This window comes from Melozone crissalis, unplaced genomic scaffold (assembly GCF_028551555.1).
Source record: "Melozone crissalis strain CALT ecotype California unplaced genomic scaffold, PUWL_Pcris_2 ptg000198l_1, whole genome shotgun sequence".
Lineage (NCBI taxonomy): Eukaryota > Metazoa > Chordata > Aves > Passeriformes > Passerellidae > Melozone > Melozone crissalis.
In genome coordinates, this window is record NW_026535962.1 from 1,171,638 (window position 1) to 1,226,507 (window position 54,870).

A 54,870-nucleotide genomic window follows, 5' to 3' on the forward strand; every position below is an offset into this window, starting at 1 on the left:
GTACTGCAGAGGAGGGTAGTAGTCGTGGGGGAGAGATGACAACTTTGCAAAGACTGCTGTTTTCCCGGTTTGGCTGGGCTTTCTATCCCCCCCCGTGTCCCTGGAGGCTGGCATGTCGGCACGGGGCTGGTGCAGGGGTTAACAGGCGCCCTGCGATTCGGAGCTCGGAGGTTTGTCACTGCGTAGTTCGCAAAGTGGCAAACGGTGACGCAGTGATCATTGCAGGGCACGTCGTCCAGTTTTTAAAAGCACTGGGGACAGGTAGACGGGTGCCTTCCAGACGCTTCCACACCAGCTGAAAGGGGTTAAAGATGAGCCGAGCCGGGAAGCCAGCATTTAGGGATTAAATGTCATCATTTTGGCGTTGGAAAGTTGTTTACCTTGCTCTCTCGGTGTCTCCATGCTGGCAGGCGGCCAGCTCACATGTGATAGTCTTCCCTGGACTGCTGCATCATTAACGAGAGCCAGCGCCGGCTCCCATTGGCCGGGGAGGGCGCAGCGCCGGGGCCGCGCCGCCATTGGGCGCGCCGGGGATGGCAGGTGGAGCGCCCGAGCCCATTGGCCGTGCGCGGGTGTCAGCGGAGCGGGCACGGAGCGGGGCCGCCGTGCCCTCTGACACTGCCCGCTGCTGACACTGCCCGCTGCTGACACTGCCCGCTGCCCGCTCCCTGCTTCTGTTCCCTGCTTCTATTCCCTGCCTGCTCCCTATTCCCCGCCCGCGGGTGTCAGCGGAGCAGGCAGCGAGCGGGGCTGCCTCTGCCCTGTGCTCACTGACACTGCTCACTGCCCACCGCCCACTCACTAATCCCTGCCTGCTCACTGCCCTGCTCTCTATTCCCTGCCCGCGGGTGTCAGCAGAGCAGCATTGGAGTGGGGCTGCCTGTGCCCTCTGACACTGCCTGCTGCCCACTGCCTGCTCCCTGCTTCTATTCCTTGCCTGCTCCCTGCCCTGCTCTCTATTCCCTGCCCACTGGTGTTCAGTGGAGCGGCTGTGAAGCAGGGCTACCTGTGCCCTCTGAGGCTGCCCGCTCTCACTGCCCGCTACGCACTGCCCACTCCCTATTCCCTGCCTGCTCCCTATTCCCTGCTCGCTGCTGTCAGCAGAGCGGGCAAGCAAGCGGGGCTGCCTCTGCCCTCTGCCAGCTTCTATTCCCTGCCCGCGGGTGTCAGCAGAGTGGCATGCAACCAGGGCTGTCGTCTGCCCACTGCCCACTCCCGATTCCCTGCCTGCTCACTGCCTGCTCATGTCAGAGGAGCAGCGCTGAGAGCACTGGGCTCCTGCCCTCTGCCCACTGCCTAATGCCCGGCTCCCTATTCCCTGCCTGCTCCCTGCTCCCTGCCCGTGGGCATCAGCAGAGCGGCCATGTCAGCGCTGGGCTGCCTCTGCAACCTGCACACTGATCCCAGCACTCCGAGTACCAGCAGCTGCCCCTGTCCTATTCCCTGCCTGCTCGTGTTGTTCGCTGTCTGTTCCCCCTGCTCCCTGCCCATTCCTTGGCATGCTCCATGGCTGTTCCCTGCCCAATTGCTGCCCATTCCCTGCCTGCTCCCATCTCCCTTCCCACTCCTGCCCCCTGCCCACTCCCTGCCCGCTCTCGCTCCATGCTCACCTCGGGTCCCGGATGCCAGGCGTCCCTCGGGCAGCAGGCAGGACAGGAGCTGGTCACTGCTGGCTGGGCTGGGTGCAGTCCTTCACCCATGGGTGCTCCCAGGAGATCTCGTTTCGCCGTCCAGTCGTGATGATGACGTGTCAGAGCTGCAGCCCACGGTGCAGGGGAAAGTACTGGGGTTCAGGGCTTTTCTCCTTGGTTTCTTCTCCCTTGTGAGGTGCTGGAGTGTTGGCAGCGCTGTGAACTGCTTGGGGCAGGGACTGCACCTGGAAATTATGTCGTGGGAATAGTGAAAAAAATGAAAATTACTCTTACCGAAACTCAGCTTTTGTTTGCACAAGTGTGAGTGTGCCACAGGCTCGGTAACATCACAGAGAGATGGAGACTGCCCTCAGTGATGGGTCTGTAAAGGTTTGCAAAGGAGTAACAGCATTAGAAAGCGAGGACGGAAGGACTGGGAACTGGTTAAGGATGAATGGGAGACTGAAGGCAGAGAGCAGCTCCAGAGAGAGGATAAGGAAGTGAAGGGGAGAACACTTTTCCCTCTTAACCGTTTACTATACTATTTTTTCACCTCTCTTCTTAAAGCGCCCAGCAATGAAGATGGCAGCTCTGCCTGGAAGTGCTGAGGACACAGCCAGCCTTGAGCTTGGTCCTTCTGGCCGAGGAAGTCTCCCGATTATGCAGTGGAGTGGTAACTTCGCTTTCTCATACAACAGGGGCCATTATTCCATAGCCTTTCATCATTCTAGGCTTACCCAAGTTTCAGGATGTGCTAGCAGGAGTGTTTAATCTCTGTTACTCACTGGCTGACATCTCCAGCGCCAGGGTTGGTTGTTTAGCAACAACCGCTGGGCTCAGCACTGCATGGCAGCCGTCCCCATCGCCTGGGCTGCAGCCTGGCCTCTGCAGGGTGCTCTGGGAGACAGGGAGAGAGGGCAGGGCTGGATTTACACCCTGGATGGAATTTTGGAGGTTTGGGCGTGCAGGCCGCAGGCGCTGCGGATTTTTCGCGACGCCGTCCTTTGCGCAGGGCCGCCATTTCCAACGGCAGTGCGGCGCAGGGACGGGGAGGGAAGAACCGACAGACTGTACGTGCCACTCCCCACTTTCTTTCCCTCTTTCCCATCTCCATCTTTCCTCCTTCCCCTCCTTTCCTGCCAGATTCCATAGGGAATTTCAGCCTCTTACTGCAGTCATCACAACCCCTCCTGACTCACTGAGCCTTCGCTGGCTGTAGCTGGCTCCCTCGGAGCATCCTTGCCTCCCGCAGCGCCAGATCTGCAGAGCAGGGGAACAACAGGAACAGCAGCGACAACGGTGGTCCCTGCAGACAGACAGACAGGCAGAAATACACACACACACAGGAGAACAGTCCCGGGCAGCTGCAGAGGTGTTCTGTACAGCCAGGAGCTGGACTAAGGCATGATACTGGGTTGTGTGGATGATAGGTGGGGTTGAGTGTTTTCTCGAGTGTTGGTTGCATGGACAGCTCTTTGTGGTTTTCCCAATCATGGTTTTGGGGTGGAGAAGCCCTGACTTTGTAAAGCTGGTGCTGTTGTTTCATGGCTTTCAAGGAGGTGCCACTGGCTGCTGAGTGTCTTCAGCACAAGGATGTATTTGGTTTAATTCTTTTCGCCATCATGTTTTGGCCACAGCGATGGTTTAACTGTGCCTAAACGCAGGGAGGGTAAAGAGACGGATATAAGAGGAGTTATTTCAATGTTAAACTCCAGCTGTAAATCTCATTACTCAGGAATTGAGGTTACTGTCAGCAGGTAAATCTGTGGGACTGGCAGGAAACAAGGCTAAGAAGGGGACATGGCATATTTCTGTAGGACAGCAGTGATTATGTGCACAGGGGTGGCACTGTCACCGTGAGCTGTACCTGGGTAACCGTTGCGCGATCATTTTCCGCACAGTGCCGCAAAAGGACTGGGGAAAGCTGTGATTTCTCCCTCCCTCTGACACTTGTGTGTGTGACACTGCATGAGCTGATTCATGTTCCTGTATCTGGGCTTCCCTGCTCTGGGGAGTGGGGTTTGCTCTGCCTCGGCCTTGGTGCAGCATCGTGACGCAGCGTTCGGTACCACGCCGACAAAACACACGCAGTTTTCTCGGGCGTTCTGACCGCTCGGGGACCGCGGGATTCGGGGAAGGAAGGGCAGGATTTCACATGCCCATGGTATAAATTTAAAAGCATTACCTCTTCTTGTGTGCTAGTGAAGGAAGGCTCTGTGAGGGACGAGACAGCCATGATCTCCCCTGCTCTTGTTTTGCCGATGGTCATGTTACATCTGTGACGCAGACGAATTTTGCTGTTGGTTCCTGTCGGTGCTTTAGGGAGTGGAGCTGATGGGGGCACAAGCTTGAATATGATTAGAAATATTCATTTCATACTGATGCTAGAGTTGAAACTACACCTGAAGGGTCAGGGGTATCAGGTCCACCTAGTGACCCCCCAAATGGTGAAGGAATTCAGATGAGCCCCAGCACCCTGGCCATTTTGCTGCTTGCAGAGCAGGCTCGGAGCCTGCAGCTCTGCTGCTGCTGCTGTTCATTTCCATGTTATACAAATACAGCACTGGGCTCTGTGTCAGGAGCTTTCTGATGCTGTGAGAAGCTTAGAGTCTACAAGCAAATGTTTTTCTTTTCTTATTTGGGAACAGTCATTAAAACGTCTAAATGCCAAGTGTTCTACCCTCTCTCCTCTGACAAATCTCTCCCAGACCTATCCAGAAAATTCAGTGCTGCTGCGTAGGATTTTTTAAACTTTGTCATGGTGTTTTCTTACAGTTTAATATGGGTATGGCTGTGGGGGGAGAGTAAGATTTAATTTGGTTAAATATCTGTAATGCTGATGTTAATGGACAAGGATGTAGGCAGGAGATAAGAGTTGTCCATATCCCCTTTATCTCTGTATTTAGACAGTCCCAAGCCCAGGCTGTGAGGAAAAAAGGGAATACTCTATCCCATTCCCACCCACCCAAACAATTTCGGTGCAAAGGCAGCAGGAGACAAGGCCAAGCTGGAATGTCACAAAATGGTTCCACCAGCACTCAGAGATGCCAGTGCCGTTTATCCTGGCACGGCTCCGAGAGCGGCACCGTGAGCTGCCTGCTGCAAGGTCATTCCCCTGACTCATGGTCAGCAACCAGTTGGTTCAGGAACTCCCAATCTACTTCTCTTGCAACTGTGCCCATGCCTGAACCCGGAGGGGAGGCTTGAGAATTAACATTACTGCAGCAGTGGGGGCACTGAGCCCAAAACTGTAGCTCCCAAAAAAAGCCCGTGTCTCTGAAAGATTTTAAAATCCATATCTTTGTTTGTTTGCTAGCTCCAAAAACTTTCCCCTAGTTCCCTCATCCCCTTTTCCCCCAAGACTTCCTCTGGACTGCTGGGAACCAGGAGTGACATGTATTTAAGGGCTGACACTCTGCTCTAGGAAGAAAAACTCTGTGTGCATTTGCATTTCTGTGGCAATCAGGTGGGCTCTGCAGGGCACTGAAACCCTCAGGTGCTTTCAGTTTCAAGTACCTAGCTCAGGAGCTGTCTTGTCCCCTCCCAGGTTTCCCCATTTTTCCCTGGTGTTTCTATTTGCTCATCTCACTCCTATTTTCAGCTGTCTCAGGACAACACCAACCATGGATATGCTCAGGGCTGTCTCAGCCTCCCAGCAGCAGAGCAGTGGTTAATGCCTGTGAGCAAAAGAACTTATTTAGTGCCCAAAGTTCAACCTGGGGACACATTCTGTGCACAGAGAGGGACAGGGGAGCAGAACTCTCCTGCTCCCAGAGCTGCCAGCCCACCTCCTGACCCTGCCCACGATGAGCCTTCGCCTTCCTCATCATCACTGCCTGGTTTCCAAAGGGACAGAACCTGGCTGCCAATCCCGCTGCCAGTGACGGCTCCTCGCCTACAGGGAGGCAGATGTGATGGCTCGTCTGCTAAAAACTGAGCCAACACACTGTGATTCAGCCCTCCAGCTTTCCAAGGAAGAGCTATTTCTGAGTGAGCCTCATCTCTGCAGCTCCCCCCACAAACACTCACGGCGCTCAGGAGCCCAACAGCAGCCACTGGCTTTGCACTTGGATCTCCAGCCCAAATGCTTCTTAAGCACTGACAGTGGCTCCTGGACACACAGAGACATTTCAGGGATGGAATGATGGAAACCCTGATAACAGGATTCTCATGTGCCTGGGGGAGTCAGCCAGGAGTGTTTGGTCAGTGCTTCTCTCCAGCTGTTTTGCCAGGTCCTTGTACTGCAGGCAGTGTTAAACTAAAGGCTTGTTTTCAGCTCTCTGGGTTAAAGGCAGGTTATACTTCAGTGAACAGCTGGCTGGGCTTGTTTCCTTATGCTCCTCCCTGGCACAGGACATTCTTTTGTCTCTAGAATGACACAAAAGAAAAATATGGCTTCTCTTGCCATTACCTGGAGGAGCTGGAGCGGTGGTGTTGGGGGAACACCGTGTTCCTGAACTGACTGTACAAATCACAACAATCATCTCCCTGTGAGAGCTTTCAAGCCCTGCAATCAGTACTTTACATTCCAAACTGATGCTTAGGTACAGGAGTTAGGAATAGAAAATGGCCTTTCTGGTTGCAGCTGCTTAGGTGGATCATTTGTTTGAGTGGAGCCAGTTTTGCAATGTGCCGCTCACTCAGGCTGTGTAGGGCTAAATTTGGTGAGTTTTCTTTCCTACTGCCCTTCCCTGACCTCAGCCATGCAAGTGCAGTGCTCTCCTCGAGTTTGCCCAGTTTCACCTCACTGTTCCCTGTGAATTCTGGAATTCTCCACAGGATCCAGGGGTTCAGCAGTTCCTGTGCCCTCCCAACAGGCTCAGGATTTGCCCAGGAACTCTCCTGAGAGCAAAGCTGGAGGAGAACTGGATGACTCCAGGCAAGTCAAAGCAATTTCAGATGAGCAGGGGGATCACCAGATGGGGAGCTACAGCACTAATATCTAAGCACACCTCTAATGGTCACCATGCTAAAACAGACACTGCAGAGTGCTCTGACAGATTCCCCTTAGCAGGAATTGAAATCAGTGACTCAAACCAAGCAGGCCTGACTGTCCCACTGCTCGGTTAAAAGGGACACAAAGCTGCACAGGCTTTTACCCCCATCCTGTCCCAGGGTTCAGCCTGCCTTGGGGTTTTGGGGGGTTTCAGACACAGAGTATCTGGCTTTTAACTCCATTTGTAAGGCTGCAAGAGTAGGACTGAAGGAATAGGCTACCTTCAATTCAGGATTGTAATGTGGAGCTTTTATTGTGGTCTAATAAAGGAAAGAAATATCTCCCTTATGCTTTAAACTCGTGAAGGAAGTACCTGTTCTTGCTGCCCATACCAGCAGTGGCCTCTCCAGAGCCATCTCCTGGGCACAAATATCACTTTTCCTGAGCAGGGCAGCTCCTGATCTGCCTGCACTCAACCCAGGCCGTGCTCTGCCACACCAAGTGCTCCACACCGAGGACTGGCTCCCAGTGCGAGTCAGAGCACATTTGTCCGCAGCTGACCCACGCAGCACCAGACCTGCACAACAAAGAGATGCAGTTACAGGCTCCCCACGCTGAGGAGGCTTTTTTTGAAACCTTAGAAGTTCACTCATTTCCATTCCCCTTACAGGTCAGCACTCGTCCTGTCACACCCCTTGTCCTGCACCTGGCCCTGGGCTGATTCATTCCTTCACTGGCAGCATGATGCATCAAGCTCAGATTCTCAGCATGTAAAACAGGGATTATTTTCTCCAGGGGAGACCAGAGCCTGATGAGCCACGAGTTTCACCCCATTATGTGAAAATGGAGGAGAAAACGTATGATGCACACTGAGATCTGTTTTGCTTTCTGTAAAAACCCCAGAACTGCCTTTCTATAGAAGGTGCAAGTTGTGAAAAATCAGGTCTGTGACATCCAGGCTTGCCTTGTTCCTGCAGACTGAAGGTCTCAGGATAGAGAGGAAGTTCCCTTTCACAGGGAAGGCAGGGATTCCCTTTTTGTCTTTGTTTCCTATGGAATGTACAAAGCAGTGTGAAGTCCATGAAAGGCTTTGAGTTGTTCCTCTGAAAGAAGCTACAGCACTGCCACTAAAACACCTGAAAAGGAGGGAAACCACAGAATGATATTGTACTTTCCCTGCTATTATTTACTGCAAAGTCCAATCCTATGACAAAGCCAAGCACAGGTGACAGTATTTGCTGCTCTCCACACAGCAGATGTCTGAGACCAGCACTGCTTCATTTCCTTCCCTGTGAGGGCAGGAAGGGCTGGGATGGAATTGCCAGAGAATCTGAGCCTGCCCCACCTCTGGGAGTGTCCAAGGCCAGGCTGGAGCAGCCTGGGACAGTGGGAGGTGTCCCTGCCTGGGCAGGTGAGCTTTAAGGTCCCTTCCAACCAAACCATGCTGTGCTGCTGTTCTCCTGCCCATGTGCACATTGCCAGCAGAGAGCTGTGGATCACAGCATCCTGAACTGCTCCTTTCTCCTGCCCAGACACACTGGGAGCCTTGGAAAGGAGAGCACAGACAGATCCCTTCCCAAATGTGCACCTGCACCTTGCCAAGAAGGGCTGACACCTTCTGGGGAGCTTGTGAAGGCAACAGGACAAACTTCAGGTAGCCTGGAGGAGAGGCAGCAGCATCTTAATTATGCTGAAGTGAAACCTGGTTTTATCAAAACTATAAATAATAAATGAGCCATTGGTCTGCATCTGCTGCATGATATTTCTGGAAAGGCTGGTCTCCTTTGGAGAGGGGAAGATGTGCAGAGGTGTTCAGTCCTTCTAAGTCTCATACTTTGACACAAGTTCCCACTTTCAGCAGCACAAAATTAAGTGACATTTCCTCCAAGTATTTTTCAAAACCCTAATGAAGATTTCCTTGTAATGCTTACTACCGAGGCAAGGAAAAACCAAAGCAAACCTCACTGTGAGCCTGTTTCTCAGAGATGCTGCTGCGATTCTGTGACTCTGCACTCCTGGTGCAGCTTTTCAGGAGTAAATCTCACCTGATAATAGAGGGTGCCTCCTAAATAACTGTGCCACACGGCAGGCACTGGGGAGGGAACCTGCTTTCCACTCGTCTTTCACCCTGTTGCCCCAGATAATGGATTTAGAAACGACAGCAAATACCCAGACAAGGAATCTAGTCCAGTCATTTCCCCTTCCTCCACCCCTCTTTCTTGGAAGGACAAGCTCCTTTCTCTGAGCTTCCCCTCTGCTGCCTGGGAGTGTGCATTAGGATGGAGGCACCAGAGCAGATTTTTGGATGTGGTTACAACAGGAATACACAGAGCTGCCAAAAGCCCAGGGCATCAATAAGTGAAACTGCTGCCTCCAGTTGTGCTTTGTTCCATTTCACATTGGCCTCTACTCCAGCACAGGTCAGACACTTATCCCAGGGTTGATAGCTCCTGAATTATGCATGTGTGGAGCAGTTCAGAGGCTTCTCAACACCCCCTCTATTCCCTCTGCTCTGAGCTGTGGACACTGCAGGTTAAGTGCTCAGTTCCAGGAACCATCAGCCACTCATTTTCACACTCTCCTTCCTCGACAACTTCCACTGAACCATTTACAGTTCAATTTGTGAACGCTCCCTTTTTGCTCTGACCCGCACTCAAAGTACTTTCAATCCAATTTATTTTCATCCTGCCTGCAGAATTTAAAAGTTGTCTCACCAAAATCTGCAAGTCCTGGCTTACTTAAAGCACAGGGACTGCTGATAGAGGAATTTCCATCAGGACACTCACATTTCCTTTCCCTGTCACAAAAAGCACCCGATCTGTCCTGTACTCTCTGATCAGTGAGTGACACAAAGGCAGAACACTCTCTGTCTTGGACAGAATGAGGTTTACAGCCTGGTTTCATCTGCAGTGAAACGGAAAAAGTGTTCCTGAACCACACAAACTTCCCACACTCACCCCATCAGCATCGTGCTCTGCACTAGCAAGAAATAAAACCTTGATCATCACTTGCTGGGAAGAACTTGAGTGCATTCCACCTGGCTAGGGCAGGAAACAGCACTCACTGCCAGGCTGGGGGTTTTCCTCACCACATATTTCATTTCTCCTACACCAGCCTCAACCATCCACAAGATGCCACAAAAAAGTGTATCCATAAAGTAGCTAAGCCCAAGGTAACTGTCTTGCTGTCTAATAAAATTAAATAAATGAATTTTTCTCTAGGTACGGTGGAGATGAAGGATTTTCTCCCTCAGCCTGCAGCCAAGATGTGTCTTCCTCTGGAAGCTGGTTTCACATGGTGGCTTAGATTTTCCCACTTTGTATCTAGCACCATTTGAAATCAGTGTTCTAGGAGCAAGAATTACAGCGTGGGAGGAGACCAAGCACCTGCTCACTTCAGCAACATCCTCTGCTCCTCAAATCAGCCCCTTTTCCAAAGGTGATTTTTTTGCCAGCCGTCCACTTTGTAACATCATCTGATTTCTAGACACTTCTCCAACCACTGTATGCACCCTCCCAAGCCAGGGCCACACCAGCACAGCCTCCTGCTCCTGTACTTCTGCTCAATAAACAATGCATATGAGTTCAAGGTGTCCAGAGTAAAGTGATCCACAAGTTGCATGAAAACCAATGTGCTAGCTCTTGTACTTGACAGGCAGAGTACGTTTGATACCCAAAACTAGGATCAACCTTGAATTTACTGCCTCAGAGCAAAAGGATTTCCACCCTCTGCCTGGGGGCTCCATCACCACAGGATTCTCATTTCATAGCTCTGCAAACACAGAAATTCCCCCCAACTATTTGACCTCAGCAGTCAGACACAGAAGTGCCTTCAGCAATCCCAGACTGGCTTGGGTTGGAAGGCACCTTAAAAATCATCCTGTTCCAACCTCCTGCCATGGGCATCATGAAGATGCCCCACAGCACACACAGAACCCACTCCTTTTTCCAGAATCACTTTTCACACACACAGAACTCACTCCTTTTTCCAGAATCACTTTTCACACACACAGAACCAACTCCTTTTTCCAGAATCACTTCTCAGCACACAGAACCCACTCCTTTTTCCAGAATCATTTTCCAGCACACACAGAACCCACTCCTTTTTCCAGAATCATTTCCTAGTTTGCTGCTGGTCCCTCCCAGCAATATTTCACTTCTCCAGCCCTGCATCCCAACCCAGAATGAAGCTGAACTCTTTGTTTTGCCCTCCCTGCTGCCCAGCGTGTTCCCAGACATGGAAAAGCTGATCCCTGTGTGGATGAAGGTTTGATCAGAGCACTGAGTAGTCATCTCTAAAGAATGCATAGCTGTCATCTCCAAGAGGATCCTTCTCTGAGCCAGGAAAACGTCTCTTACACAGGCTGACCGATTTCTCTTGGTGTTCAGAGTCTCAGTTTTTGTCTAGCACCATTTGAAATCGGTTATGATGTAGGGGGAAAAGCAACAGTAATGGGAAAGTTCCTTCCCTCACCCCCCAGTCACAAACAAACACCATCCAGAGCACCACCTGGCCTCCCCAACACCACTGGCCTGCTGTTCTCTGACCTGGAGTTCCCCCACAGGCTGAACATCCTGCAGGATGAGGACAGTCAGCATCCCCTCAAGTGAGGATGGGATGCTTCCAGACACAGAGAAGCATCTCTTCAAACTTAACTCAGCTTCTTCAACTCAAGCAAGCCAGGGCCTGGGTGTGACAACACAGCCACCCAACCTTCTGCCCACTTGTACTCCATGTGCTGTTTGTTTGCCTTAACCTGTTCTTTACACAGATTTATTTTTTTCCTTCTGAATAAAATTGTGTGCTCTATGCTCCTGGGCTCTGTCTCAGGTAGAGAGATCACCTGGTTCCCTGCTGGACAACACCTAAGTGCTGCAAGTCTCTTCATTTCAGCCCCAGCTCCATTTTCAGCACCCTCAGAAGTATTTGGACTCAGAGAATCAGAATGGTTTGGTTTGGAAGGGACCTTAAAATCATCCAGCTCCAACCCCGCTATGGGCAGGGCTTAATTTATACTGATTTTAATTGTGACACTGAAAACCCACCAACCACAGTCGCTCCACATTATTTAACCCTAAACCACACAACTCTGGACCTGTTTTGTTACTCCCAATGCCCTGTCACCAGTAGATGGCAACAACTCATTTTTATTCCATGCAGCTTTCCCTTAGCAGAGTTCACCTCCCTTTAATTATCAGTTCCAGACTCCAAAGGAAATAATTCATGCAGCACTGAGTTTTAGAAAAACAGCACAGGACTCATGACAATTAGACCCAATTAATTTGTAGTGTTTAAGTCAGATTCACAGAAGCACAGAGCAGAATCCCAGAACAGTTTGGGTTGGAAGGGAGATTAAAGAATATCCCATTCCCAGAACTTTGCTTATCCCCTCAATGCTCACTGCAATCCCAAACTCCACAGTGTGAAGTTGTGCAGCCTGGCATCATTTCCACACAACTCACTCTGAGTATCTCAACCACAAACTGCAATGAAATCCAGCATATGAAGTTATTTTTTCTATTCCACCCTCTGAAAGGCTTCACTCTATCAGCAGCTGACTCCACAGCAGTTCAGTACATTTCAAGTGTGAACCTCACACAATTCCTAAATCCACTCTCCTTCACAGGTCACCTAAACCCACCAGAGCTCTATTCTCTAAGGATTGCATTTGTCACACTCTGGACAAAAGGGCCAGAACACCCTCTGGGCTCTGCCTCAAGTGTTCCACCAGAACAGCCCCAATTTCCTCTTCTCCATCAACTTCTCACCAATTTTTTCAGGAGTCAACACTGTAAAATTCTGGAGGTTCTGGGAAATTCTCTGCAATTCTAAAAGGAAACCCCAAAAGGTGCTCAGCAAATCAAACCCCATCCCCTACACTACCACTGAGTAATTCTGTGTACAAACTGCAAACTTCAATCTCAGCAGTTTCCACCTGATATTTGGGACATGAAAAATCATCTGGATAACAATGGGAGAAGAGCTGCTCAGCACAATGATGAATGAAAGACAAACACTTACTGCTAAATAATTTAACATTTTTATTTGGAATATTACAAATCATGGCCAATCTTTACATCCAGAAAGAAGAGCAAAAACACAGCCACTTTTTACAGTGATTTCACTTCCCAATTAACAACATTCCAGTGTATTTCAGCACATTGCAGATGCCACACAAAGCAAGCTGAGCTCCTGACCAGCACCACACTCAGCCCCAGTCACACATCCCAGTGTTTACAAACAACTCTCAAGCTGAGCTATCAGCCAGGCCACCAACAGCAAATCCTTCTGCAGAGCCAAAGCCCCTTTCTAACAGCCACAGCCTATTATGAGCTCCGACAATGCAACTGCTGGGATTGTCCCAAAAAGCCCTATCAAGCCCCAAACAGTTCTGTGCCACTCCAACAATCTGTTGATGACAGGGAGAGCAGTGCCAAGCAGCCACAGACAAGCCAGAGCACTCCCAATGCTGCCTCAGGCATCTGAAGTGAGGCTATTTGGGTTTTCTGTGAAAATCAGAAGCTGCCTGGATGCTGATAGTGAGATTCATGGAGCTGAAACCTGTTCTAGTTAAGATATGGGGTTTGCTGAGGAATTAGAAGTAGCAGTGACTCTAAACTAATGGCAAACACAGTGGTGGGGGCTCCTGGAGTGAGAATCTGGACTAAAGCATTTGCTGAACAAGCACCAAGCAGCAAACAAGAGACCACCACATCTACCAGCACTCACACAACTGAACTGGCCTGGTTTTCCTTTAACATGAAAAGCGAGTGACAGGGAAAAGCTTCTGCTTCTAAACAGGAATCTGATGCTAAATCCAGCTTTTCAGAGCTTGATTTAACATCCCAGTCTGCAGCCAGAGGTTAGAAATGTGAAATATGTGACTTCAAGTAAAAAAGCAAGGAAGGTGGATCACACAGCACCTGTTCCTACCCCTGAAAGCAACAGAAGATCTCCAGACCTGACATCAAGGCTCACTAAAATTGAGCACCCTAAGGAACTTCCACTGTGCTCATGACAGGACACAGCCACCACTGAGCTCTCAGCAGTTCCTTTGATTAGGGATCTCCTGTCAACAGGCAGGGGATGCCTTTGCTACAGAATCCTTCCGTTTTCAGGCCCAACAAATCCACTGCAGTCTTTGGGAGATTAAAGCAAAGAATCAGAAATATATATATATTTAGCTTTTTTCCTTCTCAAAAGCAAAGGAAAAGCTATAAAACTCTGATTTCAAGGCACATTCAATTCATTATATATACAGCAACCAACTTTGGCAGACAAAGAGGTAGAGTATATAAGATCTTAATTGTGATAGTTTCCAAAAGACATTGCCTTCAATGGCACCAGACTCTCCAGGGAATGAGCAACAAAGGAAACACCAGAACCATTGACACCACCTCTGCTGCAAAGAGGGATGAGAAGGACAGCCAGGTTTGAGTGAGCAGAGCTCTACAGGACACAGGAGAATATTGGACATCTTCTGCAAGCCAAGAGGTGGCACTGAAGGCAGCAGGCAGCAGCAGCTGGCACTGGGACAGGGACATTGCAGCACTCCCACAGACCCTGGCATGCTACAGGTACTGCCTTTCCCCAGCTGACGGGCACAGAAGGACAGGGAGGGCAAAGCAGGATCTGTGCTAGCTAGATGCACACACACTCCTTATCCTATCAAGCATCTCCTCCTGCAGTTCAGCAGCACAAGGGACTCATGGGCAGCCCCTCAGTGCAAGGGAATCAATCCTTGCCCAGCTCTGCCAGGGACATCCCCTGCCCGCTCCCTCCCACCCCAGCAAGGGCAGTCATGCTTTACACATCTTATATTCGGCAGAACTGGGGGTGCTGTCCCGTTTCCTACAAACAAAAAAACAAGGCAGATCAGAGGTTTTTACATTGCAAGAGGTTTCACATTTACACTGAAAGCACATCCTTAGTTTTGGCATTAAAGCTGCAGGTGAAGTCACAAACTGGGTCAGTCTTTAGCCTCTCTTTACCAACTGCTGGACCGAGGAGATTTTAGCTTCATTCAGCTCCTGAACTGTCAGCAGTGACCCAGGGAGCAGCAGAGCCTTTGATCCAAAGGGATCATTCCCAGTGATGACTGATATTACCAAAAACTAACACCAGAACAGTTACAGGAGTCCCATAACTCCACCAGGTGCACCCTGGAGTTCATTTTAATTACAGTGTGTTGTTTAGTGTGTATTTTCTAACCAAAAATGAAATATTAGTTAGTGTGGATTTTGATACTGCAGTCCACTAACAGCAACTTTACAATACTTAAATACACAAGAATTAAAATTCACAATGATATTCTTATATATGTCCCAAGTTCTTGAACAACTCCTGTTTTGCCAAACCTCAGTGCTATTGCTCCAAGGCTCTAAGGAGTTCCTTATTCCATAAGAAAACCTCCAGAATTCCCAGTGTTTTGACACACCAGACCAGTAATTTCTCTTATCATGTGTAAAGGTAAGATTGGAATGAAGAATTCTATTCTATCTCCTGATTCATTTTTTCTCTCCAAAAATCAACCCAGAAAACAGATCCTATCTTAATTAGAAACATCTTTCTTCAGAGTGAAGATGATATTCCTTAATCTATACATTATTTTGGAATAAACTTCAAGCTTTATGTTCATATAAAAACTCACCAAAAGTACTGAAAATTCACCTGTCCTTTACAAGTCAATAAAATCAAGACTATGCACATGAAAAGACTTTTGCATTAAGCTGGAATAAGAGAACCCATCACCTCCTCAGAATCTGTGCAAAGGAGAAAAGCAACAGAAAAAGAAGATGCTGATTTAAAAAAAATATTTGTAGTTCCAGCTCTGTTGAGATAGGAATGCCAAAATACTGGCAAGGAAAAGTCAAACTGAGCTGTCCTGTCTGCAAAGTGCTCAGTTCAAACAAGGCAGGAAGAGCCAGATTTTGGAAGAGCCCATTTGACCCTACACAAGTGCAGGAGGAACCCCAACATTCATCACATGCATCTCACTGGAGTGAGGTTAAAATACAGGAGAGGACATCAGCTTCAAAGCAACTGCATTTTGATTCTTTTCAGAGCTACAGAACTCTGGATTCAAAAAAGAAATCACCTTTTCATAGGAAGGTTTCAAAAGTTCCTTGTTAGACCCTTCATTAATCCTCTTCTAGAAAGCAAAAATGCAGATGAATCAGTAATTGTGAGATGTGATCTGGTTTTCTGTGAAGGGATGCACAACTACCTTTAGAGTTTCAGTGCCCACAGGTGGTTCCAGCTTCTAATTACAGGGAATTAAACTATTAGCTAAGAAAAGTAACTCACCACTGGGATGGGTGCAGACATTCTTCTGAGTATTGTAGGCAATATGCTACTCATTCTTCAAACACAACACCAAGAAATGTGATTTAAATCATTGGAAGCTTTTAGTGACACTGCTAAATGATAATTCTCTCTATATGATATCCTGTTCTCCCAAAATAAATGAAAAGTTAAGAGATTCTTTCCTACAGGAAGCCAAGGTTCCCAGCTAGATGGATTCCATACTCCTGAAATTCCAAGCAAACCACAATAAAAAAAGACACTTAAGCTGCATTGCAAAAAGTCCAAATGAAGTGGAAAGGTATACCTTTTCATTAATTCATTTGTGCAGTTTCTTCCATCTCAGCTGGGACATTAGTTTTTAAAATACAAATTTCCTTGCAACTCTCATCAACTGTGTACGAGCTGAACAGCAGAAAGGGAGAAAGGTCTAACTGAATGTCCCATCCAAGGGCATTTCACACACAAAGAAACAGAGGCCAAGGAAAGATCTGCTGCCATTTGGAGGCTACAAACTGCAAGGATCAGGGCTGCAAGCACGACAACAAAGGCTCAGCTGCATCAGGAACTCAGAACACTAAACAGGGAGATGGAGGCTTTCATACAAGGAGATCAGATCAGGGTTTTCAGACAAGAAAGAGCTTTAGCAGTCAGATGTTCAGAGAGGAAGATGAAGGGAAGCATTAGGCACAATAAGGCTTTTCATGCTGTCAGATACTCAGCAATGTCACAGAGTTTAATTTTTGATGATGCTGCTTTAGATCCCTCCTGCTTTCTATGCCCTGAGAAGTCTCTCCATGGGTGAAGGCAGCAAGTGCTGCCCTGAACTGCCAGAGCTCTCCTCTGGCCCATCCAGGCTGCAGAATATCCAAGTACTGAATAAAAGCAGTGGCTCAAAAGCACCAAATTGCTCAGAGCACACTCTGGCCCTTGGATTGATACTCCACTGCTCATTTTAAGGCTAAAACCTCACTGGATATAAACCACCTCCAGGGCTCTCCAAGTCCTCTGTGTGGACTCCATTACAAATATGAACCACAGGAATATTCCCTCTGGCTTGCTTCATTTAAAGCATCCCTTCCTTTGTGTCATGTACTCCAGATAAATCCCAACAGATTCTGGAAAAAGACAACACTGATGAGATGCTCATCCTGACATTCCATGTGTCCCACCTAATCCACCTAACCTGCTCTGGACTGTCAGTGTTTTGCATTTTACAAAATATTTTCCTGACAAAAAGTTTTTTTCCAGAAGATAAAATCAGACATCACAGCGAAAAGCAATGCACAAAGAGGAATTTAAATCTCCTGCCTCTCCATCAAAAACCACACATAAACCCCAGTTGTTTTGAAGATAAACTTTAAAACACCCTACAGGTCTCATCAAAAACAGAACACTGATTGCTTGTGCACACATCTAGCATTTTACACTTGATTTTGCAAGTCTTTAACATAGGGACACCAACATTGAGGCTAAGGAGAATAAAAACCTGAAAACCTTCTGGCAGCACAAGCCCATAGAAGCAAGACTCCCCCTGGCTTTAGGAGATAAACTGATATGTTTGAAGCAGATGGACAAAATACTTTCCTTGGCAAGTGGACACTGCCAAACACAGGCTTGAGAACAGGGCTTTTCCTTCCTTGAAATTAGTGCAAGTGTTAATTAGCATCTTAGCTGAACAGCAGATCCAAAACCAAAGACAAATTCATGGTTAGGCTTTAGCTCCCATCAGCTGCTGGGAGGAGCTCACACAAAAATCAGACATTTGAAAAAGAAAGGGCACACAAAGCTCAAGAAACTTAAACATCAGCATAGCTTTGGCTCAGTCATTTGGAAACTTGCAGGATTAATAAAAAGGAAGCTTACTCACCCATTCTGTGAGAAGAATTTCTTGTAGATCCAGAAGGCTGCCAGGAGCACCACAACTACCACAATCACTTTAGGAAGAAGTGAAAAAAAAAAAGCACCTTAGAGTGATAAAGATCACGTCCAGCTCACAAAAAAGCAACAAAATTTTTGCAGAAATAGCCTTGTTTTCATCTACAGGTCTATCCCACCTCTACCCCCCTAAAAAAACCCCACAACCCAACTGATTTATGGAATGAGCCATGTTAATTAAATATTTGATTCTTCAAGATAGTTCAGCTCAGAACCAGTGACCACCAAGATGGCAAAACCCCACCAGCTCAGAAACTAAAACAGGAATGACAAGGCCCCAACATTTTTTACAAGTTTATACAAATCTGGGTAACAAAGGCAAGGACAGAGGATGGACTGAACACTTCCATTCACTGGCAGAGTTATTTACTCACACCTCCAGTAAACCCAAGCTCTGAAATTTGTCCAAGTGGCCACGTTGTTGCAAGCTGCCTTTGAAATGTGACCTCACCACACGACAAAATACACATTTCACACTAAATTAAACTGTAAGAGCTAAGCCATCTTTCTTTGAATCATGCAGCTTTAACCAGAACTCTAAAATCACCCTATTGTAGTCCCAGGTGACTGGAATCAAAAATGGACTTTCACATAAAAAATAGAATTTGTATTGTATTTTTTAAGGTTTTAGAAAATACTTACCACAGATGATGGCTATAATATATCCACCTAAAAACAGAAGGAATCAGTATCACAAGAGGAACACAGATGCTTCTTGCTCAAATATTATTATAAAAATATTCACAGAGCTATTTCAAGTCAAGTACTTCTATCAACACAATCTTTGAGGCAGACTAATTTAAATAATAATATTTAACTTAGAACATGAGTATTTTAATTAATTTTAACAAACCCGATTTTTCCCATTAAAATAAAGCAGGAAGCTGCATTAAATCATTTCTCCTGAATACAAAAGGACTGTTTTCTGAGCTGCGTTTTCATCCTAGTGGAGATTTTGCAGCCCATACTTACTGAGCTGGCAGGTTGGCACAGCTGGCACCCACTGGTTGTTCCCAATGTACTGAATCCGAGCCTCCCCATTCAAGGTGTACCCCGGGTAACATTCAAAGGTAATGAAATCCCCCACAGAGTAGGAAGGTTTTTCTCCATCTATCACCCTCCCATAACTTATGACTGGTGTGGAACCAGAACCTTCAGACTCACCTGGAAAGAAAAGGGGGGAAAAAATAGTAATAAATGTATTTCTACATCAGAGATAAAAATCTTGTCAGTCTGCTCCCGATTTTAGCAATTTTACTCGCAGGCACAGTGCTCCTTTTGCACAGGCAGGTTTGTCTGGGATCAGGACCCCCATACTTACTGAGCTGGCAGGTTGGCACAGCTGGCACCCACTGGTTGTTCCCAATGTACTGAATCCGAGCCTCCCCATGCAAGGTGTACCCCGGGTAACATTCAATGGTGATGAAATCCCCCACAGAGTAGGAAGGTTTTTGTCCTTCTATCACTCTCCCATGACTTATGACTGGTGTGGAACCAGAGCCTTCAGACTCACCTGGAAAGAAAAGGGGAGGAAAAAAAAAAAGTATTACTGGATCAGATATTTAAAACCTGTCACTCTGCTCCTGATTTTAGCAATTTTACTCACAGGAACAGTGCTGTAAAGCACCCCAGGAACTCTGTTCTTGACAGGTCACTGTCACCTCTGCAGAGCCATCAGGGAAGGAGCAGCCAGCATTGCACCTGATCTGCACAGCCTCTCCTTTTGCATAGGCACCTTTGGCTGGAACCAGGGCCCCATTGGGGATCTTCGGGGCAAGACACATCTCTGGAGTAACTAATACAGGAATTTAAAACAAGTTCAGTGAGAATAAAGTTTATTTCACAACTCAGTAACTCATTCCACAAACACAAGTTGCCTTCATGTAAGAAAAACAGCTCAGCACATGTCCGAAGTTTAGCTTTACCCCAATTTTAAGTACAAATATTCCCCTTAGAAAACTTAAACATCACTGTAGACATTCATTAGGGTAATACAATTCTATGACATGGCAGCTCAGAAATCCTTACTGGTTCATTATTTCTCTGAGCTCTAAAATAATTTCTAGAAAGTAGGAGCTGAAGAACTGCATAAAAAACCACACACACAAAGATTTCCACTACTCCAGAAGGATACTACAGCTTTGCTCACTGTGCATACTCCTAATTCCCTGTATCAAACATTTTCCCCTGTATTCCACATCTTTTCTCCTGCCTTCACCCATGAAATCACTACCACACCAGGATGCTCTATTTTAGCTAACAAAAGAAAAGGGAATATTACAGAAAGTCTTACTTTTCTCACAGGTTGGTTGTGGAGGAACCCAGATGTTATTTGCTTCACAGGTAATTACCTGTGCTCCAACCATGAAATAGCCTTGATTACACTCAAACACAACTGAGTCCTTGTATCTGTAGGGAAGTCCAAATCCAGACATTTTTCTCCCATTTTCAACTCTGGGGTCTTCACATTTGACCACTGAAAGAGGCAAAACATTTGTTAACACAAACATGTGTTAATAAATGAAAACAAAGCTTGGACACATTTGTTAACACAAACATTTGTTACCAATGAAAACAAAGTGTGGAAACATCTGTTAACACAAGTATGGCAAACACAACATCCTTTTCCCTACGTGCCAATTTCCACAAGTTGTTTTGGAGAAGCTTTGTAGAAACATTGATTCCTGCACTTCCACAGTGGCTGTTTTTAGGAACAGGATTCTTCCTTAGCTTTTTACAAGTCCTATCCAGCCCCCACATCCTTGCCCTTGACGCAATTTTTCTGCAGGATTTGTGGTCTCCCAGTTCCCTCACTTTGGCCTTGTCACTTCTACCAACAAGACACTCAAATTACAGCTGTTTTTCAAGCTTTAACTTAAATTTTAGCAATATTCTATTCATAATCCATCCATATCCACCATGCTGATGTTATCTCACTGGAACTGTACCAAACTTTGTACCACAGCATTTGTTCCTTCTTTCCTAGAGGCAAAGTCCATTCTCCCCACCCCACTTCCAAGGAAAGGGCCAGACACTGTAAAAAAATAAAAAATAAAAAGAAAAAATTCAAAAACCTCGACATTCTGGAGGTGGCCCACTCCAAACTCCATTTGAGTTTGCATCAGATGCGCAGTAAATGGTGTCTGAGCCAATGAGGGAGAAGGGATCACTGCCCTTGGGGACATCCAGGCACCTGTAGGTCACTGAGCTCTGGTACACGTAGCTGCCTCTCTCCTCGTACTCCCCGTTGGCTATTTTGGGAGGTGGCTCACAAGGAATTACTGGAAATAAAGCACAAAAATTGCTCAGATTGGTTTTGCTGGGTTAGCTGGGTTACCTGGTTCACCTCAAAGAGCAAACCTTGGTTTTTCAGTCATTCCACTGAAAATCTGACACAGTCACTCGAAGCTACAGAACCTCAGCTTCAACATGAGGTTGATTTTAATATGAGATAATAATATGAGATAATATGATTTTAATAGGAGATAATTACCACCAAAACTGACATTTTTCAGTGGTCAATCATCAGGCATAACCCAAGTAGTTAAGAAAAAAATCATCTCTGCTTTCCCATCATTTTTTATACTGGAAAGTTGGTGGCACAGCTGTTTGTAAGTGAACTACCCCATCAGAACAGAAAATCAAACACAGCAGTAATTTACTTACTTTCACAGTAAGGCAGAGCTCCACTCCAGTCAACACCTCCATTCTTGATATCACAGGAAATCTCTTCCTTACCTATTAATCTGTATCTAGACAGGTAAAAATTTTGAAGAAGTGAAATTTAAATTTCTCATTTCCCCAACAAGCACCAAAAAATTGTGCTTATCAATAATTCTGTTCTGTGATTACAGGGACATAACACAACAAGGTTTTGTTGTAATGAGAACAGAATCTTGCTTATTTTGCTGACAGTCTCACTTTGAAAACAAAACTAAAATAAAAGAGAAATCACTAAGGAACTGTGGAAGTCTTACAATTTTTGGAAATATCCTCTAATATTAAAGTCCTAAAATTACTGATACTCAAGGAAAAGATAAAAAAAAACCTCCTTAGTGTTGTTGACTTAATTATTCAATAATGAAGGATGATGAATATATATCTACCCCCTCTGCCACAGGAGCATTAGAAGAAGTCACCAGAGGTAACACTGCAGTTCTGCAGAATCTCACTAAAAAACTTAGGGTTGATGCAAAGAGTAATTAAACCATGGAATCAAAATAAATTTTACTGTAATTTCATTTGCTACAGGTAGAAATCAGACTTCGGGTCAGAACTGGAACAGAAAATTTGGGTTTATTTCAAATGTGGTGTAAACATTAAAAAAAAAAAAAGAATCATTAACTTCACCAAAACACTTACCCTTCATTACAACGAAATGTCAATTTTGAACCAAATGTAAGATCTCTTGCATCAAAATAACCATTTTCCAAGGGTCCTGGGTATTTACATTTTCTTGCTGGGGGAAGGGGTGGGGGGGGGGGAAGAAAAAGAAAAGAAAAAATTCTACATTTTTGTAGTTACATACAAAGACAAAATCTTTAGCACTTATTGTTCTTACCCACACCAGCGTTTTCCAAGCTTCATGTAAAATATAGCAAAACCCTAATTCCCACTTGCAAAGCCACTGAAACTGGTAAATATCAGTAGGGAAAAAGGGGTACAAAAACTTACCTGTACAGGAAACGCTTCTTTGTGACCACTGCAAGTTACTACCACATGTCCAGGTCAGTGACTTCCCTGGGACCCTAATGTATCCTGGCCGGCAGGTGAAGGAGATTTTGATTCCAGGTGGAAAATCTTGGAGTTCCCTGGAGCTCTCGTCGAGCTCTGCATTCTGCTGCCGCTCCGGCCTGGGACACGAGCCTGGGAGAGGAGGGAAACAACAACACATCACCTTAGCAACAAGAAGAGAAACACACCGAGTGTACCAGCACAGGAGACAGAATCATTCAAGAGTTCTTAAGGATATATTTAAGTCGTTCCCAATTTTTTTAATTTAGGTTTTAACTGCGTGCAGCGTCCAGCTCTATACGTGTATAGGGTTACTCATTGTTTCCTCAAGTTCTTTAGTCATTCTACCCAGACAATGCACTTCCTTCCAGACCCTATTCTCAGATTTTTGTCTGTTTGCCTTTATTTTGTAGTTAAACACACGACTTCAGTCACTGTACACCCATTTCGTTTGCTTCATGAAAAACAAACAAGCCAGCCCCACTCACAGAGCTCATTGTCCCGTCTTAGGGAAAAGGAAAGCGGGTGTAAGGGATAGAAAGCCGAGTTTAGAACCCGCTCCAAGGCCAGGCTGGAGGGAGGCTCAGCGGCAGGTGTCCCTGCCCAGGGCACGGCGGAACGGGATGCGCTTGGAGGTCTCTCCGCACCCGAACAATGTCACAATTGCCTCGATTCAAACCCGCCCAAACCCTCGCCCAAACCCGTCCTTAGAGCGATTTCCTTCCTTCCTGCCAGCCTCGCCCCCCGGCAGGCCCTGAGGGCACCCTCGGCACCGCGGGGACCGGAGCGGGAGGAGGGCACGGGCACCATCGCGATCCCAAACCCGATCCTGACCCCGATCCCGATCCCCATCCCGATCCCCATCCTGATCCCGACCCCGTTCCCGATCCCTCCTCCCAGCCGCGGCCCCCCGAGGGCTCCGCGCCGCGCCCGCCGCTCCGAGCGCCCCTTCCCCACCGGCACCGCCCGCTCGGGGCAGCAAAGAGCGAGCGGCCGCTGTCTCACCCTGAGCCCGGGCTCCGCTGAGCTGCCACAGCACCAGCACGGGCAGCAGCAGCAGCAGCAGCGCCGGCAGCACCGAGAGCCGCCCCATGCCCGCAGCGGGGCCGCGGCTGCGGCCGCTCCGCTCCCTCCCGGCGCCGCCGGAGACGCAGCGCGGGGCCGGGTGCGCATGCGCGGCCCGCCCCGCCCGGCCCGCCCTCAGCGCGGCGCCGCCATGGCCGGGCCCGGCCGCCGGGGCCCTTCACGCCGGGGCGGCTCCCTGGGGACGGCTCGGGCCGCTGTTCGGTCCGGGATCGCTGATGATCCCCGGACCGAGCTCGCCGTGCCGGTGTCACACACAGGCCTGCAGGGTAGGGCGGATTCCAGGCACAGCCCCTGTGTTGTCATGAGTTAATTGCCACGCTAATGACGCAGTCCCGGCTCGGTTCTACGCATGCTCGGGGAAGGCTCTGGTTGAACCGAAAGTGTGATTTTTAGCAGGGTAATAATCGTTGATCAGCTGAAGAATACATCAGCTTTGAGTGTTTTGCCAAATGTATGCATCAGCATCTTCATTTACTTCATCCTTAAAGATAGTTCATTCGGGGATGCCCTTGACTAAGGGATGCTCCTGCCTGCTTCTCTTTTATTGATAAGGATTGAAAGTATACAAAGATCTTCCATCAAAGATCTTCCCTGACTTAAAGTAATCTTGGAATATGTGGACATATTCCTCATTTTACAACACCCTCAGCGCATTACAGCCCTGGGTACGAGGAGATCAAATCCTTTCCTGAGTGGCTGAAGGAAAGAGGGAAAAAAATCAAAGTGTGTTTAGGTGCCACATTGGAACACCAACAGTGATAAATTAAAAATAACAGCCAGCTCAGGATGGACATCCCTGTGCAGAGCTGCTTGCCTTTGGAAGTTAAATTTTAAGTTCAATCCTGTGTGTGGTGGAGCAGTATTAAAATAGAACAGCCCAAAAATGTTAAAAAAAAAACAAAGCAGAAAAGACTTAAAGTTCTGGGTAGGCATAAAAGAAGACACAGAATTGTCATCATCAGCTTTTATTAGGTTAAGCATTGGTAGAGGAACACTGCACATAAGCGTTGCTGGAAGGAAATAAACATGTAAATACAGCTGTAATTAAGACATTAATTAACACATGGTTTCTCCCACGTTTGTTCAGGTATATTTTGGTGAGCACAGGGGGATAGGGAATGGGGGTTATGGCCAGTGCATTATTGATTGTTTCTTCCTACAAAGGTTTGTGGTTATCCAGTTTTTTGGGGACAAAGGAGATTATTCTGCATCAGGAGCAGTGCACAGAATTCCCTGCCAGGGAGCACCTGCACTGTGTGCAGTCTGAGCCTCATTAGATCCTTACAGTAACTGCAGAGAGCAGAACAGCATTGAAGATTTACAGTAAAATGTCTTTTTTTTCTGCCACAGAATTCCAGTCTCCACGTGAGCGGCGCTTCCTCGCTGCAGGGAACGAGCCGGGTGCCTGGTCAGCAGCAGCAGGGATGAGATCTCTTTCCAGCCTAGGAAAGAGATGATATCCTGGTGTTCAAATCAGCATTTCCTGGCTTTGTGCTGGTGTGTAGAGATTGCATCGCCACCCGGAGAGAGAGGAGGGAATTTCTGGGAAATGCTTCGTTTCAAAGAAATCACACAAAATTGATGTTGTTTGCATGTCCCACTTTGTATGGGAAGTGCTGATAAACAGTGAAAATTCACTGCTGGCTGCAATAGAGCCACCATAGAAAATAGATTCACTTGTAAGTAAAAACACCATTTTAGTAAGTATGAAAGCAATAAAAAAACCCCAGAAATCAAGTTCAGTGTCCTTTTCTGACTCTACTACCGCTGAGGCAGTTTTGCAGCTTTTTCATAATCTGTACAAATTAAAAGCAGCTTTAAGTCAGAAGCAAGGACTGGTCTGGGAGTCTGACCTGTGCACACCAACTATGCAGACTGTGAAAAAGGAAAGGCACACTTTGAGGGTGCTGTCAGAAAGAAAAACAGGCTGTTTTAAAACCCCAATAGGTTTAAAACATCTTCTATTCAGCAAAAGAAAATATTCTATCAGAAGACAAAAAGGAAAGAGGTTTGTACTTGAATTATTGTATTAGGAAAATAGTCAGTCAAGGAGACAATGCAGTCAGCAATATAAACAAATGACAGTGTAGTTATTGCAGCTCTAACTGATATTTTGTGCTGAGGAATATAAATCCATACCTCCTATGGCAGACACGAGCCTTTGTGATCAGTGTCTGGGTTCAGGGGGGTTCTGTAATTATAGTTTTCATACGTATGATAATAGCTACGTGAAAAAGAAGAAAACAATGAATTGCCTTGTAAAAGAACACTTGGTTCGGTTTCCTTTAAGAAAGATAGGCTTGAAATGAAATTACATAACCACGCCATGAGTTCCAGGTTGTGTCATTTGCAACCTGAGCTGAAGATACAAAATTACAAGGCCCGGACACACTGAGGCAAATATTTCAAGTGTATCAAGCCTATAAAGCTTGGGACTCGGCAACAAGGGACAGGAACAAAGAGCCAGAGCTGCCTTACCCTTCCTTCTGCTTGGAAATGATTTTCCAGACAACACCTGCCCCCAGGAGCAGCAGAACTGCTGCAGCTGCCACTCCTGAGGGAGAAGAATGCAGGTTATTCTCACTGTGTAAAGTACACAAAATGCACAGCAGAGTGTAGCTGCCAAGTAAGCAGAGGGAGGCTGTGCCACTGAGCTGGGGACAAAAATGTTTGTAAGCTGCTTACCTAAGCCTACTGACCCGGGCTTGGGGGATGCTGGAGAGAAGGGGAAAAAGGAAAATCAGCAAACTGTTCTACCAAAATACAGCGTTTCTCAACTGTCCTTAATCAACACCAATAAACCTTTTAGAATCACAGGATGATTTGGGTTGAAGGGACTCAAAGCTCACCCAGTTCTACCCCCCTGCCATGGGCAAGGACACCTTCCACTGTCCCAGGCTGCTCCAAACCCCAATGTCCAACCCGGCCTTGGGCACTTCCAGGGAACCAGGGGCAGCCCCAGCTTCCCCATGCCAATGTCTCACTGCCAACACCCACAACACCAGATTTCTGAAAACCACACCCCTGTACACTTCCTTATTTTAAAAATACAGCCAGACATTTGCATGTTTAAAATGCATTTGCAGTCTTGTGCTTGATCTTTGCTTTGTTTACGTTCCACTCACTCAGTTTACAGGCTGGCACGGGAGGGTCCCAGCTGAAATCCTCCTGGCACTGGGTGTGACTGATGCCTTCCAGCACGTACCCATCGTCACATTCAAGAGTGATGTTAGTGCCAGAGCGATAAGTACTTCCTTTAATGGCTTTTTTAACACCTTGCACATCCGGGAATTCACATCTGATCTCTGAAATTGGAAGCAGTAAAAAGAGGACATTTAGAGGGAACACAAAATGAGAAACACAGCTGTGGGTTATTTAGGACATTGCTCTTGAGTTCCTCCTGAGTGTAGCCAGGAATTAACTCTCATTCCGCAGATCTGGGGAAGTGCCTCAGTCGCAGGTGGAATCCCAAACACCAGAGGCAGCGCAGACTCACCTTTGCACTGCGGGAGGGGCCGGCTCCAGGTCCCCGAGCCCGTGCAGCTGATGAAAGCGTTCCCAACCAGCGAGTAACCGGGCTCGCAGCTGTAGGACACCGCGGCTCCCCGGGGAAAGGCGGCAGAGGCGTTCCCTTCCAGCCTCCCGTTGGTGATGCTCGGAGGCTGCGGACACTTCACAGCTGGAGAGTCAGGGAGAGGATCAGCAGGATGCTGAAGGGGGGCCAGGGAGTGGCTGAGGCACCGACCCCTCTGCAGCCTCGACTGCTCCCTTTGAATTTCTGCACTCAGCCCGGACCCCTGTAACTCCAGCAGGCTTTGGAAAGGCTAAAAATTGTGCTTATCACACATTCTGTACTCAGCCTGTGCTTATCACACATTCTGTGCTCAGATTTGGACTTTCTACAGACCTTCCCCTAAGGCAAGACTTGTTAAATGTCCTTTGTTCTTTGCTCTCTGCAGCCAAAACGCACCTTGACAGACAGGAGGGGGATGGCTCCAGGCTCCAGATGCTGTGCAATAAATGGATGCTGTCCCCAGGAGGGAGAAGCCAGGCTCACAGATGTAGTTTACAGATGTTCCCACAGTAAAAACTGCTTTTGCTGGGCCACGGAAAGACCCGTGGGTGATATTTGCAGGCTTGGAGCAGTGCAGCACTGAGAACAGAGCGTGGAGATCAAAGCAGAGCTCAGAGAAACAAGAGGGAAAACTTCAGAGCAGCTGGGGAAGGCTGAACTCTCCCTCCCACAGCACTGACCCCACCAGCCCTGCCCAACCCTCTGCAAAGTTCCCTCAAAAAAGCAGGACAGGTTGGGAGGGGGAGTCAGTGATTAGTAAATCAAATCTTGCCTCTTCAGGTAAGAGACCTACCTGGCTTTGTTGTGGGGTCAGGGTGGTGATAACGTTCTGACACTCCATCTAAATGCAGCATTAAGAGTTTAAAAACATGGTTGAGCAAATAAAATGTACACATTTACCTTCATTTCCCGTCATCCTGGTGTTACATTTCCAGGAAAATATTCACAGCTCTCTGATAGTCTATGTCCTGCAGCTACCAAATTCCTCATTTCAAGGAAATAAGAGAATGTAGATTATGGATTGCAACAAGCAGTGTGAGAACGTGCAAGTCATGTCAGTACTTACAGCATTACCCAAGCCCTGCTCATCTCCTGTGTGTGAAGAGAGGCATGAATGAAAGGAAAAACTTCTGGGTTCTCCTTAAAGCAGTTGGAGCAAACAGGAAAAATAAAACCAACTTTGGGTTCGGTGAGTGAAACCATGAGGAATGTGCAATCCCAACAAGGCCAAGGGCTGATTCTTACCCTGCTCACAGACAGGCACAGGTGGGTGCCACCTCCTGTCCCCTTGGCACTGGGACGTGGGGTGGCCTCGCAGGGTGAAGCCTGTGTGGCACTTGAAGAAGACAGAGTCCCCGTAGGTGTAGCGGGGCCTGGGGACAGCCACCCTCCCATTCTGGACCTGTGGGGCTGGGCACACCACCCCTGAAAGAGAAATTCCTGTTTAGGGGTACAAAGCCATGTGAGTGCTGAATGAACACATCCAAAATTCATTCTCAGTGTGCTCAGAGCAGTTTCACAGGTAGGACTTAGAGACTCAGATAAGAATAATTCCAGGAACTGAGGGGAGGGGTTTTAGTTCTTTGAGGTACCTTAAGGGAACCACAATATTATTATTTTTATATATATTTATATAAACATAGATGGTGTGAATATATTCTAATAAATACATGAAATGGGGTAGAAAAATGGCAGTACTCATGAATGCTTTACTATCAGTCATTCTCATGAATGCTTTACTATCCCAACCTCAAAAAGCAATTCCATCTGAAAAAAAAGACTAATTGCAATGATCAACCTCTGCAAAACATCCTTGTACTTCAGATAACAGTAGAGGGTTTGGAAAATTCCATTTCAGTGGTACTCAAAATGTCACTCTTCTACAAAACACTTTTTTTTACTTGATTTGTTATTTATTGTTGTGAAACAAAAGGGACAAGCCCCTGCAGGCATCTCACAACTCTTCAGTCTGAATTGCTGTGACAGATCAAAGCTTACAACTGGAAGATTTTCAGAAGAAACCAAATATACAAGCATGAAAAAAAACTAAAAACTATCCCAGAGGAATATAATCCTTTAATAGTCTTATTCATTTAATTCTATTTATTTAAAGGAAACGCTTTTTAATTTTAAGGACTTAATATGGCAATTCTGGCCCCAATGTAGCGCTGACCTACTTACTTTTACAGACGGGAGGCACACCAGTCCAGGCAACATCTCGTCCCAAAATCTCACATCTCCTGTGGGACTCTCCAACCAGCCTGTACCTGGAGGTGCAGAGAGAGAAATATCAGCTCAGACCAAGTCCCTCAGCTTGGATTCTTCCCTCCCCAGAGGTTTCCTTCTGCAGCCTCCTGATTCCAGCTGATCACCAAGGTCTCTCTGCTGGTTTGACACGTGGGAATGGAGGACACCAAGTTGCTTCTTCCCAGATCCAAGGGGAGCAACACTGACCCCAAAAACTCTGGTTAGATAGGTCAGGTGATAAATCAGGACCCAACTGATTTCCAAAGGGCTGGAGCCTCCCTGCAGCACGGCCTTGCTCCCACTCTCAGCTCCTGCTCGAGGCCATCTGAGAAGGAAAACTGAAACTGGTTTGCAAATTAATCTGCTGAGCACAGGAGGGAAAAGTGAGACAATTCTCCCTTTCTGGAGCAGGCAACTATGGCAGAATTAGAACCAAAATTCCAATTCAGGTCTGCTGTGGGAGAGCAGCTGTGCAGAGCAGTGGCTCTGATCCTTTACCCACCACCAAACTCAGACAGGAGGCAGCAAAGGCAGCGTGGGACTCACCCTTCGTCACACGTGTGGCTCACGGTTGACCCAAAAAGGAGATCTGTCAGAACAACAACTCTGCCATTCCTGGGGGGTTCTGGGTGGCTACATTGCTTCCCTGGGAAAGAACAAGGCTTTGTTTAAACTCCTCTCTTGAGCTTGTGCTACGCACTATGAGAAGGTACCTTAAGGTTCTGTCCAAGCTCTGCCACCACCAAAGATGTGATTTCAAAAAGGCCCAAAGCGGCCCAGACCGTGTGACTAGTAAAGCCATGTACCAATCTTTCCTTCAAAAACCCACAGAATAGCCAATTTCCAATAACCAACACCAAATGGATGGAGCTATTCACTTTTACAGAACTCTAGGGCTTCAGACCACGTGTGGTTTTGGAGGCAGGTCAGAGTTTGGGGCACTCCGGGGCGTCTCGAGTGTCCCGGCCGGCAGCTGTAGCTCACGGTGTCCCCAACAGCAAATTCCTGCTGATTTCTGTATTGCCTGGATAGCTCAGCAAAGGTCAGGTTTGGAGGTGCACCACAGCCACCTATCAGGGGAGAGAACATGGGGAGAAACGGACATGTCAGCTACAAAAATTGTTTTAAAATGCATTTTGAGTATGTACAGCTTAAAATGGCTGTGCGAAATGGGTAAAAAAAGGGGAGAGTCAAGGATTCAGAATTCTGGGAAGGCAAGGATGAATCCTAGAGGTATAAACCCCAGGCTATCCACAGCTCCAAGCCCAGAGCCACAGTGTACCTGCACACTGAGGGAGAGGGAGGCTCCAGTTGCCAGAGCTGGTGCAGTGGATGGATGCCTCTCCCCGCAGGCTGTAGCCAGGGTCACAGCTGTAGTTCACAACCATCCCAGCGGGAAAAACCTCCAAGTCCTGGCTGTCATGGGTTCCTTTGGTAATATTGGGAGGTGAAGGGCATTGCAGCACTAAAGATAGAGGACAGGACAAAACAAAACTGAGAAAAGGGCAGGGCCATGACCCTGGGATAGGTGGGGAAGTTGGGGTGGTTCAGCTTGAAGAGAAGGCTCCAGGGAGACTTCAGAGCCTCTTCCAGTGCCTGAAGGGGCTCCAAGAGAGCTGGAGAGGGACTGGGGACAAGGGATGGAGGGACAGGAATGGCTTCCCACTGCCAAAAGTCAGGGTTGGGTGGGATATTGCGAAGGAATTCCTCTCTGTCAGGGTAGGCAGGGGAGTGCCCAGAGCAACTGAGGCTGCCCCATCCCTGGAAATGTCCAAGACCAAGCTGGACAGGGCTTGGAGCAAGCTGGAATAGTGGAAAGTGCTCATGGCAGGGGTTGAAATGAGCTGATTTTAAGCTTCTTAAACTCAGTGTCATAGGAGAAGAATCACTATTTCCAAGAGTCTGCCCAAGCCCTCCAAAGGAGGGAGTGGTGAAGGGGAAATTACAAGGCTTTAGTGCACAACAATTTAAACCAATTGGAAGCAGCTGCAAAACTTACTTTTGCAAAACTCCTGGGCTTCAGACCACGTTAGATTTTCAAGACATGTGATAGTTGGTGATATCTGTGGCTGTTCCACATATCCAGGCCGACAAGTGTAGTTCACAGTCATCCCAACAGGAAACTCAGTCTGATTTTCATATTCCTCGCTTAGCTCAGCAAATAGCAACGGTGTTGGTGTGCCACAACCGGCTGCCAAGAAACGAAATGGGCATGAGAAATGTGTCCTTGGCTGTGAAATGCAGCTACAGAGAAACAGGTGCATTGATAGGCACTGCTAAACCCCAAGTTATTAATGTATCTTTTTTGTACTCAGACATTTGTCTGCATCAAGTAACACTCAGTATGTAAGGACACAGGCACCTAATTCATGTGGCCTTAAAACAAAATGAGATAAAGCAATGCCCAAAAAATAGTCTGGTCAGTGTGGTGCCTTCACACAACCCTGAGCTGTGGAGTATAGAAATCTTTAATTTCAATATCTAGAACACCCAAGCCTGTCTCCTTTTGGGAAACTTGAGCAGTGCCACCACCTTATTCCCAGTGCCACCAAAGTGAGCACAGCTCCTGCTGTGGTTCTCCCCATGCCGTGCAATCCTGCAGGGTGGAAGGTTTGCCTGATCCAGGGTGAGCCTGGCACGGGGTGGATGCTGAGCCTGGCAGGGAATGGAGGCTGAGCCTGGTACAGGGCGGATGCTGAGGCTGGCACGGAATGGAGGCTGAGCCTGGTACAGGGTGGATTCTGAGCCTGGCACGGGATGGATTCTGAGGCTGGCACAGGGATGGATGCTGGGGCAGCCCCACCTGCACAGCGAGGGTAGGGAAGGCTCCAGTTGCCCCAGGCCGTGCACAGCACCGAGGGGTCCCCGAGCAGGGTGAAGCCAGGCTGGCAGCTGTAGCTCACGGAGGTGCCACTGGTGAAGTTGGTCCCAGGCTGGGCGCTGAGCGTGGCGTGGGCGATGACGGGGGGCGGAGGGCAGGGCCGCGCTGCCAGGGCAGGAGCAGAGAGCAGAGGTTGTTTAGGGGTTGCACCCTGAGAAAAGGCACTGGTACCACGGCAAACCCCGTCACACTGGCTCACCTGGCTGGCAGGTGGGCACAGCGGGCACCCAGCGGCTGTCGGGCTGGCACTTGGCCCCACGGCTGCCCCTCAGCACGAAGCCTGGGTGGCACTGGAAGGTGACGTTGTCCCCAAGGTGGTACACAGCCCTCCGGCCCTCAGCCACCTCCCCGTCCTTGATGCTGGGGCTGTTGCAGGTGATCACTGCGAGGGAAGAGCAGCACATGGCTGGGGGCATGGCTGGGGGCATGGCTGGGGGCATGGTGCCAGAGCTGAGGGTGCTCCTCTGGTTTTGGGAGGCCCTGGGAGGGCAGTGCTCTCCCTTTGCACCGGGGGTAGCAGCGTTTGCAGCTCACCTTCACAGCGGGGGTACGGGATGCTCCAGACTCCCGATGGCAAGCAGGAAATCGTGCTTTTGCCAGCCAGGAGGTAGCCTGGGTCACAGTGGTACCTCACTGCCGTGCCAGGGATGAACTCTGCCACCCCCTTGCTGTCGTGCTGGCCGTTCCTGATCGTTGGAGGGGAAGGACACGGTGGCACTGCAAGGAGAGGAAATCATCCCAGCTAGCCAAGAGCTGGTACCACAAACACCCCTGTAGGGTGAGGCAGCCTTTTAACTTTGTGCTTTCCCTTTCATTTCTGTCCAGCAGCAACAATGGCTGTCACTGAATGATATTTCCATCCTAGCCTCTCTTACCTTCCAGCCTTCATGTTTTCTGAGCTTATTGACATAAAAATGATAGCTTCTCACTCTTTAGGCAACTACAGTAGTTAGTTTCCATCTGTGACCCTAACAACTTGCTATGATCTTCCTGTGGTTGTGAATGATATCAGGCACCAGCCTGGATTTTGTGGATTCATTTAAACAGCCCTACATTTAACAAGGATCAGAATCACAGAAACATTGAGGTTTGAAAAGCCACTACCCCATGTCCCCCAGTGCCACATCCACATGTCTTTTAAACCGCTCCAGGGATGGTGCCAAATGATGCCCACACCTCCCCAGGCAGCCTGTTCAGGGGTTTGGATGGGGATCAGAAGGATGGCAGGACATATTATGTGCATGTTTTCCCTTCCCAGCCCCTTTACCTCCTTTACAGGGGTTCAGAAATCAGCTGCCCCTCATTTGCACTTACACTTCTCACAGCTGGGGACAGGAGGGTGCCACTTGCCCCCAAACTGGCACTGGGACTCCTGAGAGCCCTTCAAGGCATAACCAAGGTTGCACTCGAAGATGATGATGTCCTCCAGGTTGTAGGTGGTCTCTGACCCGGCCACTTTTCCATTCTCGATCTCCGGCCTGGTGCAGCCAATTGCTGGAAGGGAAGAGCAGGAGGATGTGAAGAGCTGGGGATGTGAAACCCCTCCTGGCTGTGAGGGGCACTGGGCAGGGACAGCACCTTCTGCTGGGCCTTGCCATCCCTGTCACGGGCATTACAACATTTCTGACTCTTGTTCTTACACTAAATATCATTATTCAGCTGTTCCTGAGCGTTTGTACTCAGCGGGAACAGAAAGGGAAACCCACAGGGGCACAGGGGGCTCCTCCTGCCCCTGGCACCTCTGCTCGCTGCCCGTCCCTGGGGATTTGCTGGCAGTGGTTACACCGGGAGCCGAGGAGGGGGAAGGAGGCCCAGGAACGCACCTCGGCAGCGGGGCTGGGGCCGGCTCCAGGTGCCCCGGGCCGTGCAGCGGATGGTGGCGTTGCCCAGCAGGGAATAGCCCTCGGCGCAGGTGTAGCGCACCACGGAGCCCGGGCTGTGCCTGGCCCCGGGGCTGGCACCGTGCTGCCCGTTGGCGATGCTCGGCGGGGCAGGGCACCTCACCTCTGCGGGAACAGGGAAAGGCAGGTGAGAAATGGGGCAGGGCGAGATAAACACCAAAACCCCAACGTTCTGTGAGCAAAGCAGCGAGATAACGCGAGTGCAATCAGCCTTATTGCCGATGTGTAACTTTCCCAGGAACTCTCCTTAGCTCTTTGCTTCAGCAGAAACCAACATCCTGGTTTGTAGAGCTTCTTCAGAAGCAATAAATCAAATTAAGTTGTAATGAAAGCTGAAGCAATAATTGTACTCCCCCATCAGCATCAAAGAGGAAAAGCTGTTACACAAAAGCGCTAGCAAATAAGCGTTTTATGCTTTAAAAAGTGATTAAAAAATAGTAAATCCTCCGAGTTGTTTTGAGCACTGACATTAACTGCTGTGAATACATAAAATCAGTTGTGTGAGCTGTGTCCCCACGGGTGCAGGCCCTGCCCCAGGCTGTCCCTTGTGCCAGGGCCAGCCAGAGCCGGCTGTGGGCACGCCCCGAGCCGTACCTTGGCACCGTGGCACTGTCCCGCTCCACGTGCCACGCTCCCCGTCCCCAGAGGTGCAGGACAGGGAGGAGTCTCCAGCTAGGGCCAGCCCCGAGGCACAGGTGTAGGTGACCACGTCCCCAAGGGAGAAGGTGGCCCTGGAGCCGCCGCTGTGTGTCCCATTGGGGATGGCCGGAGGGGCAGCGCAGGTGACACCTGTGGGCAGGACAAGGGGACAAGGGAGGGTCAGCACTGCCCAGGAAGGGCACACACACACACACTGCCCAGGGCTGCAGGGCACACACACTGCCCAGGGCTGCAGGGCACACACAGTGCCCAGGAAGGGCACTGGCAGAGGGGAAGCCACCTCAGCAGTGACACAATGACCTGAATCACCAGTAACAAACTTTGCATGGATAAAATGACACATGGGAATGAAATCTGTCCCCTCCTGTGAGTCACTTCCTTGCTGCCCGTGTTTGGAGGTGCTGGGACAATTCTTACCTCCCTTTCCATAACCATTGGTGACACAGAGAGAGAAACTGGCCAGTGAGAGATACTTACCACTAACAGGCAGTTTAAAATATTAATGTTTCTTCGCAGTTTGCACCAGAATAAATAAAAGACCTTTGAAACCATTTTCAGAAGCATATCCAAACCAAAATGAAAAGAGAAAGGAAATATTTTACACATTCAGTGACTTGAGAAATCTTTTGCAATAAAACCTTTGGCTTGAAAGAAGTTCCACTTTATCTTGTAAACCATCTCCAAGGGCCTGTTGTGGTGGCCTACTTACGCTGGCAGACAGGAGGATCCCCACTCCACGAGACATGTGTGCCAGAGACCTCACAAATTCTCTGGGAGCCTCCCACCAGCTTGTACCTGGACCACACAGAAGGATTCATTATTTTAACAGTGAGATTTTTTTGATTTGAGATTTCTTTACAACCCTCGCAAGTGGCAGCCAGGAGTTCTGGCTTGGGAACTGGGTTGTGTAAAGCTGAAAATCCACTTCACTCTCCCCAGGGCAGGACTCACCCTTTGTCACAAGTGTAATTGATTTTGGACCCGAGGAGGAGATCTGTCAGGACAACAGCTCTGCCATTCGCTGGGTTCACTGGGTTGGGGCACTGCTTTTCTGGAAGGGAATGGCAGCCTCAGCTGTGCTCACATCCCAGCAGGGATGGCACCACAGAGCAGGCAGAGACACCCACAAAGCTGAGCTCATACCCCAGGGATGGCACCAGAGAGCAGGCAGAGACACCCTCAAAGCTGAGCTCATACCCCAGGGATGGCACCAGAGAGCAGGCAGAGACACCCACAAAGCTGGGGAAACACAGAAACCAGCCAAGCCTCCCACTTCAGGCTTCCAGCACTTGCAGGACGTACTTTTACAGAACTCCAGCGCTGCTGACCACGTCTGGTTCCTGAGGCAGGTGATGGCTGGTGACACCCCCAGGAGCTGGCTGTAGCCAGGCTGGCACTCGAATTCCACCCTGCTCCCCTCAGGAAACACTGTCTGGTTCCTGTAGGGCTCCTTGAGCTCGGCAAAGCCCAGCCTGGCAGGGGCCCTGCAGCCAGCTGCCAGGACAGAGAACAGCCAGGCTGTCAAAGAGCCACAAAAGGAGGATTGGGAGAGCAGGGGAAGGTTAAACCCTGCTGGGACACTTGCCCTGCTCGCAGACGGGCACAGGCGGCTCCCAGGTGTTGTTTGGCTGGCACTGGATCTCTCTGTGGCCACGAATGGCATAGCCTGGGTCGCACTGGAAGGTCACGGTGTCCCTGTGTGCGTAGGCAGCCCTGGCAGCCACGATCCTGCCGTGCTGGATCTGTGGGATGGGACAGTTCGCCTCTGGAAAGGAAAGAGGTGCAGTGCTCAGAACAGACCCTCGGGCAGAGCTGGGCAGTGTGAAGCCACCAAGGGCTGCAATTTTAAGACACTGGAAAATCATTTTCCTAGAGAAGATGTTGATCAAACATTCCAAGGGGAAAGGGGAGCAGGGTGGCACCCCAGCCTCCCCTGCTCTGCTGGCCCCAGCCTTGGAAGATGCTGGGGCAAGAATTCCAGCTGGCTGGAGTTTCCCAACCCGGATCAGCGGTGCTGGGGGATGCCCGGGGGTCCCTGCCCACCTCCGCAGGCCGGCAGGGGCTCGCTCCAGACGCCGCTGTGGCCGTCGCGGGTGGTGCAGTGGATGGAGGGCTCCCCGTGCAGGGGCAGCCCGTGCTTGCAGCTGTAGGTCACGGCCGTGCCGTAGTGGAACTCGCTCTGCAGCCGGCCCGAGTGCTGCCCGTTGGGGATGTCCGGGGGCGGCTCGCAAGGGATGCCTGCGGAGGGGCAGAACCTCAGCTCAGCAGCAGCACCACAGCACCCGTGGGGTGCTTTTTGAGCCCCTCAAGCTGAGGGGCACAAATATTTCTTCTAAAGATAAAATGAAGTGACCTCCCAGGTTGGGAACAGGATCCCACCCCCTGGCAGGTAGAAAGCAGAGCAGTAATCAAAACTCTGTGGGGGAAACAGCTGCGTGCTTTGCATTGCCAACTTTTAAAGAAATAATTCAAATACTTATTTAGCACCACTTGTATAAAATCCTGGCGCCAATCCAGGCACAGTCTGTGCGCCACCCGTGGTCCACACCTACCTGGAGAATCTGGGAAAAGCTTTAAAACCGCAGAATGTACCAACAAATGTTTCTTTCTTCCGTATGAAACAGCCCTGATCAGCCACACTACCTGATCAGCAGAGAAAGCCCAGGTGGGATCGCTGAGGAGCAGCGCAGCAGCTCTTGGGCACTCACCAGTGGCGGAGAGAGGGAACAAACCCCCGGCCTGGGATTTTGGGATTCGCGGCTGGCCCTGCCTCAGTGCTCTGCCTCTCCCTAGGACTGACCCTTGGTCTCCCTGGGTCTGACAGAGCAACCCCTAAGCTGAACATGTGTTCCCTTCCTCTCCTGCAATGGGCTCCTGCTGTCAGGCAGCAGCAGGATGCTCAAGCACTGCTGGAAAAGCTCCAGCTGAGGTGTTGCTTTCCATAATCCCTTCCGCTTTGGGATCTTGTACCTCTCCCACACTGCTTTCTTATGCCTCCTAAACCTTCTGGTAATTTCCCTGCCCACAGAGGGGAGAATTGCCTGTGAAAGCTTTGGTTGGAAAGAGGTGGCAGTCTCTGCTGGAAAATATTTCCCAGATCCATGCAAACCCCCAGAACCACAAGCTACTCACGCTGACAGAGGGGAGTGTGGCCAGTCCATGCAACACGTCCCCCAGAGATCTCACAGCGTCTGCTGGCTTGTCCAATTAACCTGTGCCTGGTGGAAAAAGGGTTGGTCATTCACCCCAAGGCATTTCAGCTGGAATTACTGTTCCTCCCAACCACCTGGGATGTGGGACCAGCCCTGCTGGCAGCAGAGCCGTGGCTCTGAAGGGGAAATTCCTTCCTTGCTCTGCCTGACCCATTTCCCAACATTTGTAGGGGATATATATATATATCCATTTTATATATATAAAAATATATATAAATTTATATTATATATATCCATTTTATATATTATATATAAATGTATATCCATTTTATATATATTATATATATATCCATTTATTTTTATATATGTATATATATATATGTATATAAAAAATACATATATATCCATTTTATATATATTCCCAGAATCCATTTACTGGAGTGAATGAACAGGGGTTAAAAAGGGCGACACTTACCCAATCCACATCCAAAGCAGGACTTACCCTTCCTCACAGCTGTAAACCACTGTAGAGCCAAGCTGGAGATTTGTCAGGGAAACAATCTTGCCATTCACAGGCTCACCTGGGTGACTGCACTGTTTCCCTGGGGAAGGAAAACACCCTTATATCCTGCCTCCCTACATCACAGTACCAAATTTGCAATTATTCCTCCAGTCCCCTGCCCACATTCCCAGTTCCCCCCACATGGGTTTCCAATTTCAAAGAGTTACATGGCTTTACTAGTCACATATTCAGAATAACACCAAGGTTTTGGCAGCATGGACAGAACCTGAGACCTGTTCCTCCTGCACCAACAGACACCAAATCAAGGAGCTATTCACTTTTACAGAACTCTAGTGCTTCTGACCACACTCCTCTCTCAAGGCATGTCAGAGTAGGTGACATTCCTGGCACTTTTGCATATCCAGGGCGGCAAGTGTATTGCACAGTCTTCCCAACAGGAAAATCAATGGCATTCCTGTGCTCCTCATTTAGCTCAGCAAACTGTAACCTTGTGGGAGCACCACAAGCACCTAGTGAGAGAGAAAAGAGATGTGAGAAGCAGGCAGGACAGGCACATGGGGGGCAAGCACACAGAGAGCACTGCTAGGAGGAAAGGGGTTTGGTTTGCCTTGCAAAAATGTTCATTTTGATTAACATAGCCATTAATAAAGACATTTTCCCAAAGGGCAGCAGAGGATTAGGTTCTTATTCCCAGGATAGGCTTGAATCTTCCCCTCAAAGGGTTTAACAACATTTTTTTAACAGGATTAGGGGACATAAAACAGCAGTTATGTCAGGTACCTGGGGACCTGGTGAAGGCGGTGTGGTGGGGCAGTGCTCTGTCACACACAGGAGCAGGGGGCTGCCAGCTGCCATCCTCCTGGCACGACAGGCTGGCACTGCCCTGCAGGCTGTACCCATCGTGGCACCGGAATGTCACCGTTTGCCCGGGGGCAGAGAGGAGCCCGTGGCCACCAACTTGCCTTCCGTTGGCCACGATTGGATTGATGCAGACAGTCCCTGGAATGAGGGTGTGCAGGAGGAGTCGGAGCAAGAGAAAACACAAAACCAGCGGCTGTTAATGTTGGAACCACAAAATCAGCGCGACGTCCACACAAACCTCCCCAGCTGTAGGAAGGCTTGGCGCTAATTGATTCCATGATACACTTTACATGGAATTAACCCTCTTGGAGGATCTGTTTGCACTGGTGACGGTATCCCCTGTGCACAGAGCCTGAGGGACAGAGCCCGGACTCACCTTCGCAGCGAGGCCGGGGCTGGCTCCAGTTCCCCGATGCTCTGCAGGTCACAGCGGCATTTCCCACCAGGTAATAGCCGGGATCGCAGCTGTACCTCACAGACATCCCAGCGGTAAAAAACGCTTTGTCCCGGCCGTTGTGATTTCCATTGGCCACCTCCGGAGGCATCGGGCACGGCCGGACTGCGGGAGGGAGATGGGAAATGGAGCTCAGCGAGAGAACGGGGTGTGAGGGGAAGGCAGGCAGAGTGATGTGCACGCAGGGGTTAAACCCCTGCCTGCAGCCCCGATCCCGAGCAGCACTCACCCCTGTGGCACACGAGCTCCGGCGGGTCCCAGGCGCCCCCGGGCTGGCACCGAGCCTCGTCGGAGCCCTCTGCTGCGTGGCCGGGGTGGCAGCCAAAGTGCAGGGTGTCTCCAGCTCTGTAGGTGCTCTGCGCGTTGTGCACCTGCCCGTTCTGCACCTCGGGTACCTGGCAGCCGATCGCTGTGGGGGCAGCGACAGCGCCCTTTAAATTCACTGCACGAACGGGATCCTGCACACACAGAGCCCTGCCCTGCCCTCAGTGCCACAACCCCCTGCCCTGACCCTGCAGCACACCCAGCACCCTCCTGCCCCCCAGCCCAGCACAGAGCCCCCCACAGACCTTCACAGCGGGGCAGGGGCCGGCTCCAGCGCCCCGAGTCCGTGCAGGTGATGGACTCATTGCCGAGCAGCTGGAAGCCCTCCCTGCAGCTGTAGGACACGGTGGCTCCCCGGGGAAAGCTGCCCGAGGAGTGCCCGGAGTGCAGCCCGTTGGCGATGCTGGGTACCCGGGGACATGTCACCTCTGCAGAGGGAGGGGAAACCTCATCAGGGTTTGGGAGAGGAGATTTTGGGGAGCCAGCTCAGCCCCACCCTCCCGCATGTCACACTTTGGGAGGACAGAGGGCTCAAACCCCAGGTACTGCCAGCTGCATCCTGCCAGCAGCCTTTGGGTCTCTTGACTCTCCTCTGATCTTTCTGGACAAAGAGTATTGAAATGATTCATTTTATCTCAGCTGGTCTCCCTCTAAAAGCTGTGTCCCCCCCCTATGCCCATGCCTGGCCTCTGCACTGTCACCATCCATGGACATGACTGGAGCACAGGGAGGAGGGTGCTGGCTCTGGACACGTGGATTTCAGCTTGTTCTTTACATATTATAAACCCGTATATTTCATTAAAATGGAATTTAGTCTCTCGCTGAAGGTCTCAGTGGATTTGGTGAGGGTGTCCCGTGTGCTCAGAGCCACAGTGAGTTTGTCCCTGAGAGCCCGGACTCACCTTGGCAGCGAGGCCGGGGCTGGCTCCAGTTCCCCGATGCTCTGCAGGTCACAGCGGCATTTCCCACCAGGTAATAGCCGGGATCGCAGCTGTACCTTACAGACATTCCCATGGTGAATTCTGCCGTGTCCCGGCCGTTGTGATTTCCATTGGCCACCTCCGGAGGCATCGGGCACGGCCGGACTGCGGGAGGCAGATGGGAAATTGAACTCAGCGAGAGAACGGGGTGCGAGGGGAAGGCAGGCAGAGTGATGTGCACGCAGGGGTTAAACCCCTGCCTGCAGCCCCGATCCCGAGCAGCACTCACCCCTGTGGCACACGAGCTCCGGCGGGTCCCAGGCGCCCCCGGGCTGGCACCGAGCCTCGTCGGAGCCCTCTGCTGCGTGGCCGGGGTGGCAGCCAAAGTGCAGGGTGTCTCCAGCTCTGTAGGTGCTCTGCGCGTTGTGCACCTGCCCGTTCTGCACCTCGGGTACCTGGCAGCCGATCGCTGTGGGGGCAGCGACAGCGCCCTTTAAATTCACTGCACGAACGGGATCCTGCACACACAGAGCCCTGCCCTGCCCTCAGTGCCACAACCCCCTGCCCTGACCCTGCAGCACACCCAGCACCCTCCTGCCCCCCAGCCCAGCACAGAGCCCCCCACAGACCTTCACAGCGGGGCAGGGGCCGGCTCCAGCGCCCCGAGTCCGTGCAGGTGATGGACTCATTGCCGAGCAGCTGGAAGCCCTCCCTGCAGCTGTAGGACACGGTGGCTCCCCGGGGAAAGCTGCCCGAGGAGTGCCCGGAGTGCAGCCCGTTGGCGATGTTGGGTGCCCGGGGACATGTCACCTCTGCAGAGGGAAAGAAAGCGTCCTGTGGGTCTGCTCTGTGCTGGTCTGTGCTGCTGGCACAGCTCGGTAACAGCAGGGTGAGCTCCGGAATCCTGCTCTGGGCTCCATTTGCTGGGTCAAGGCTTCAGTTCAGGTGCAGCTGCACCTGGAAGGAATCACTGGCAGTGATGAGAGTCCCGACAGGACTTTGGGCGCATGGCAGGATTTGGGAGGGATCCTCACTGACATGGAAGCAGTGAGAGCAGTGAGAAGTTATGATTACTCTCCACTCTGCAATGAAGGTGAAACTGCCCCACATCTGCCCAGAAGCAGTGCCAGAAACCCCCCGGCATTCAGACCCTGCCATCCCACGGGGTTAACATCTCCCCATCCCTCTCGGACCCCCAGACAGGGCACAGCCATCCCCGTGTCCCACCCCAGCCTGTCCCACCGGAGCTGTTTCTGTTTCTCTGCCAGCCATGCTTGGGAAGGGCAGCCAGGACAGACCCACCCCAGCTTTGCCTTCCCAGTGAATTTGGGAGGACACAAGAGGAGCTTCCCGCGCAGCCAGCACTGCTCCCAGCGCTGGGACACTGGTGAGCCACTCACCCTTTCTGCACTCGGACAGAGGGGGGTCCCACCTGGAGGCAGCCCCGCAGGTGCTCCTGCCCGGACCCCGCAGGGTGTAGCCCGGGGTGCAGGTGACGCTCACGGTGTCCCGTGGCCGGTAGAAAAAGCGGCGAGGGGACACCCGTCCGTGGGGCACACGGGGCGGCGGGCACCAGGCAGCTGGGAGGGGAGAGAAGGGGATTGCTGACATGGCCAGCCCCGGGGTGCTGCGGGGTGCCCTGCCCAGCCCCGGGGTGCTGCGGGGTGCCCGTGCAGCCTGGTGCCCGTGGGCACTGGGGGCTGCACCTGGGCTGGGGTCCCGGGGCTGCAGGACCCTCCCTGTGCTCCTCGGGCTGACAAAACCTGCGTGTCCAGGATTTCATGTCAGCACCCAGCAGGGTCGGGAGCCTTTCCTGGCCCTCCTGAGGACCCAATCCGAGCCAGGAAACCATTGACAGGGCAGCCCAGGACTGACCCAACAGCCCCCCGGGATCTGTGCTCTGCCAGGGGATGGGGGTGCCCAGCCAGGCTGGGAATGCCAGCTGTGGCTCTGGTGATGAGCCAGTTCTGGCTTTGGTGATGGGCCAGCTGTGGCTCTGATAATGAGCCAGCTGTGGCTCTGGTGATGTGCCAGTTCTGGCTTTGGTGACGTGCCAGTTCTGGCTCTGGTGATGAGCCAGCTGTGGCTCTGATAATGAGCCAGCTGTGGCTCTGGTGATGTGCCAGTTCTGGCTTTGGTGACGTGCCAGTTCTGGCTCTGGTGATGTGCCAGTTCTGGCTCTGATAATGAGCCAGCTGTGGCTCTGGTGAGCCCAGAGGGTCTCTGCCATCAGCAGAGGAGCTCAGGGCTCTGTGATGCCAAGGCCACCTGGGAGCAGTGCAGGGCTCCCATTTCCCCCCACAGAGAAAAGCACCGGGATCAGCGAGGAGGAGCAGGAGGGCAGTGGGAGGAAGGCCCCAGAGGAGCAGAGCTGCTGCCCTGCCTTACCTTGAGCCCCGGCCGTGGTGCTGAGGAGCAGAGCGGAGCTGCCCAGCAGGCAGAGGATGACCGTGGGCACCATCCCTGGCACAGGCAGCAGCTCCTGCGGGCACGGGGCAGATATGGGCAGCCCAGTTCCCCCCAGTGCCCCCGTGGGAGGAAGGAGATGCTGCTGGGGGAGTTCCCAGGACTGTGGGACAGGAACCTGGGGGCTCCCCTGGACGTGCAGCACAGCCAGCACGCCGAGGAGGCTGCAGGTGCCCCAGGCTGCTGCTGCTGCTGGTTTTGGCAGGGGAGGATGTGGAAAGAGGGGTGAAAAGGGCTGGGGGCAGGCAGAGGTGCTGTAGCTGCACTGTGCCCATGGAGCAGAGTGTCCTCCTTAGGGGAAGTGTCCCAGGCTCTGTCCCAGAGCCCCAGGGGATGGTGGTGGCACCTAAGGGACACAGGAATGGGACGGGCAGTGGGGAATTCCCTCCTCCCATAAAAACAGGACACAAACTGGGGACACAAATCCTCCTGACCCGACCCGGGGCTGATCCCTCCCCGCTGGCAGGAGGAATAAACCCCCAACAGGAGTTTTGGGTGAGGAGCAGCCCCAGCAGCTCCAGCTGCCCACCCCACACAGGTGACACCTCCTGAGCCTAAAGCAGGCAGCGAGACAGGAACTGCTCAGTCCTTTTATTTCTTTTATTGACAGAGAGCTTCCAACACTTACAAATCCAACGTCCACACTTCAGAATTGCACTTGGTGATTTGCACTCACATTATAAAAATAAAATGATGTGCAATTGATTACAAATGCAATAAATAAACCCTCTCCAATGGTAAATTTTGGTGACCACACCTGTACACAAAGTTTCAGCATTCACAATTCCTTTCATGTGATTGTGGGGAGATAATTCCAAGCTGATCCCCAAATCACATGTTAAATCATTTGGAAAAAAATATCACTTTGGACTATGCAGTGTGAATAAACGTGCTGGGATTAAAATAGCAAAACCAAGCACAACCCAGAGCTGTGAGCCTTTAGGTTGTGTTTTGTCCGTTTGGTCACTCACATGGCTTACGGTAAAAGAGCAATAAAAATAACCAGCAATGTGCAAGTGCTTGTTCTGCAGGGCTGAAGAAACAGGATCTGCAGTGCCCCTGTGACAGCTGAGCAGGACAGGGCTCTGCTGGGGAGGGAGAACCCGGGGGCCTGTCTGGAACAAGGCTGATGTGTGCATGGAAATGGTTATTAGTGAGTTTCCTCCTTATTAAAGGCCTGTTCCTGCTAGCAGGGGAAAATGGAGAAACCAAAATTCTGTAGTAGGCACATTTGGGTGGTTCCTGTTCCCAGTGTGCTTCATGAGAAGCTCCCAGATGGGTGATTTACCTCTGCAGCAGACAAAACCCCAAACCTCAACATTTTGCTTTACCATCAGCTCAAATTCTGAATGCCTTCTAAACAGGAAACCTTCCAATCTTAACTCCCTTTTATGACAGCTTATCCAGTGATCTTCAGCCAGGCTGAGTTACAGCCAGGAAAGGACACCAATGCCTCAGCATGGCCTTGCCATCAGCCAGAGAAACCCGGGGCATTTTGCTCAAACGGTCCCTCCCTCACCTCTCTCCACGCTCACACACATCCTCAGCACAGCCACGAGTGGCTCAGGGCAGGCAGGATGAAAACAAAGTGCCCAAAGGCTGCGGGGTTGGTGTCCTGCTCCCAGGGCTTGGCGTCTCCGTGGTTTCACACAGGGATAGCTGCCCTTGAGTTTTGAGCAGCATTCCAGAAGTTCTCAGCAGCATTCCATTATGAATATTGAATTTATAATAAGTTCTGAGCAGCACTCCAGGTGCCTTCCTAAGCACTCCAGCCCCACACAGCAGTGCCAAGGTTTCCTGGCAGTCGCTGCTTCAAGGCCACTTTGTCAGGAGGGAAAGCAGAGCCCTGCCCCATCTCCCCCATCACAATTCCCAGGAAAGCTCAGGCACCGGACACCACTGCAACAGCAGCGATTAATTGAGCAGAAGCAATTAATGAACTTGATTACATCAAGTAATGAGATTGCAAAATCATTTAAGCCACTCTATGAGAAGGCTTGATTAGTAAATATGAAATAAACCCCAGAGCCAGGATACCAGTATTCCTTATTTTATATTTGTTTTATTTACAAAACAGTTTTACTATAAATACTGTAAATTTTGCACTTTTATCTGCTCACTAGGAAAGGAACCTCAGTTTTTAAAAAGGAGTTTAAGAAATACAAATAAATCTTGTAAGATTGTGCAAAGAGGAAATTGTTTTCCTAGCGCAAAGAAACGTTTACTGACTTTTTAAAGCCTCACTTTAAGAGCTGCAAAAACACTTTGTTCATACAAAAATAAACAAAAAAGTGGGCATTGGACAAACACGGAGGTGGGTTTGAAGTATGTTTGGTTTTTCTGCTTCTGTGCCAGCCCAGGTGAAGTCAGAGCGTTGATTTCAGGTCCCTTTGTTGCACTCAGAGCTGGATCCCTGCCAGGCATCGGCGCTGGACTCCCCTCCGCAGCTCCTGGCTTTATCCTGCAGCGGGAAACAAGCCGGGATCAGGGGATCCCCCCGGCCTGGGGAGGGTTTGAGCAGCCTCCCCAGGGACCTGGGGTGTTTGGGGCGCCCCGAGCAGCTCCTACCATCAGGTGCCAGGCGCTGGGGCTGGCACAGGTGAGCGTGGCTGGGCACCGAGCACACGGGGCACAGGTGGCAGCCGGGGCTGTGCGGAGGGACCAGGTGGGCTGGGGTGCCCTCCCCGGCCAGGGGACACACGGGGCTGCTGGCTGTGTCCCCGTGGACGAGGAACAGGAGCTGCCTGTCCGTGCAGGGGGCACAGACGGGGCCCTGGGGGCTGTGGGGAGAGAGGGCAGTGAGTCCCAGAGGGGTTGTGACAGGACCTGCCCCTCTCCAAACCACTCCAGCACCCGCTGAGCTGCTCTCCTTCACCATTTCCCCTTTTAAACTCCAGCAGGCAGAGATTCAAGAATGCAGAACTGGACCAGCTCCCCCAGGACTGGGGCTCCCAGCCAGTGGAGCAGGCGCTCACAGGAATAAATGGAAAAACCCCAAAGCAAAGGCAGCAGCAAGGAGTTCACACTTCCCGAAGCCAAAGCAAGCAGGTGCACATGTCCAACCATGTTTATCTGGGTTTTCATGTGAATTTGGCTCTGTCAATGGTGACTCTGTTGAGGAAGCACCAGACTCACATGGACGAGTGTCAGAATAAATAAATAAACTGAGCAAACAGCTTTACCTCATCACTTCTCTGGCCCAAAGTCTCACCTTGCCACAAGCAAATGAACCACATCCAGAGGTGGGAAAAGCCCAGGGCAGTGGCTGAGCAGAGGCTCCCACTGCAGGGTCTCACCTGGGCTCTTTGCTGCCTAACCAGAGCCAGAGCCCCAAAGAACACGAGGCTGAGCACAGTGAGGAGCACAGGCTGCTCCAGAGACAGCCAGGAAAACCCCACAAGCATCATCTGAGTGAACCTCACCCGGTTCCACCTCTCTCTGCTTGAGCAGGCACCACCCTTTACCCTGGCACAGGGCGAGGAGCAGCCAACAGTCACACAGTGCCGCCTGCTTTATTCTGAGTTTAGCAGTGAGCTCAGCTTGGAGGGCGCTGGGCACTCCCTGCAGGAGCTGCCTGGCCTGGTCACACTCACCCCTTGTGCTGCCACTCCCCCGGTGTCACAGCCCTGCTGTGCCCCTGGCCGGTGTGGGCACGCAGCCAGCTCTCACAGACGGGACAGATGTGGTCACTGTGGAGAGGAACCATCGAGGGTGAGCGCTGAGGGCGTGGATGTGCCTTCCAGGCCATGGTTCTGGGGCTTGGAACAGCCTGGGGTAGTGGGAGGTGTGGGGGTGGGATGAGAGGAGCTTTGAGGTCCCTTCCAACCCAAACCACTCTGGATTCTCTGATAAGCGCAGTTCTGAAATTTGCTGATTTTTGCCCATGCCCACCGTGGCATTTGGGTGTTTTTAGGTGGAATACTGACCTTTGGTGAGGCTGTTCTGCCTCACTCCTCCACGGAGCAGCTTCTCCTGTGCCATCTGCCCTCAGCACATCCATGGCAGGAGAGCTGAACACACACAGAGAACACACAGATCCTGAGTGTGTGGCTTCCCAAAAACACCTCCTGCCCAGCTGAGCCACTATTCCCTAAATATCAAACCCTTGCTCCTGCTAAAACAGGAACCACACAAATTCCAACTGCCAAACTCACTTTATCCACATAGAGATGCTTCCTCCCCCTTTCCCCTTGCTTTGCTCCCCTGTTGGATTTTACCTGCTGCCTGCTGGACTCTGGCTGTCCCCATCACCAACGCTGGGCACCGAGTAGCTGCGGGGTTTTTGGGGCTGGGAGCTCAGCCAGTCCTGGCAGGCGGCACAGCCGTGGCGTGGGGGCTCTGAGAGAGGGGCCAGGGCACTGTGGAGCTGCTCCTCACAGCTGGGACACACGTGGCACTTCCCTGTGTGGCTGTGGATGAGAGAGAGATGGGGGAAATCCACCCAGCAAAGCCCAAACCCTCCTGAAGCCCCCTTTGGACAGCAGGGTGTTCATCGTGGCATTTGAAAGTCAAAAATTGCTCAAAGATCTTCTGCAGAGGTGAGCTCAGCAGCACTGAGACCCCTGGCTATAGTCAGGCACAAGGTTTTGGGCGGGTGAACAAGCAAACCTACCAAAAATAGGAATTCCAGGGCTTGGGGAGCTTCTTCTCATCTGTAACCTCCAGGTGCATCGCTGCATCCCTTCCCTTCACCTGCTTTTGTGAATTCACATTATAAGAGCTGGAGAGACAGAAAGGGAGAAAATTGTAGAATAAAAGCTTCACAACATGGAAATATTGTGCTAACCATGCACATATACTGAAGGTACAGGGTTTGAAAGGAAAAATCCACTTATCCCCAGGGAAAGTTCTGATTTTGGAGGGGCAGCTTACTGCTTTTCACTCTCTTTCCGTCTCATGATGATCCCAGCTAGAATTCCAAGGGCTACTGGGGGAACTAACAAAGAAGGGAAAGGGAGAGTGAAATCAACCATTGACTCCAGGTATTTAACAGCAGACAGCTTTGAGGTAGGAAAATGTATTTTCAATTTTAAGCTACTTACCAATGCAACTCGGAATGAGGATGCTTGCTGGGGAGGAAAATAATGAAAGGAATGTTAAAAACGTGAAGGCCAAAATGTGGTGCAATTACAGCAATTAACAGAACTTCTAAGAAATGGAGCTCTTACCCAGCCAGTAAGGATTCTCTTCTGAGGGTTTGGTTAGGTTTGTCTCTGCTGTGGTTTTAACTAGGGAGAGACAAAGGAAAAACATTCAAAATGTGATTTTATATGGTGCTCAATATATAAAATAGTTCGGAGAGGAGTAAACATCACATGGGCAGGTGACTTGTGCATCTCAGGCTGTGGCAGAGACCTCTTGTGCCAGTCCAGGCCTTGAGGACAGAGGGGATTCTGCTGTTCCACTTGGCTTTATTGCCTGGGTGTTGTAGGACACGAGATATAAATCCTTTCTAAGTTCCCTCCAGCAGCTTTGCAGCCACTGATAATTTCCCACATTGTTCATTACATTTCTGCCTGTTCCTCTCGAAGGGAAAACATAAACCCAAGTGTGGTTCTGCTCCTGGTGCTCCTCAGCAGAGCCTGGCACCGTGCAGAGCCCTGGAACCCAACCCTGCAGAGTGCCAGTGCTGCCGGATGGCATCGGGAGCAGTGAGCAGCAGCGGGAGCGAACTGCGGGCGAGGGGAGGCTGTGGGCAGGGATGGGCTCACCCCGGCAGGCGGGCGGGGCCCCGCTCCAGGTGCCGCTGTCGCCGCTGTCGCCGCTGTCGCCGGTGCAGCGCAGCGTGTCCTGCCCCACCAGCTCCAGCCCCGGCTCACACGTGTAGGTTGTGACGGAGCCCAGCACGAACTCCCCCGAGCTGTTCCCACTGTGCTGCCCGTGGGGGATGGCCGGAGGAGGGGGACAGGAAATCACTGCGGGAGGAAGAGGAGACAACTCAGGAGGGGACCCTGGGATGCTCTTCCCTTCTCTTCTTCTGCTTTTGCCAGGTTTGCACAGGAACCAGTGATGCTCCTGGGGATCCCTGCTTGTGACAGCAGCTGTCCCCTTGCAGAGATGCTGGCCTGACCTCACTTAGTGAAATAAACCAAAAATTCAGAATTTCTAGATTGGAATATTTGGTTTTTCCAGTCAAGCGCTGGACAACTTCACTCACCCTGACAAGCTGGAAGAGGACTCCAGACAGCTTTGTCGCCCTCTAGGAGACACCTGATGGAAGGTGATGTTCCCTTTAGTCTGTATCTGCGGGGGCAAAAGGCACATCCCAAAATCAGCTGGTTGTCACCAACCAAGAATGTGTCACCACAGAGGTGCTGAGGACTGCATGGGCAGAGCCCCACGTCCCAGTTCACACCCCAGTGACTCTGGCCGGGCAGCTGGGGTGCAGAGGGAAGTGACTCCACACTCACCCACGGTCACAAACCACTCTGGCTGTTCCACCCAGCAGATGATCTTTTAGGATATCTTTTAGGATGACTTGGCCATGTTCTGGATTGGCTGGAATACCACAAGATTTCTCTGAAAAAGAGTAAGATTATCCTTAGGGCACCATGAGGCTGGGAAAAGCCCCACAAACTTAATTTTCATAGCAGAATGGCAATTAATGGTATTTTATGTTAAATGTCATTAGAGAAGAGCAATTTTAAAATACAGGCGTGGCACTTGGAACACAGCATAGGGCAAAATGAAACAAGATGGGGACACTCACTCTGACACAGTTCAGGAACTTCTGTCCACGTTAAGTTGTCCAAACAGGTGCTGGTGGGGGGCTGGGCTGTGGTGTTTTCATAAGCTAGGCGACAGATGTACCTCACCGTGGTGTTAACAGCGTAAAAATTCTGCATTTTGTCTTCTGGTGATAGCGCAGCAAATTGCACAGACCTGGGTGTGGGACAGCTGCCTGGCCAGCACAGAGACACCCAAATGTCCGGTTACAGAGCAAAAATAACACTTTGCTTTCAACTGTAAACAGAAATCCGAGTGATAACACACGAGTCTCACTAAGAGCATGGGCACCCCAAACAGTGCCCTCCTCCCTGCCCACTTCCACCAGGGAATCGTCCGAGGTGGGGAAGTGCAGCCAGTTCTCACTGGAGAAGTTTCCAAATCCCCAAAGCCAAACCTCTCCGCCTGATTAACCCTTTGGTCTCTCGGTGCTCTGCATTCCCTCCCCTTTTCCATGTGCTTCCCAAGCTGTTCCTCTATTTTCATTAACACACAAGTGCCACACAAGTGGCTCCAACGGCCTCGGTAGAGGGTAGGAAAAAGGGGCAGCAAGAGAAGTGGCCAGACCACTTCATCCTGTGTGATGAGGAAACCCCTGAGGCAGCGATTGCCAAAGCTGTGGGTGTTCCCGCAAGCAACTCACACCCTCCTGTGTCAGAGAAAGGGAAACACTCACGGCCGCAGAACTCTGGCAGGCTGGACCAGCGGGAGTTCGACAGGCACTGGATGGTGTCGGAGAGAGAGGGGAGCTTGGTGTAACCCGGGACACAGCGAAAAGTCACTGTGGAGCCCACACTGAAGCTCTGCTGGTGTTTGCTGTCCCCTCGGGGCTCAGCGTGGCTGATATTCGGCAGCGGCCCACAGTCCCCTGTGGGAAAATAAACAGGGATTTAGCGGGGCTCCTTCTGCATATATATATTACACACACTCCCATGAATAGTGCACACTGCCATGGATAACCCACAGTCCCATGGATAACTCACAGTCCCACGGATAACCCACAGTCCCACAGATAACCCACACTCCTATGGATAACCCACACTCCCACAGATAACCCACATTCCCATGGATAACCCACACTCCCATGGGTAACCCACAGTCCCATGGATAACCCACAGTCCCATGGGTAACCCACACTCCTGTAGATAACCCACACTCCCACAGATAACCCACATTCCCATGGATAACCCACACTCCCACAGATAACCCACATTCCCATGGATAACCCACACTGCCATGGATAACCCTCACTGCCACGGATAACCCACATTCCCATGGATAACCCACACTGCCACGGATAACCCACACTCCCATGGATAACCCACACTCCCACAGATAACCCACATTCCCATGGATAACCCTCACTGCCACGGATAACCCACATTCCCATGGATAGCACACACTGCCATGGATAATCCGCAGCCCCATGGATAACCCACACTCGCGTGAATAACCCACACTGCCATGGGTAACGCACACTGCCATGGATAACCCACACTCCCGTGGATAACCCACACTCCCACAGATCCTACACTCGCACACCCGCGGGCGCAGAGAACGCTCCTGCACGCACGGCGCCCCCAGCCCGGCGTGCCCGGCTCCCCGGACCCCGCTCCCCTCCAGGGGCTCACCCCACGCCGCGGGCAGCTCCAGCAGCACCAGCACCAGCACCAGCAGCAGCGAGCAGCGGCGGCCGGAGCCCATCGCGGGTCCCTCGGCACTGCCCGGGCAGCGGAGCCACTCCCGCGGGGCTGCTCCGAGCTCCGCGGAGCCCTCGCCCGCCCCTCCCGGCCAGCCCAGCTCCGCTGAGCTCAGCTCAGCTCCGGGAAGGCTCTGACGAAAGCCGGGAGCGCGGTGGGGAGCGGGGCTGGGTGTGGAACGCGCGGGGTGAGCGGTGCCAGGCGCGCCTGGCATCCCAAGGAGCGGCTCCCCGGGAATCCGCTGCCTCAGCCTCTCCTTCCCAGCCTTGCTCTGCACTTCCAGGAAAAACCCCCCTCCCTCCAAAGCTGCCAAGTCGCAAAGGAGAAGAAAATACCCAAACCTAAAAGGGCAGGAAGGGGAACGTGTCTTCCCAGTCCAAAGAGAGCGCAGCCAGCAGCTGCCGACCTGCACCTTCCTGTTTCCCTTGGTTATCCAGGAAACCGCGATGTTTCCACTGCTCAAACTTACCCACTTACCCCTTCTATTTATTTCTTTTTAATTTCCACTTTATTTTCCTTTCCTATACAATTTAAGTTCCAATCAGATGTAACAATGAGACGCAGAGGTGGTTTCCGAAGGAAGGAATCCAGCACCTTGGATAACGTATCCCTATAAAACACTCCCTTGTAAACACGGTGACAAATTCCATGGAGAGACCTTGGCTGCGTTTTCACAGCTCACCGGCCTGAACGGGGATGCTGGCTGCGTAAGGCTAAAGGAATCCGTCAGCAGGAAGACAAAAACACCTTTAAATTCTGGGGAATTCTGTATTGGCTTAGGGCAGTGACTTTGGCACGGGGCAGGAAGACGCTGAAAAGTACTCGGCAAAGGCTCTGCGTGATGCTGAGCCCCCGCAGGGAGTGGCTGCACTCAGAACCGAGTGAAAATACCTTTGCTCACAGGCTGAACCCCTGAAAAACCCAGAAAACCCCAGAAAACCCCAGAAAGCGGGCTGTTTTCTGCTTGGGGAGGGAGCAGGAGATATCTGTGCCCCTTGCCCTGTGCACCCGCATTCGCTGCCCCGCAGCGGCTCTTCCCGGGCGGTGGCTGAGCCCCCCGATAGCAGCTGTGTCCCTGCCCGGCCACCGAGGGCCAGCAGCTTTATCTGGCCCTGCCACCCGTCCCTGCAGCGCAGGGATCAGCCCCGCAGCTGCTGGTGGCAGGCACGGGGAGCAGCCCGAGCCCGGCCGGCAAAACCCAGCAGCAAAAACAGCGCTGGAGCTGCTGCCCGGAGAATACCACAGAAACTCAGCTCCCAAAACCTCCTGGGCTGAGCCTGGGTCTGCCTGGGCTGAGCCTGAATCTCCCTGGGCTGAGCCTGGGTCTGCCTGAGCTGAGCCTGGGTCTGCCTGGGCTGAGCCTGAATCTCCCTGGGCTGAGCCTGAATCTGCCTGGGCTGAGCCTGGGTCTGCCTGGGCTGAGCCTGAATCTGCCTGGGCTGAGCCTGGGTCTGCCTGACCTGTGTCTCAGCTCAGGGGCTGCAGGGCTCAGTCCTGGGGTGGCTGAACAGGATTAGGGGAGATATAATTCCAGCTGCCCTTTCCAAACTACTTCCTAGGAACAAACTCCTGCTTTCCTCCTTTACTGCTTTTTAAAAAATATATAACCAAGTTTAACTTGCCATGGATGGCATTTGGAAAATAAATGTTAAGAGTGATAAAGAACTGACAGAGCATCGAATCTGATCATTGCAAGGATATACCTTAAACCTGATTCCTTCTTGAAAAAGAGAATACAATACAATGAGAAAACAGCAGGGAGTTGAATTCACAGAGTACCCTTTATAAACAATTGCTATTTATTACTAAATAGAAATAAAAACCCAGAAGGGCTTTGGGGGCTTTAGGTCCTTACAGTACAAAATTGGGGTTGGCAGCCTAAAGAACACACACGAGTTTTCCAGTCCCTCTGTTGCAGGGTGGCAGCCCTGGGGAGGTTATTTAGGAGCTGTATTTCTGTGTCTGTGCCTGGTTGATGTGCTCACAGTGGGACTGAGCTGGGTCCCTCCCTCTGGAAAGCAGAAGTGGCTCCTTTGCGTTATGAGATCAGAGATACCCGGCCCACACGTGGCTTTATCTTCCTGTGGTAGAAATGAAAACTGCAAGGAATTTTGGGCTGATACACGAAGAAGCTTTTGCTAAAGAAAGGGCTTAAACCACTCAAGATATAAAGATTAAACAGTGTAATATCCCAAGTACCATGGTTTCCTAAAATAAATACAAGAGCTAAAACTCTGCAGGACAGGGAAGCCCTTGCTTTGCTTTTCCCTGCTGGCAGCTGGATGCACAGCTGGATCAGCTGCAGCCAGGAATTCCTGGGGAGTTCGGGGAGCAGCTCCCTCCCCAGGGAGGCTGGGGCCGTGTTTGGGGTTTGTTGTGGTGTTGCCAGAGAGCAGAAAAACCTGCGGGCCTGGAAACACCGAGTCAGGCTGGCGGGACAGAGCCGGGCTCGGGGAACTCTGCAGGAACTCCGGGGTTTTCAGCCTCAGAAACCCTGGTGGGGCCAGCAGGAATCGCAGCTGGATCGGGGCGCTGGGAGGCAATCACTGAAAGGAAAACTCGGGTGGGAGGAACAAATATGGAAATCAGCCAATAAATGCTTTTAGCAATAAATTTACATTGATTTCTTGGCATGCTAAAACATCATCATTAAAAAATTACTAGGTGGGACCACGCTGATTTAGGTCATCCTTCACCTTAAAGCAAGGAGAAAGAGTCCTAATAAGTGTGACCACTGCATGGGGCACTTTTGGAACAGGTCAGGAAGGGTAAAAAATTCTCTGGTTTTGACCCAAAAGACAAAACTCTGAGACAGGCAAGCTCAGCTTGACCTGGCACCAGAGGAACAATTTT

The 54,870-nt window shown here is 50.6% G+C and overlaps 1 protein-coding gene and 1 long non-coding RNA gene across 2 annotated transcripts; both read right to left on the reverse strand.

Annotated features, from left to right (window-relative positions):
- Nucleotides 1-214: 214 nt before the first annotated feature.
- Nucleotides 215-4,882, reverse strand: LOC128949178 (uncharacterized). Its single transcript, XR_008484185.1, has 3 exons — nt 2,831-4,882; nt 1,611-1,876; nt 215-295 (listed from the first exon to the last, which is right to left on the reverse strand). It is a non-coding gene; the product is annotated as an uncharacterized LOC128949178 (long non-coding RNA).
- A 255-nt stretch (nt 4,883-5,137) lies between these two features.
- Nucleotides 5,138-43,586, reverse strand: LOC128949112 (complement receptor type 1-like). Its single transcript, XM_054293918.1, has 43 exons — nt 43,514-43,586; nt 42,526-42,705; nt 41,755-41,937; nt 41,415-41,594; nt 41,108-41,290; nt 40,451-40,633; nt 40,111-40,290; nt 39,804-39,986; nt 39,347-39,565; nt 38,884-39,075; nt 38,546-38,645; nt 38,024-38,109; nt 36,935-37,129; nt 36,477-36,656; nt 36,194-36,385; nt 35,843-35,942; nt 35,601-35,686; nt 34,826-35,020; nt 34,154-34,336; nt 32,865-33,047; nt 32,530-32,712; nt 32,253-32,435; nt 31,449-31,640; nt 28,448-28,627; nt 27,599-27,781; nt 27,125-27,307; nt 26,754-26,933; nt 26,314-26,343; nt 26,107-26,182; nt 25,782-25,852; nt 25,482-25,503; nt 23,548-23,783; nt 22,483-22,674; nt 22,171-22,267; nt 21,475-21,560; nt 20,883-21,089; nt 20,102-20,284; nt 19,415-19,603; nt 19,130-19,321; nt 18,781-18,972; nt 18,451-18,477; nt 17,741-17,807; nt 5,138-7,144 (listed from the first exon to the last, which is right to left on the reverse strand). The coding sequence occupies exons 1-43, from the start codon at nt 43,584-43,586 to the stop codon at nt 7,000-7,002; spliced, it is 6,552 nt and encodes a 2,183-aa protein (XP_054149893.1). The 3' UTR covers nt 5,138-6,999.
- Between the last annotated feature and the right edge of the window lie 11,284 nt (nt 43,587-54,870).

Coding starts and splice junctions, on each gene's coding strand:
- LOC128949112 (XM_054293918.1), bottom strand. CDS start 43,586: ATGGTGCCCACGGTCATCCTCTGCCTGCTGGGCAGCTCCGCTCTGCTC. Junction 42,706..43,513: donor CACCACGGCCGGGGCTCAAG/GTAAGGCAGGGC, acceptor CTCCCCTCCCAG/CTGCCTGGTGCCCGCCGCCC. Junction 31,641..32,252: donor TCCCTACCCTCGCTGTGCAG/GTGGGGCTGCCC, acceptor GTTTCTTGGCAG/CCGGTTGTGGCACACCAACA.